Source organism: Wyeomyia smithii, chromosome 2 (assembly GCF_029784165.1).
Source record: "Wyeomyia smithii strain HCP4-BCI-WySm-NY-G18 chromosome 2, ASM2978416v1, whole genome shotgun sequence".
Lineage (NCBI taxonomy): Eukaryota > Metazoa > Arthropoda > Insecta > Diptera > Culicidae > Wyeomyia > Wyeomyia smithii.
Window position 1 is genome coordinate 189,372,450 of NC_073695.1, and position 72,089 is coordinate 189,444,538.

The 72,089-nt window shown below is 40.9% G+C and overlaps 2 protein-coding genes across 3 annotated transcripts; both read right to left on the bottom strand.

Moving 5' to 3' along the window:
• Positions 1-31,152: 31,152 nt before the first annotated feature.
• On the bottom strand, positions 31,153-51,934 carry LOC129723949 (uncharacterized). 2 transcript variants are annotated; one of them, XM_055678457.1, is made up of 8 exons: positions 51,538-51,934; positions 51,167-51,467; positions 50,948-51,104; positions 50,720-50,885; positions 32,900-33,033; positions 31,840-32,361; positions 31,607-31,782; positions 31,153-31,545 (listed from the first exon to the last, which is right to left on the bottom strand). In XM_055678457.1, exons 2-8 carry the CDS (start codon positions 51,373-51,375, stop codon positions 31,320-31,322), a joined length of 1,590 nt encoding a protein of 529 aa, XP_055534432.1. In that variant the 5' UTR covers positions 51,376-51,467; positions 51,538-51,934; the 3' UTR covers positions 31,153-31,319. The 2 variants fall into 2 exon arrangements, with proteins under 2 accessions (XP_055534432.1, XP_055534431.1); XM_055678456.1 differs by having other exon boundaries at positions 51,167-51,934.
• LOC129723950 (probable small nuclear ribonucleoprotein E) lies at positions 33,184-33,778 on the bottom strand. Its single transcript, XM_055678458.1, has 2 exons — positions 33,553-33,778; positions 33,184-33,472 (listed from the first exon to the last, which is right to left on the bottom strand). The coding sequence occupies exons 1-2, from the start codon at positions 33,686-33,688 to the stop codon at positions 33,333-33,335; spliced, it is 276 nt and encodes a 91-aa protein (XP_055534433.1). The 5' UTR covers positions 33,689-33,778; the 3' UTR covers positions 33,184-33,332.
• Positions 51,935-72,089: the final 20,155 nt, after the last annotated feature.

Genomic DNA, 72,089 nt, shown 5'->3' on the forward strand with positions numbered 1-72,089 from the left:
CCTCGTTACCAGCAGCTGCCATACGTTACCTCCAATGGCACGATGCCGAATTTGTGCGTTTCTAGGTATTCGATCAGCACCCTGTCTCCGCTTATAAAATTTAGTGACCTGCAGTTTCATGTACTGAGTTTTTCGCTGCTTAGGTCTATTCCCAATGTTCCGTGTTATATATTTCTAACAGTTCGAGTGTAATTAATTAGACGAGTTGCTTTACTAGGGCCACGCTACTAAGTGTTGTGATGGGGCCTCCATTCTGTCACTGTCATGAGCCGCCACTAACCTGGAGAACAGACACTCTGCCCATAATTCAAAAATTGGCTAATATGCCATAAGCATCAAATCGAGAAAAACGCATTTGAAAGTTTTTTGTCGGTACAGCATATTTTGACTGTTCATGACAACTTTTTTATTGAGTATATCACCCTTCATATATGCTGGAACCTTACCGTTGAGTTGAAACAGAACAATCTGCAGGAAAATTCCATCCGTCACGTATTTTCAACGCAGGAGCCGTTTTTTTTTTTCAATTATAAACGAAAGGTCAGTTGACAAACCGGTGTGCAATTTGGCTAATATCCATACGATGTGAATTATATCGTGCTCGTTGGTGATAAAAATGGTTTAAATTTAATAAAACAACATGGAAGCACAAGTGAGGAAGAAAAGGACGACGAGACAATTGTTACGTGCAACAATATAACAATGTAACAAAAATATCATTAGTTCATAATAATCTCACAATCCACTTTCCAATTTTTTCTCATCCAATATAAAATGAAATCTGAATCTTCTCTTTATTAATATTACTTGTAATCAAAGAGCGAAATAGCATTTTTTCAAATGTAAAGATTTATGACGGAAGGAAACAGTCACACGTTTTGATCATTGGGTTTCGCAGCGCAACAAATAAATTCTTGTAGCATCAAATATTCTTCGTGAAAAAGTCAAATTTGATGCAAGGGACTTACGATCGCTTACCTGTCGACAGTAACCACCAGGCTACAACACACTTTCGAAAGTTAAACGAAACACAGTACAGTAATAATACACTGGTTCGTGAACATGCAGGTTGAAACATATTGGATATTAGCCAACTTCTCAATTATTTTGGATATTTGCCAAAATTGTTTCACATTTGCTGCCTTCCCAAATGCATTTTTTGACAATCGGCTTCCGTAGGGACCTTGTTTAGGGTGTGTACCATCACGAGAAACTGTTTTCTCGATTTTGGTATAAATGGCATATTAGCCAATTTTTGAATTATGGGCAGCGCTGGGCTTTTCACCGAGGAGGTTCTATAAGAAGACATATAATCGCTAAGAAAAAGTCAAAAAGTCACAATTCTCAGTCCAGTCAGTTCCAAATATTTTTTCAAGGAGTTTGACAATACTAAGGTATGACTCGCCGGAAAGGAGATATAACAAGGAACAAAACAGTAGCTATTATAATTGCATTTTAATTTTGGAATATTCAAAATTTTCAACAGAACTATATGTTAAAATTGATATTGGAAATTTCATTATATACGTCCTGATGTACCTAAGAATAAACTTGAATTAAACATTATTTTGTATGATTATTCCATTGTCAAAAGTTGACCGTGTGGTGAAAAATTTTCCTGGACTTCTCATGCCAAACTCATCACCCCAGCGACCCACATTCGGCAAAGCAACAAACAACGGAACATACATTTTCTCTCAGCGTGCCGTGAATCATATCGCATCAAGTGCGGGGATGAACCTCTCCCCGGTGCACTTGCCAGCTCACATTCGGCAGCTAGATACACCGGGACATGCAAACAAACATGCAAGAACCGACCGGCCGCCACTAACCGACATAATGCAAAACAGCAGAAGATATGACTTTCGCGATTTTTCATTCAGCCTAGTCTGCCAACCCTAGGGCAATCCGACGGATCCCGTCAGCGGTGGCTTCATTCGGCTCGCGTCGATGGCCCATACGATACGACGGCGGACACCACATTGTATTCAAAACGGAGCCATCGTCGTGCCAGCCAATTCCAATGGTAAGGTCCACAGACAAGTTTCCCAAACGAGGCTTCGTTCAAAAATTCCTCCGCGGAGGTCGAGGCTACTCTCGCTCGATCGGTACTAGGAAAATGTGCTCTTAGTCGGAAGAGAAATGAATTGGATAATAAAACACTGAAACATCAGATAATGATATCGATGTTAGGCTAAGCTGTAGGTCCTATCGGATAGTTTTCAAGCGATTGCGAAATGGGACGAATGAGCGAAGCGCGAAGCAACAGCACAGAAACCCATCAAATTGTGCAATATGTACAAGAATACGAGTTAATTTGTGGAATGAAACTGGCAATAACAATAACAATGATCGGCACACCGCTTCAGTGGAAAACAGATTCTCGCCGCTAGCCAATATGTATTCACTCGGAGCCCATGGGCCGAGGTTACAAGGACCAACCAATCTACTCTCGTTTACTTTGTTGCGATCAGCTGAGAGGAATGTGCAACATTATTAAACATTTCCATGTCATCTTTCCTACAATCGCGAATGCAGTTTTTATCTACAGATCTACATTGTTGTCAGATTCGATATTTTCACCGACATCACTGCTAGCAGATTCGATCAGCATAATCTTCCGACCAGTTCCATTGTGCCACACCATATCACAAAATTCACAAACATACATGAATGACTTCTCAACCCACCGAAAGCCGATGAATGCCGTGTGTCGGGAAATACGGCGGGGAATATGAACCACCTGAAAGCATCCCCTCGTTGCCCATCTTAATATTGACCCGCTGGGATGCGGCTTACGGTACGCTAGTATTTTCCACCGCTTATCGCCGCCGATCGATAGACATTGAAACCTGTGTGAATTGTGCTATTTCCCGAGGAATATATAATTTTCCTATTGATTGCCAATTTATAAATTATTTCACTGGCATTCCAACATGACCAGCGTCATCCCCATCATCCAGCGCTCCCTTCCTTCGATGAAGTTTCATTCGATGGAACGCGAGATCCATATGATGATAATTTCTAACTCCAGCATGGGAATATGGTTTGAACATAAACAGGTATGCTCATCTTCGGAACATCATTTTCCGGCAACAACAGCGAAGGACCAATCTAGTTTTGATTCACTGCCGTTGAGCGATAAATCATCACGTCTAAATGACACGTAACAGCTCGGAAACGATGCAGACTCACCTGTTAACTATTCGGTGAAGAAAGACGAATGGGGACGATAACAATCCAGGACTGGACGTGGCTGGATTCCCGCATTGATGAGTTGAAAATCGAAATATTATTTATGTTTAACGATGCCGCGGAGCCTCCCAGAAATCAGTATTAATATGCTAGCTCTCAGAGAAATTTGTGGTCAACAAATAATAAGCCTTTATGTGTATAAACAGGTCATATAATTTAGGTTTAGTGCACAATGTTGCCTTAGTGGCCAGATTTGTCAAAGCAGTGTGAAAAAATGATTAAGATAATATTTAAAAATTTTTGTTTTTTTTTGCACGTGACTATTCATATTAATGACCTAATAATTTTCTTTTTTTATAAATATACTTCATTTGCTCCAGCAGAACGAATGTTTATTAAAATAAAAGTTGTGTTATAACCAGAAAACAAGTAGCATTTTTCATTGTTCGATATTTTCGCCATAATGAAATAAAACAAATTCAACATTTTGTTTTATAGTCATTCATTAAAGATTTGATAACTTTTCAACACCATATAGATTTGAATAATTTGAATGAGTAAATACAAAGAATCAGTACATCCAGTACCTTTTTTTTCATATTTTATTGGCAGTTTCAGTTCATTAGAAATGTATTAAAAACTTGTTTTAAATTTCTAAGGAAATATGTCACAATATTTTGCTCTATTTTCCAGAATCCTAATAATAATTAATTCACTGTAATAATTACTGTGAAACAAAACAAAAAGCTACAGCTTCTACAACTTGCTATACAGTTTTCGAGCACATGATTTCACCATCGAATTTTAATTATCGTTGAGGTTGAATACTTTTATGACTTTACATGACTTCGATCTAGAGCGTTTTTTCCTCTGTGTGGACTCATCACTGTGACCAGAGACATTTGATCTATTGTCATATTGCCCAAGTGTTTTCTGTACTCCGCACTTCATTTTTTTGGCAGTATCACTATTAAAGTAAATGATACGCTTATCATTTATATTCGTGCTAGTGTGTGAGGTGTTACCCTTCCGTTTCAAGCTTACTGCCCTACTATGCCGAGCCTCTTTCCATCCTTTCAGTATCGCCAAATTACAATTCCTTGGAGTGAGACTTCACCTAACGATCCTCTCTGGCCAGGTTAATTCTAAGAGGGACTTATGTCAAGAGGAAGGAGTCTTATCGAAACCTCGTTTCTCCTGCCATCACGGCGTCATAATCACAATTTCCCGAAGTGGCTTCTAATGATATACCTCTGATCAGTTTTATTACAGATAGAACTTATATAGAATTTGTCAAGAGAAATGAGTCTTATCGAAACCTCGTTCCTCCAGCCAATATCGCACCATAATTACAATTTCCTGAAGGGAACTATTATACGTTACTCAGACCAGTAAGTCAACTGTGGCACCGTAGAATTCAGCTTGTAGGAAAGGTATGTGGGGAAGAGCCTGAAAATAAACCCATGTTAAAGTCCTTCGACAACCAAACGGCCTGATCCTACTAAGATTCGAACCCACGACTACCCGCCTGTCAAAGCGGACTCTGTAACCTTGCGGCGTCACGGTTTGAATAAAGAGATTCGAAATTCTTTCCGGTATTTGCTTTCCCGTATTTCGCTTACAATAGTAAAACTTTGAGAAAAATTGCTAACGGAAAGTCAAAATTAAATAAATTATTTTTTAGTGCAGAGACTAAGCTATCATATTTGAAAAGTGACACTGTTTTGAACTTGTCCAGGTTATCGCGAATATACGATTATGAGATTCAATGTTACCATTAGAAGATAAATCTGTTCAATAAAATTTTAGATCACGCAAATTTTTGAATTTCACAATATTCCAGCTAACTATATAACAATGAGTCAAATTTACGCCAGATTTCGTTCGCGTTGTCTCGCAATATTTATTTATTTATTTATTTCATCAAGCAAATGTAGACTACAGTTATAATAATACAATGTTTTCTTATATTCTATACATTATTTCCAGTAGTTAGTCGTTTTTTGATTTGATTTCTGCCCATAGTGATGTCGATATTGTCGCAGTGCTGATTATAGTGACGCATCATGCGATTTAATGGGCCATTTTTTGAGTAGTTAGTTCTGTGAGAGTTTTCAGAATTTTTTTTACGATTTCTTAATTGACGGCTGGGTGCATAAAAATTTAGTTGTGATGATAATTTGGAAGATTGCACGTGTTGAGAAATAATGTTATTGATAAAATAAAAGCATTGAAAGTTCACGGCGTTTTTTAAGTGCTTGTATGTCTATAAGCATGCAGCGTGCTTCATATGATGGTAAGGGAAATGCTGTCCAATTTAGCTTACGAAGCGCGAACAAAAGAAATTGTTTTTGGACAAATTCCATGCGTTCTTCATGTGTTACAATATACGGATTCCATACAATGCTACAGTATTCCAGAATTGGTCGGACGTATGTAATGCATAATAGTTTGATTGTATATGGGTCTTGAAAATTATGGCCGAAGCGTTTTATAAAGCCCAGCATACTATTTGCTTTGTTGATTATTATAAACAGACTACGTGATCTTTTGTGTAACGCGAAAGATAAAATTCCGCCTAATGAGAAGTCTGGAATCTACAAAATTGAATGTCAGGATTGTGCAGCTGTGTACATTGGCCAAACACGGCGCAAGTTCAAAGTTCGTTTAAAAGAGCATAAGAAAGCGGTAGCCAACAAACGAGCCAACGACTCAAGTGTGACAAGTCATGCTATTTCCCTCCAACACAATGTCGATTGGGACAACGCGAAAATTTTGAAAAATATTAGGAAATCGTCGCAACTTAATGCATGTTTTGAAAAATATTAGGAAATCGTCGCAACTTAATGCATGGGAGTCGATACATATCATGACATCGGAACAGCCGCTTATGAACGAGGAGGATGCTCCCATACTATCGCCTCTCTTCCACCTCACCAAACTGAAATTGAAATTAGTAGGAGAGAGCTACTAATTAGTTGGACATCGCCCCGTAGATGGGTAACAGCTTACCCGAAACCGGTCGGTAAAAAAGGTAATTTTCACATTGTAAGAACCATAAGTGTTTGTGTCCCGTTTAATATTTATTCGCGAGTTCTTACGTTGCACTAAAATTTGAAATTTAAAGTTTATTTTTGATTATTGTGTTATAAAGCTCTATGAATGTAAGTTTGGGGTCTAAGACTACGCCTAGGTCCCTTACGATTTTACATTTTTCTACTGGTTGATTTCCTAGGAAAATGTTTGTTGGTGGTGTTACTGTTTTTCTGCTGAAGGCTATTGAATTACATTTTGTAATGTTGAGTTGCAAAAGACACTGTTGCACCAAGTGTAGAATACATTAATTTCATTCTGGAATATTTCGAAGTCTTCTGCATTGATTATTTCTATAAAAAGCTTCATGTCGTCAGCATATACAAGCACATGTATTGATTTAAGAAGAAAGGAAATGTCATTCACGTATAATATAAAAAGAAAAGGGCCCAGGTGACAACCTTGAGGAACCCCGGAAGTTACTTCTATTGAGTCTGAAAAGGAATTTCGAAAGCGAACTATTTGTGTTCGTTTTGTTAAGCATGACTGCAGCCATTCCAAAAGTTTTGTTTCAATTCCGTATTTTTCGAGCTTGAATAGCAATAGAGGTATGTCGATTCTGTCAAATACCTTGCTAAAGTCCGTATAAAGAGCTTCTACGTGGTTGCCGTTGTCCATTACAGTCAAAGTGAAAGTTATGAATTCCAAAAGATTTGTGGTAGTTGATCGGCCTTTATAAAAGCCGTACTGTTGAGTTGTAATTTGGTTTTTTACTTGCTGAAGGATTTTTCCATTGATTATAGATTCAAATAATTTTGGAATGCATGAAATAATGGCAATTCCACAAAAATTACGAATATCAGATTAAGTGCCAAATTTGAAAATTGGCACTAAATATGAGGTTTTTCCAAAGTTTTAGAAAAATTCCATTCTTCAGACAAAAATTACGAATATCAGATTTAGTGCCAAATTTGAAAATTGGCACTAAATATGAGGTTTTCCAAAGTTTTGGAAAAATTCCATTCTTCATAGACATATCAGAGTGGTGTATTAAAGGTGTAGATAGTTCTTCTGCCAAGTTTTTGAGAAAAATTGATGCAATTCTGTCAGGTCTAGGACTTTAAGTAGCGTCTAAATTTTTAAGTGCGTTCTGAATTTCGAATTCGGATATTTGATTGACAGATAAGGCATTCGAAAATTCAGGTAAATAGGAGAAATATTCGCGGTCGCAATCTGTTTCTTCAATTGTGGTGTATATTTCTTAAAGAAAAGTGGCAAAAAGACTACATATCTCATTACTAGTTTGTCCTACATTAGTTATTACTCTTTAGTTTGGTTTTTACATGATTGAAGAAGTTCTTAGGGCAAGACTTGATTTGATGTTCGATTTTACGGTTATGTTCTTCATCTGCAATTTTAATGGCTGCGTCAAGTTGACAGCAAATTTCTTGGTAATTTTGAAGATTTCCGTTATTGTTGTCTATTTTGTATATTTCATGTGCTTTTTTTCTACATTTTAGGTTTTTCAATTGTGGATTAAACCAAACTGGATATTTGTTGGTGTTCGTTCGCCTTCGTTTTCTTAGTGGTACATTTTCTAATATAATTTGATTAATTATTTCATAAAATTTTGGTACTTCTTCGTTGACATTTCCTTCTTTACAAATTATAATACGCAAAATTTACTATGCGTAGTCTACTTTTGACTTGTTCGAAGTCAGTTTTGTGGTATTCCGGTACATCCTCGTACTCACAGTCACTAGGGTACGAAGATGGTCCTCTCTTTTCTCTTTGAATCTCTTTCTCACTATCACTGTCTCTTACTCACTCACTGTCGTTATCTCTAACTCCATCACCGTCAATCTCTCTCTCATTCTCACTCTTTATCTCTCTCACTCTCATCCTTCCTTTCTTTCTCGCTCTATCGCTATCTCTCTCTCTCTCTCTAGTTCTAATTCGTATGCTTTCTGTATCATTTAGAATGGATTCTAGTCCAACGTATTAATTTACTTTTTAGCCTTTGATGACACAATCTCAACAAAACATATAAAAATGTCTGTCTGTCTGTCTGTCTGTCTGTCCGTCTGTCTGTCTGTCTGTCTGTCTGTCTGTCTGTCTGTCTGTCTGTCTGTCCGTCTGTCTGTCTGTCTGTCTGTCTGTCCGTCTGTCTGTCTGTCTGTCTGTCTGTCTGTCTGTCTGTCTGTCTGTCTGTCCGTCTGTCTGTCTGTCTGTCTGTCTGTCTGTCTGTCTGTCTGTCTGTCTGTCTGTCTGTCTGTCTGTCTGTCTGTCTGTCTGTCTGTCTGTCTGTCTGTCTGTCTGTCTGTCTGTCTGTCTGTCTGTCTGTCTGTCTGTCTGTCTGTCTGTCTGTCTGTCTGTCTGTCTGTCTGTCTGTCTGTCTGTCTGTCTGTCTGTCTGTCTGTCTGTCTGTCTGTCTGTCTGTCTGTCTGTCTGTCTGTCTGTCTGTCTGTCTGTCTGTCTGTCTGTCTGTCTGTCTGTCTGTCTGTCTGTCTGTCTGTCTGTCTGTCTGTCTGTCTGTCTGTCTGTCTGTCTGTCTGTCTGTCTGTCTGTCTGTCTGTCTGTCTGTCTGTCTGTCTGTCTGTCTGTCTGTCTGTCTGTCTGTCTGTCTGTCTGTCTGTCTGTCTGTCTGTCTGTCTGTCTGTCTGTCTGTCTGTCTGTCTGTCTGTCTGTCTGTCTGTCTGTCTGTCTGTCTGTCTGTCTGTCTGTCTGTCTGTCTGTCTGTCTGTCTGTCTGTCTGTCTGTCTGTCTGTCTGTCTGTCTGTCTGTCTGTCTGTCTGTCTGTCTGTCTGTCTGTCTGTCTGTCTGTCTGTCTGTCTGTCTGTCTGTCTGTCTGTCTGTCTGTCTGTCTGTCTGTCTGTCTGTCTGTCTGTCTGTCTGTCTGTCTGTCTGTCTGTCTGTCTGTCTGTCTGTCTGTCTGTCTGTCTGTCTGTCTGTCTGTCTGTCTGTCTGTCTGTCTGTCTGTCTGTCTGTCTGTCTGTCTGTCTGTCTGTCTGTCTGTCTGTCTGTCTGTCTGTCTGTCTGTCTGTCTGTCTGTCTGTCTGTCTGTCTGTCTGTCTGTCTGTCTGTCTGTCTGTCTGTCTGTCTGTCTGTCTGTCTGTCTGTCTGTCTGTCTGTCTGTCTGTCTGTCTGTCTGTCTGTCTGTCTGTCTGTCTGTCTGTCTGTCTGTCTGTCTGTCTGTCTGTCTGTCTGTCTGTCTGTCTGTCTGTCTGTCTGTCTGTCTGTCTGTCTGTCTGTCTGTCTGTCTGTCTGTCTGTCTGTCTGTCTGTCTGTCTGTCTGTCTGTCTGTCTGTCTGTCTGTCTGTCTGTCTGTCTGTCTGTCTGCCTGTCTGCCTGTCTGTCTGCCTGTCTGTCTGCCTGTCTGTCTGCCTGTCTGTCTGCCTGTCTGTCTGCCTGTCTGTCTGCCTGTCTGTCTGCCTGTCTGTCTGCCTGTCTGTCTGTCTGTCTGTCTGTCTGTCTGTCTGTCTGTCTGTCTGTCTGTCTGTCTGTCTGTCTGTCTGTCTGTCTGTCTGTCTGCCTGTCTGCCTGTCTGTCTGTCTGTCTGTCTGTCTGTCTGTCTGTCTGTCTGTCTGTCTGTCTGTCTGTCTGTCTGTCTGTCTGCCTGTCTGCCTGCCTGTCTGCCTGTCTGCCTGTCTGTCTGTCTGTCTGTCTGTCTGTCTGTCTGTCTGTCTGTCTGTCTGTCTGTCTGTCTGTCTGTCTGTCTGTCTGTCTGTCTGTCTGTCTGTCTGTCTGTCTGTCTGTCTGTCTGTCTGTCTGTCTGTCTGTCTGTCTGTCTGTCTGTCTGTCTGTCTGTCTGTCTGTCTGTCTGTCTGTCTGTCTGTCTGTCTGTCTGTCTGTCTGTCTGTCTGTCTGTCTGTCTGTCTGTCTGTCTGTCTGTCTGTCTGTCTGTCTGTCTGTCTGTCTGTCTGTCTGTCTGTCTGTCTGTCTGTCTGTCTGTCTGTCTGTCTGTCTGTCTGTCTGTCTGTCTGTCTGTCTGTCTGTCTGTCTGTCTGTCTGTCTGTCTGTCTGTCTGTCTGTCTGTCTGTCTGTCTGTCTGTCTGTCTGTCTGTCTGTCTGTCTGTCTGTCTGTCTGTCTGTCTGTCTGTCTGTCTGTCTGTCTGTCTGTCTGTCTGTCTGTCTGTCTGTCTGTCTGTCTGTCTGTCTGTCTGTCTGTCTGTCTGTCTGTCTGTCTGTCTGTCTGTCTGTCTGTCTGTCTGTCTGTCTGTCTGTCTGTCTGTCTGTCTGTCTGTCTGTCTGTCTGTCTGTCTGTCTGTCTGTCTGTCTGTCTGTCTGTCTGTCTGTCTGTCTGTCTGTCTGTCTGTCTGTCTGTCTGTCTGTCTGTCTGTCTGTCTGTCTGTCTGTCTGTCTGTCTGTCTGTCTGTCTGTCTGTCTGTCTGTCTGTCTGTCTGTCTGTCTGTCTGTCTGTCTGTCTGTCTGTCTGTCTGTCTGTCTGTCTGTCTGTCTGTCTGTCTGTCTGTCTGTCTGTCTGTCTGTCTGTCTGTCTGTCTGTCTGTCTGTCTGTCTGTCTGTCTGTCTGTCTGTCTGTCTGTCTGTCTGTCTGTCTGTCTGTCTGTCTGTCTGTCTGTCTGTCTGTCTGTCTGTCTGTCTGTCTGTCTGTCTGTCTGTCTGTCTGTCTGTCTGTCTGTCTGTCTGTCTGTCTGTCTGTCTGTCTGTCTGTCTGTCTGTCTGTCTGTCTGTCTGTCTGTCTGTCTGTCTGTCTGTCTGTCTGTCTGTCTGTCTGTCTGTCTGTCTGTCTGTCTGTCTGTCTGTCTGTCTGTCTGTCTGTCTGTCTGTCTGTCTGTCTGTCTGTCTGTCTGTCTGTCTGTCTGTCTGTCTGTCTGTCTGTCTGTCTGTCTGTCTGTCTGTCTGTCTGTCTGTCTGTCTGTCTGTCTGTCTGTCTGTCTGTCTGTCTGTCTGTCTGTCTGTCTGTCTGTCTGTCTGTCTGTCTGTCTGTCTGTCTGTCTGTCTGTCTGTCTGTCTGTCTGTCTGTCTGTCTGTCTGTCTGTCTGTCTGTCTGTCTGTCTGTCTGTCTGTCTGTCTGTCTGTCTGTCTGTCTGTCTGTCTGTCTGTCTGTCTGTCTGTCTGTCTGTCTGTCTGTCTGTCTGTCTGTCTGTCTGTCTGTCTGTCTGTCTGTCTGTCTGTCTGTCTGTCTGTCTGTCTGTCTGTCTGTCTGTCTGTCTGTCTGTCTGTCTGTCTGTCTGTCTGTCTGTCTGTCTGTCTGTCTGTCTGTCTGTCTGTCTGTCTGTCTGTCTGTCTGTCTGTCTGTCTGTCTGTCTGTCTGTCTGTCTGTCTGTCTGTCTGTCTGTCTGTCTGTCTGTCTGTCTGTCTGTCTGTCTGTCTGTCTGTCTGTCTGTCTGTCTGTCTGTCTGTCTGTCTGTCTGTCTGTCTGTCTGTCTGTCTGTCTGTCTGTCTGTCTGTCTGTCTGTCTGTCTGTCTGTCTGTCTGTCTGTCTGTCTGTCTGTCTGTCTGTCTGTCTGTCTGTCTGTCTGTCTGTCTGTCTGTCTGTCTGTCTGTCTGTCTGTCTGTCTGTCTGTCTGTCTGTCTGTCTGTCTGTCTGTCTGTCTGTCTGTCTGTCTGTCTGTCTGTCTGTCTGTCTGTCTGTCTGTCTGTCTGTCTGTCTGTCTGTCTGTCTGTCTGTCTGTCTGTCTGTCTGTCTGTCTGTCTGTCTGTCTGTCTGTCTGTCTGTCTGTCTGTCTGTCTGTCTGTCTGTCTGTCTGTCTGTCTGTCTGTCTGTCTGTCTGTCTGTCTGTCTGTCTGTCTGTCTGTCTGTCTGTCTGTCTGTCTGTCTGTCTGTCTGTCTGTCTGTCTGTCTGTCTGTCTGTCTGTCTGTCTGTCTGTCTGTCTGTCTGTCTGTCTGTCTGTCTGTCTGTCTGTCTGTCTGTCTGTCTGTCTGTCTGTCTGTCTGTCTGTCTGTCTGTCTGTCTGTCTGTCTGTCTGTCTGTCTGTCTGTCTGTCTGTCTGTCTGTCTGTCTGTCTGTCTGTCTGTCTGTCTGTCTGTCTGTCTGTCTGTCTGTCTGTCTGTCTGTCTGTCTGTCTGTCTGTCTGTCTGTCTGTCTGTCTGTCTGTCTGTCTGTCTGTCTGTCTGTCTGTCTGTCTGTCTGTCTGTCTGTCTGTCTGTCTGTCTGTCTGTCTGTCTGTCTGTCTGTCTGTCTGTCTGTCTGTCTGTCTGTCTGTCTGTCTGTCTGTCTGTCTGTCTGTCTGTCTGTCTGTCTGTCTGTCTGTCTGTCTGTCTGTCTGTCTGTCTGTCTGTCTGTCTGTCTGTCTGTCTGTCTGTCTGTCTGTCTGTCTGTCTGTCTGTCTGTCTGTCTGTTGCACACATTTTACAATATTCTTTCCATAATTAAGCTCGACTAGCTGAACAACAATTTGGGATACGATTTTTTTGTCTTCTAGGACGTTTTTTTTTATAAAATTCCCTATCTATCTGTGGTATAGGATGGTTGCTTGCGTAGAATTTAGCACGTTTTTCAAGGTTGAGTATCAGAAAACAGCAAAATTAAGCTGTAATATTTTTTTCTCGTAGTTTGGACCCCAAAGGATGTGCAAAAAAATGGGTTCGGTTTTTTTAATATATTTAAAATAAAAGTTTTAATATATTTTAAATTAAAATTAAAATCTGAAAAATTGTATTTTATCATAAAACTCAAATTAGCACGTCGACTAAACATTTGCCAGGTTTGTCGCCATACAGAAGTTTTTTTGTAACCAAACCATAACCAAATCTTTTCCGGTTCAGCCCGCGTACTATTAGACAAAACGTTATTTTGGGACACCTCAATATACAGCAGCCAACAGTCGACTCCAGACACCCCCTAAATCAAAGACGAAAACTTCTAGTTTATGGAAAACAGCCAAAAATGGCCGAATTCCACCTAATATCGGTATTTTCACAAGCAGAATAATGCTAAGAGGCCAATAATTGTCCCTATATGGCATTCTTGAATCCAATATGGCAACTTTCGGTGACTGAAAACCAGCCAAAAATGATTGCATACCACCCAATATGGGTGTTTTCGGAATCAGAATGATACTCAAAAGCCAGAAGTTAACTCCTCATGCATTTTGAAATCTTAGTGCACGACTTCAACTACTGAACAACTGAGAATAATACGAGTTCTACCCTTTTTCCCAATTTCGTTTTGATTTTTTTTCTAATTTCGTTGGCATTTTAATTTTTTCATAATCAATTTTGCGAAAATATCAATGAAATTTGGTTTCAGTAATTCCTATCTATTCACGTTTTCACTTAATTCACACCGACATTAGCTGCTTTTCTTTACTTGTAGGTATATTATGTAGAAACGACAGCTTTGTAAAGCAGCACAAGTTTGTCAATAAGTTTATTCATAAGAACCACTGTGCGCGGACGACACACATGCCAATGTTTCGGGGTTGCACAAGTTTTAAGCCGAAAAGCCTCCGATCTAGAGGTTACAAAATATATATATATATATATTCGATAAATTAAACGAAATTAAAGAGCATCATATCTCATTCGAAGACGATCGATTTGGAAAGATTACACCGTAAAAGCGAGATTTATTAGCCTGGCAGTTCGTTCGGTTGATGAAGGCAGCCATCCCCGGGACGGATGACGCTTGGAACGAAATGGTTGGGCTGACTTGTCATAAAAGTTTGTAATTAAAATCAGACCGAATCGCTCCGACAGGCCACGAATGCTTTGTTCGCCGGATCGCGTGGGTCGCCTCCTGGCAGGCACCAGTCGCACGATGATCAATACGCGGATCTATAATATGTGTTCAAAGTTGCAGAAGAGATTTTTATTATACCACCAATATCGCTTCGGGGAGCTGCTACTGTGTTCTGCTGTTCCCCGTACCACGGTGGAACCGTAGCGGTACCAGATTTTATTTTTAGCAGACGGTTTGCTGTTCCATGATCGTCACTTTTAACAAGCAGCTTTGTTGTTTGAGAATTCATTACTCAGTTCCCGATGTTGTTCATCTAACCTCGAGGGAGATTTATTTCGGTTAGATCGACACCGGCAGATTTAAGTGTCGAAAAACGGCAATTAATGGATTCTTGATCTCTCTAACCTTATGTTATATCGGGCAAAGGTCACAGTTTGTTCATGCACCAGCAGTAAATAGCTAAACTGTCATCACAATGCCACTTCAGAAGAGAAGCAATGAGCAGCGCACATTCATAAAGCGACTGCAATTCGTTGGGTTTTAATTTCTTTTTTGCTCGGAACCCAAACTGTTCGAGCTAGTTAAATCGTTTTAATATCTTTAACCAACTAATGAAGTATCGGTTTTACGGCTTGACCTTTCCTGTTCGTCTGCACCAGTCATAAAACACACCAGCCAGCTAGCAATCTGCTGATGTTGTATAATAGCTCCACTAGCTCCTTTCACGGATATGTAAATTCAACATTCTTCAGCATTGCCACCCTCATGTGAAATGGTCGAAAGTATCCTGCTGGCTCGTGATATATTTGCCCTAGTAGCGAGTACCACCGATCTTACGCAGATGCAGCACCGCATGGATGCGCGGTACCACGGGTCTCAACAACGCCATCGGCAATAACCCGCGTAATACCCGGATAATGACTAGATCTTAATTCTATTAGTATCGATCATTCGAATTCCTCCGGCTGTGCGACTGGCGTTCACAATGCAGTTAAACTGCATTGCATTGCATCGATCAGGGTCACCAGCTGCTCACATGGGCGCGCATTCGGAAATTACGTAGAGATTTTCTTTATGATCCAGCTCTGATGGACCCGTGGAGAAATTGTGCTCCTGCCCGCGAAAGGATTGGCGTAATGATTTATAGCATGCAGATTTTCTCCCGCCTGTTCGCACTGCCCGCTGGAGCAGTGAGACGAAACGTGCCTGAAATATTTCTGTCGACAATTGTATCCGATCGAGATGGTCCCGCTGACTGGCTGCTGGTTTGGATTGAACGCTTATTTCACTGCACATGCAAGAAAAAAAACTGCCGGTCGCCGCAAGTCCAACATTGACTGCATGGGCTTTTGATGGATAACCAGCGACCCGCGATATTAAACCTGGGACTGGCAGATTATCGTTCAAGTATTACGCGTCGCTGCACTGACTAGGTGGAGATGAAACTGGCTTGCTCGACATATTGCATCGTCAGAGTGTTTCGTAATTTAGAATAAATCTCTACCTGTAAGAGTTGATCCCGAGTGAGGCACACCCTACAGCGGTCACAGCCTTCTGTAAGCCGCACATAGTGCACACAGCTCCCGTCATCTTTTCTTTCTCGCTGACTGCCTCTATAGGAGTCAACTGTCAGGCGGACTGACACTTGAAATATGGAAAGTCATCTCTCGATGGAAGTTCATGTACTTACCCCTGCCGTTGCACCGTACATAGAAGAAGTTCTGACTCGCAGCGAATCATAGCGTGGCCTTTTGTCGGACAGTAGCTGGCCGCTCACGTCTGTGCGTAATCTATTGTAAGAATATTAATTTAATGGAATTTAGCCTCCATTGCGAGATGCTGTGATTGACTTTGATCTATTGGTATGATAGAAAAGTCTCCAGATTAAAAACGCAAATCACTTCGCGGCGTTCCATTTTGCTGCGTGTAAATAATTGAAGCTTGTTGAACTGATATTCGGAATGTAGTTCGTCATCTTTCTAGTTGGTCTCGAGGTGCGATGCGTACCTAACCAGCCAGTCATCGTAGGTTCGAGTCTCGACTCGGAAGACACTGTAAGTGTCAGTAAAATCGTAGCAGTAGCCCCGCAATTGTCCTGTACATTAAACAGAAGGTCGAGTTTCGAATCGGAATGTAGCACCAAGGCTTTACTTTGCTTTGCATCAGCCGTATATGTGTGATAAAAAAATTCTGCAGGTTTTTGGAAAGCGAGCAGATGCCTTCGGCCCCACAGCTAGGGGGCCTTTAATCCTTGTCATGGAAGCCAGTGAAACCAGAAAAACCAAAGGGATGAAATCATCTCTCTACTATACTGCCGGTACCCGCATAACTGTCCCATACTGATTTTGGTCACTTTTGAGTTAACATCGGGAATCAACTTAATTGTTATCATATTTTCTGGAAAAAAATTAAAATTGATACCTTTGTATGGAAAAACATGGAAAAAATACCAAGTTGTTTTTGTCCCATATTGGAAGAACCCGCATTACAGTCCCACTGCATAGTGGTACGAACTGCAAACATATAATTTTGCTCCAGATTAGTGTATATCGGATTATTTTAGGCATATAGAAGTATATCATTTGATTAACTAGACTTGTAGAATACCGTCTTAATGAAACAAAACACAATTCTTTTAATTATTCGCTTTCTGTATTTTTATTAGCTCTATCTTGTACATCCACTCACTCGCAGTCTCTCATATATTCACTGTCCCTTTTCCATCCAACGTTCTACTTCATTCAGGTATATTCACTTGCTTGTCAATTGTCCAAGGTTTGTATATATAGTGGTAGGTAGACCCTACAACCCTCCCTTAACCTTAATAAATTTAATGTGGTATGAAATCCTTGTATCGTGATGGTTCCACTCTTGCTCTAATAGGTCTCTCCTGCTGAACCTCTTTTCCTTCCACTGACTGTTGCAACTCATTTTCGTTTCCCAGTTGATCTAGTTCATTGGATTGTCCAAACTTTACTAGATGTGCAATGTTTCGTCGAAATTTCTTTCCAGATTCCTTTGATTGTATGATCACATCTCCACCTTGCTTCTTTAATACTTCAAATTCTCCTGGTGAAAAATTTGCATCTAGTTTGTTAGCTTTTCTGAACCTTTTCGTCAAAACTTTATCCCCTACTTCAATGTCACTTTCTCTGGCCTTTCTCTTCATATCTGTGTACATTTTACCTCTTTCCTTTACAGTTTTGTCCCGGTCTCTAATCTCTCCATCTTCCATTCTTTCTATAGGTATATGTGTCAGCTTGGTACGTATTTTGCGACCAAATATTAATTCGCCAGGCGATTTTCCAGTTGTAGTATGGCTTGTGGCGTGATATGTCAGAAGATATTTCCGCATTTCCTCGCGTCAGTTTTGTCCAAGTTCCTGTGCTATTCTCAACCTTTTTGGTAGCGATCGATTCTGCCTTTCTACTTTCCCGTTCATCGCCGGCCAGAATGGAATAGTGTTGATCAGTTTTATGCCATTAGTTTCGCAAAATTCTCGAAATTCCTCGCATTTTTCGCTGAACTGTGGTCCATTGTCCACCCGCAAAGAAGCTAACAATATCGTTCCGACTAAATATTGTTGCCAGCTCCGAAACCGTGTCAGTCGCCGTTATTGATTGCATCTCTACAACTTCCATGTATCGACTGTAGTAGTCCACAACCACTAGCAAATACTGACCATCGGGGAGTGGACCCAGAAAGTCTGCAGCTATGTCCATCCAAGGTTGCTCAGGTAACTCGCGTCTAATGATTGGCTCTGGTGCATTTGGTGCAGAAACAAGCGTACACCCCTTGCACTGTCTTACAAATCGTTCTACCTGCTGGTCCATTTTCGGCCACCAAACATTGGTTCTAAGATGACTTTTCATAAGCTGCATTCCAGGGTGTCCCTCATGAGCCAGTTGAAGAACTTGTTCTCGAAGTTTTTCGGGTACAATAATTCTATCGACTCGCAGAAGCACATCGTCCACAGAACATAATTCATTGGCAATCACTTTATAAGCTAAAGGTAAATCCTGATAAGCTCCTTTGTGAATCTTATCAATGATCTCTCTTATTTCGGAATCCAATCTACTTTCTTTTTCGATATCTGTCCACTTTAGCGTTGACGCAATTGCTGCTGATTTGGCTACTTCGTGAATGAAAATTTCCTCCTCGGAATCGAACGGAACAGGCTTCAATGTCGCTAAACGTGACAGAGCATCTGCGATGTTTTGGTTCCCTGGTACGTGTATCACTTGATAGTCAGACGATTGCAAACGGAGCACCCATCTCTCAATCCGCGCACATGGTTTTGATCACGCCGTGAATAAGTACTCGAGAGCCTTACAATCGGTTATCAAATCAAAGGATCTGCCATACAAATACATCCTGAAACGCTCTACACTCCATACTAAAGCTAGAGCCTCTTTCTCCGTTTGGCAATGACGACGTTCTGTATCGGTAAGTGACTTCGAGGCATAAGATATAATACGAGATTCGCCTCTTGAATATGTTTGAATAAGCGCAGCACCTAGACCATGAGGACTTGCATCCGCCATAACTGCTGTTCGATCCCTTGAATCAAAAAATCCTAGTCTAGCAGCAGCTCCTAGTAATTCTTTAATCTTTTGAAAAGATGTGTTTTGCGTGGAACCCCATTCAAACCTAACTCCTTTTTTCGTCAACTGCCGCAGAGGCTCAGCTATGTTGGCTAAATCCGGGATGAACTTATTCATATAGTTAGCCAAACCCAAGAAACTCCTTACTTCAGACTCCGAGGAAGGTGGGCGAAACGACAAAATTGCATTTAATTTGATCAGTGATGGGGTTATACCATTAGTTGAAATACGATGACCTAAAAACTCTGCCTCGGATACACCAAACGCACACTTTTCCCAGTTTAATTCAACGCCTCTCTCTTTCAGCCTAGTCAAAACCTGAATCATTAGAAGAAAAAAAAACTTTTTTTTTTAGATATATCTTTTTTTTTACATTTAATTTGCCATATAATAGTGTGAATAAAAAAACAGCATTAGAAATACAACAACCAGCTTATACCTTCTCCAAGTTCCTGTCGTGAATTTCTTTGCTCTCTCCTCCGACAATGATATCGTCTAGGTACCAAAATGTGCCATCACATCCGGTGAGCAGCTCTTCCATTACTCGCTGGAAGATTTCCGGAGCTGTGACCAAACCAAACGGCATTCTTTTGAAACAAAACGAACCTCGGTTTGTGATAAAAGTGGTGATGTCCCTCGAATCTGGTGCCAACTCGACTTGGTGAAAAGCTTTTCGAATATCTAATTTACTCCAAAGTTTCCCTCGACCAAGGCGAGCCAGATATTCATCGACCACTGGCATCGGAAAACGCTCTCAAACAACTGCTTCGTTTACCCTTCGTAAATCCAAGCAACTCCTTGGTTCTCCGGATGGTTTACCAACAACCACTAAAGGTGAAACCCAAGAAGTCGGCCCTTTCTTGGGTTCGATGATGTCACGTTTCAAAAGTTCTTTCAGTTTTCTATTCACTGCTTCTTTCATAGAAATCGGAACCCGACGAAGTGGTTGAAAGACCGGTTTGATATGAGCATATGTGCGAATATGCGCTTGAACTCCGGATATCTTACTGAACGGTTCCTTGCTTGCTTCTATGTTATTGACATTCACGCCGATCTTCAAAACACCTAACTGTTTTGCAGTTCGATCGCCAAGGATATCTCGCTGACCACCTGCCACTACAAAAAATTCGGCTTCGACCTTCTTGGCTCCCACTGCAATCTCAGCTTCAAACGATCCGATTATGTTGAGTGGCATATCACTTCCATAGGCTTTCAATATCTTCGAACAGCCTTTCACAGTCGTTTTCACGTTCAAGTCTCAGGCTTGATGAGATTTACCTCTGCACCAGAGTCCACCAAAAGCTCAATGTGTACACCTCCAATTATCCCAGGCAGCACGTTTTTGTCATATCCACCGTAAAACGCATAGTAGACCTCCTCATCTGATTCTGAATCTTTTCTTATTTCATTCTGATGAAGATCTTTGTTATCCAATGATTCTTTCACTTGATTGACTCTCTTCGGTTTAACGAATGGTTGACTTTCAGCTTTTCGCTTTCGGCAAGTTTTTTCAAAATGACCGAGCCGTTGACAACGGCGACAAGGACTTCCTTTTGCTGGGCAATCAATGGAAGTCGCAAAGTGCCCTTCGTTTCCACATGCAAAACAAACTTTGTTGTACTGCCCTGCAGAAACTCTTGTCTCTATAGCTCCTCTAATGAATTTGTCACTCTCACGTTGATCTACGTAAGATCTTGATGCATTGTATTTTCGTTGGGTTCGCGCTCTACCTGTAACCTCATAAACAGCCCCTTCACGTTCAGATCCAGTCACCTGTTTTAAGTTTTTCATCTGCATTTCCGTACTTTCAATGCTACTGGCGATTTCCTCAATTTCCTGCAACAACCTATCTCGCTTCAAAATGCTCCTTTTCAACTCGTCCGATCGGCAATTCTCTACTACCACATCAATTAAACATATCTCCTTCAAAATGTCACTAACGTCACTGGAATACTTATCAAACCAACAATTTTTCGGTTGTTGTCTCAGACGAACCACGAAATGTGAAAATTTTTCACCCTCCTCTTGTTTCGTTAGTCGCAATTTCCTTCTCTCAATGATATATTGCCGACCTGCTTGAAAATAACCATCAAGCAGTTCAATCGCCATGTCGTAGACTCTCGGTTCTACTGCTACCACCGGAGTCTTATCATGATTCGGTAAGCTCTTGAAGACTCGCTGAAGATCAACACCTCCCAAATATAAAATCTTAGTCTTCATTATCCGCTGATCAGAAATACTGTATGCCTCAAAATAACACTCCAAACAACCTTTCCATTGGGGGCCTAGTGTGGTTGGTAACGTCTCCGCCAACCACGCTCGACGCCTGGGTTCGAATCCCACCGCCGACATAGGTGTCGATGGTTGTGAGGTGGCGTGATCCACTCACAACCAACCCAACTGGTCTAGATTCAATCCTAGCCGACACCGGGAGATTTTCTGAGTCGAAAAATCTCTGGGATCACGCCTTCCATCGCATGAGGAAGTAAAGCCGTTGGCGCCGGTCCGTTAATAAACGGGTCGTGAGTTAGGGACCTGGGTGTAGAGTCGCCTCCCTGGGCGTCGGTAATTGGCCACAGCAGTGGCGGAAATAGACCGACGGAAAATAAGCGAGAATAAAAAAAAAACCTTTCCATTCCTCCCATTGTTGTGCCAACTTGCTCTTTTCAATGCTCTCACAACGAAAACATGGAATTTGTCTAGATTCCTCCAACTATAAGAAAATGCTAAAAGAAGCCGTGATCTACTGTTCATTCTTATTTCTTTTTTTTTATATAAAATTGTGCGATCGCAACGGATGAAGGCTTTAACTTGAATAAATATGTATATATATAACGATGCTAAGCATTTATTTACCCAATAGAAACAATTTATACACAATTTAGTTGCAAAATGAATAGTATGTAAATTAGGTTAAGACCGTTTCGGTAGAGGTTTTTAAAAATAAAAAGCTAAACTACTCGAACACTCAAAACGGAATGAATTTATTGTTTTGATAATCCTATCTCCTAACTGAATTAGCTTACCAAGCACTATGCGCCGGCTGCTCAGGTACGTTCTCACGGTAGTTGCTTGATGGTTGCCCACTGGCCGATGAACGGATGCGCGTGTGCTGACGCGGTGATACTTGATAATGCAGGTTGTCGGTTTATGTTGGTTGTCTTTTTAAAAGTTAAAAAGGCTGTACGTAACTTGTATAGTTCAGCGCAGACTTTGTTTCATACTCCCACATTGGAAGTATGTATGAGGGCTTTGAACCATTTTCCAAACACATCATAAAAAGAAAAAAAAACATTTTATTTTCAAAAGTTTTAACCATCTTGCGTTGTAAATCTTTTGGACGCCACTGGTTTATACAAGAAAAAAAAATTGGCCCTGATTTAATAACTAATTCCACCTTACTTTGAACGCTTCTGGTTCATATCCTTCAATTTAATCAACCCACACCTTCCTTGTACGCTACTGGTACAAGCAATTACTTTACCTCACTTTGAACGCTTCTGGTTCATAACTTTGAAATCTCTAGGTGAACTATACATCCTTTGCACGCTACTGGTACAACTAACTACCTCCACTCAACTTTGAACGCTTCTGGTTCATAATAAAATTTAACCATCCACTCCTCCCTTGCACGCTACTGGTACAAGCAAACACTTCCCTCCGCTTTGAACGCTTCTGGCTCATGGCTTCAAATTTTGTCACCGATCCCACACATCCCTTGCACGCTCCTGGTGCAAGCAAAGATTTCTTTATTCAGAACGCTTCTGGTATGGGCGGAAAGAGATTTCGGATTAGAAAAAGGGCTACTCGAATTCAACAACTAAAGAAACGCGTGTGTATTATTCAGACTTTTGCTACAAGATGGTGTCTTGAATTAAAGAGGAAATTGAAACTGTCATTTAGGTTGCCAGCAGTGTTAACAAGGTTTACATATGGAGGGATAAGACAGTCAAAAAAAAAAAATGATACACTGAAGATAAATTGCACTCTCATTACCCCTGCTCAATTGATGTAACATTTAATTTTTCTCGTAGTCGACGGAACTGTGCTGCAGGTAGCCCCTTGGTCATAATGTCCGCTTCCTGTTGCACCGTTGATACGTATCGCAATTCAATATGCCCCTGCTGAACCAAGTCGCAGACAAATTGATATTTAACATCAATGTGCTTAAGCCGACTTCTGGCCTTCGGCTCCCGAACGATTCTTATAGTACTCTGGTTATCCTCAAAGTATGGAATGGTGTCTATTTCGTATCCCAACTCCTTCATCAATCGTTTGAGCCACAATCCTTCGCAGACGGAAGCACACAAGGCAACCAGTTCCGCTTCAGTTGACGACAAAGATACTGATTGCTGCTTTTTGGTGCCCCAGACAGCCGTACACCCGAACACTTTCAGAATATATCCGGTTACTGAGCGTCGATCTACTACGTTGTTCGCCCAGTCGGCATCGCAAAAGACTGAAAGTACAGGTGCCTCGTCATCAGCTTCAAACTTTAGGCCAATATCCAACGACCCCTTCACATATCGTAATATGCGTTTCAAATGCGCCCAATGCTCATCCGTTGGACAGCTTTGAAATTGGCTGCAGTAGTTTACCGCCGCGAACAGATCTGGCCGAGTGGTGAGTGTTGCATACATTAGACAGCCTACCAACTCCCGGTACGGCTTGGAGGTACGCTGTGAGTCTTCACCTTTCTGCAATCGGAGGCGGCACTCCATTGGAACAGATATCGGCTTACAGTCCGCCATGTTGAACCTTTCCAATAAGGTCTCCAAGTATCTGCGCTGGCTGATCGTCATGATTCGCCGATCGATATTTCTTCGGATTTTCATTCCAAGGAAATTAGATACCTCCTTCGAATCCGTCATTCTGAATTCCTTGGACAACCTGCTTTTAATGGCTTCGATCTGCTTCAAGTCATGGCCGATTATCAGTATGTCGTCAACATACAGAAGCAAAAATAGCTTCTTTCCTCCTTGGCTTCGGAAATAGAGACATGGATCGTTTTCGCTTCGCAGGAACCCGAGTTTGGTAATAGAGTTATCGAATCGATCATTCCAAACCTTCGAGGCCTGTTTAAGGCCATAGATCGACTTCTTCAAATGGCACACTAGTCCCTCTCCGACTTCAAAACCCTCTGGTTGCGACATAAAAATTTCCTCGGCAAGATCTCCGTTGAGGAAAGCTGATTGAACATCCATTTGGTGGATAATCATTCGTTCTTTGTTCGCCACAGCTAACAAGGTTCTCAGGGTATCTACTCTAGCAACCGGAGAATAAGTTTCAGTGTAATCGTAACCGTGACGTTGGCTGAAACCGCGTGCAACCAGACGCGCTTTGTACTTATCTGGTTCACCATCGTTCCCGGGTTTAATCCTAAACACCCATTTGCAAGACACCTCATTTCGACCCACGGGAAGCTCCACCAAATCCCACGTGTTGTTTCTTCTCAATGAATCCAGTTCTGCCTGAATTGCCACTTGCCACTTCGGCCAGTCGGCCCTCTTCTTCAACTCTGCTACAGTGCTTGGCAAATTGTCGACGTATTCCATTACTCCAAAGGCAAACCCAGCGAACGTCATGTCATAGTCCCGCTGCCACCCAGGAGGCTTCCTGGTCCGTGTTCCCGTCGTTGGTTCGGCACTAAGCTCACCGCTGGATTCTGCGGTAGCTTCTTCATCGGACATAGTATCATCACATGTATCAAAACCCTCTCCTTCGGTGCCATCGTCAAGATTCGATTCATTCTGATCGCTATCTTCGCTATGGACCTCTTCTTCGGGATTTATGTCTGCACACGATCCATTTGACACACGAATCATCGTTGTATTTGATCGTTTTGGCTTGCTTGATTCCATCTTGGCGTTTTCGTCTATGATAACATCGCGAACTGTGACGATTCGGTGCTCTTTGCCATTCCATACACGATAGCCGTTTGCTCCGTAGCCCAGGAAAATCCCTTTCCAGCTTTTCTCATCAAGCTTCTTGCGGATCTCCTTTGGAATATGACAATACGCCGGAGAGCCAAACACCTTTAGCTTCGAAACATCCGGACGTTTCGCATTCCATATCTCTGCAGGTGTTATGTTCATGTCAATCGCACACGTAGGGCTTCTGTTTGTTAAAAACGCCGCAGTTTCGATTGCTTGCCCCCAGAATGACTTGTCTATACCGGAGTCGAACAGCATAGAACGGGCCTTCTCGACGAGCGTTCGATTCATCCGTTCGCATACCCCGTTTTGCTCGGGTGAGTATGGAACGGTGAATTCCATCTTGATTCCTTGCTGCCGACAGAATGAGCGCATCTCTTTGCCGACATACTCCCCACCGTTGTCTGAACGCAGGCGGGAAATCTTGCATCCAAACTTGGCTGTTGCTTGCGCCTCGTAGTCTCTGAAGCAGCTAGCCACTTCATCCTTCGATTTGAGCAAGTACACCACTGTGAATCTCGACCAATCGTCAATGAAGGTTACGAAGTATTTCTCCCCATTCCAGGTTACAGGCGACACTGGCCCGCAAACGTCGGAGTGTACGAGCTCCATCACCCGACTCGACCGTCGTTCCTGCCGCAACATAAAAGGATTTCTCGTCTGCTTTGCCGCTACACATGGCTCGCAAATCGCCAACTGTTGCTCGCTTTGCACCGCTTTCATCCCATCGACTATCTTTCCGTTGAACAGACTAGTCAGGTTTCTCTCCCCCAAATGCCCGAAGCGCCGATGCCAGAGTTCATTCGCTTTGTTTATCTGCCCAGAAAATAAAATGGATTCGCACATACCTTTGGGTGTGTAGAAATTGAGCTCATACAATTTATCTCGTCGTATCCCAGTGGCCACAACCACCGAGCCTCGCAGTATCTCGACGCGGCCGCCGGCGAACACCACTTGCATTCCTGCAGACTCCACCTTGCTGATAGAAAACAGATTGGCTCTAGCCTCGGGGATATACACTACATCCGACACTTTTGCCTCAATGGATCTATCTTCTAGTATTGATATCACTGATACATCACCGGACAGCTTAGCAGTCACCCATTCACCATTTTTGGCCACAGCAATATGCATTGGCTGGTTCATCGGAACCAGTTTATCAAACAATCGTTTATCGTTACATATATGCTCGGTTGCACCCGAGTCTATGTACCACCGTATTTTGTGTCGTTCACCCAAACTCGTTTGCCTGTCAGTCAAGAAAATCACTCCTTCTTTTCGTTCACACGCGACGTGCGCAGACGATTTGGGGAACTGCTTCCCATCACTTTTATCTTTCTTCTGTGGGCAATCCGCCAGTTTATGCCCTTCCTTCTGACATCCATAGCACTTAAATGTTTTCTTCTTCTTTTTCACTTGCTTCTTACCAGCACCCGAAAATGCGGCTGGTTCGCTGTTTGGACCACTTGAAATCGACACCGTGCTTCTTCTTTTTATTTCCTCATCAAGAAGCCTACTTTTCACGAAATCCATGGTGAGTTGTTCTTCGGGCTGTGACTCAATTGACGTCACCACTGTGTCGTATTCTGAACCCAACGAAAGTAGCAACCAGCACACCACGTCAATGTCATCCATCACACCACCCGCACCACGAAAAAGTCGAATCAAACGATCAAATTGCACAAAGTGATCTTGCAAACTGCCACCGGTATGTCGAAGCCCGTGTAGCTGCCGGTTCAAATGCAACCGTTTTGCGACACTTTTACGTTCGAATATTTTCACTAATGAATCCCATATTTGTTTCGGTGTATCACGCCCTTGCAAATGTTCCAACTGATCATCATGGATCCGGGACACTATCATCGTTTTACACTTTTTATCTTTCTTCAGCCTCTCCTTTCGGGCTTTTTCGCGCTCTAGCTTCACGGCATTCGACAAACCATCCTCAATTTTTAACCCCGGCACATCATCAATCTCGGTCTCCACACATTGCACCAGATCGTGCTCATCCAGCAGTGTGAGCATCCGAAACTTCCAGGCTGGGAAGTTGGCCCCATCGAACAGCGCGACGCGGTAGCACTCCTCTTTCTCACGTTCCCCCATTCCACGATTATTTCACGACACGACGACCGGAATCCACTTGATACAACCGGTACGCGTCCAGGATTCGTTCCTGGGCCCAAAACCTATGGGCGGAAAGAGATTTCGGATTAGAAAAAGGCTACTCGAATTCAACAACTAAAGAAACGCGTGTGTATTATTCAGACTTTTGCTACAAGATGGTGTCTTGAATTAAAGAGGAAATTGAAACTGTCATTTAGGTTGCCAGCAGTGTTAACAAGGTTTACATATGGAGGGATAAGACAGTCAAAAAAAAAAAAATGATACACTGAACATAAATTGCACTCTCATTATCTGGTTCTTTATACGCTCCGCGTGCAAGCAAGTATGATTTCTGTCTGCTCGCCTCTATTTATTTCCTTTCGCAAAGTTCTCTAGAAGTTCACCTTATTCAAAATTGGAACAAACGCAAATAAATATATATGTTTGTTAGAACGATCCACACTATCGTTCCTCGCACGCCTCTGGTACAAAAAAAAACATACCTGCTGATTTCCGAACGTAGTGGCTCCACCACTCAACCACTTCTCTCACACGAACAGACAAATTTTCGTTCTACCATCCCGTCAAACACACACCTCAGCATGTACAAAAAAAAAAATATTCTCATCCAATCCCTGTCACACATACACTCATTGCCTGCCTCCGTTACATTGCTTAATTATCTTTTATTTCCACTTTCTCGGCAGCTTTTTTTTTCTTTACATCACGCAAAATCACTATTTACAGTAATACATATTCAATTTATCCTTCCATTTATATACACTTTGGAAACTTGTTGGTAAATCAAGCGGTTACGAACACACACTCGCATCACCACATATCCTTTTCGCAGTAATCGACTCAACAAATTAGACTTGGAAGCACTTCATCCGATGGACGCCATTTTTTTTTCAAACCGCAATCGTAATTTGAATTCTTTACTAAAACTCTTTTTTTTCTTACGAAACAATACACTAACCTTTATTCTCGTCGCCAGATTGTAGAATACCGTCTTAATGCAACAAAACACAATTCTTTTAATTATTCGCTTTCTGTATTTTTACTAGCTCTATCTTGTACATCCACTCACTCGCAGTCTCTCATATTCACTGTCCCTTTTCCATCCAACGTTCTACTTCATTCAGGTATATTCACTTGCTTGTCAATTGTCCAAGGTTTGTATATATAGTGGTAGGTAGACCCTACAAGACTAATATTGTTTTTCTGTAAAACAATCTACGTTGTCAATGATACCGCCGGTTGCTGGTTGAATTTATATGTGATGGGACAAAATATGCGAAAACTTTTGAAATGTACCCGCATATTTTGTTCCATTTTGTCTTTTTTTTTTCAAGTTATATAACGTAAAACCAATTCCATCCATGTTTTTTTTTCTCAACGTTAAACTTGCAGTGCCATGAAACTGTTATGGTAATTGGTTCTGGATGTAATTGCTGGAAATCCGAAAATTCACGGATAATAATTAATCGCCGTTTTCTCAACATGTTGTTTTTCATTATGGGACAGTTATCCGGGTACCGGCAGTATAAGAGTGAAGATTAAATGGAATTTTTACTTTTTTCATATTTGTCAGAGGAACCGTTGATCATGCTGAGAAACAGGATTTTTTAGGCATAACTTTCTGCATACATTTATAAATATTACGCCATGCCGTGCCAATAATATATATGACGATAAACGCTATGGAAAACAATTGTCTGTTCTTAGAATAGAGAGCCCCGAAAATATCTGCCCTGAGCATCCCAAGACGCAAATCCGGTCCAGCGTGGTAGGGTGGTGTGCTCTGAAAAGTGTAACGAAAAATGCATTTAACCTTGATACCACTAATTTTGAACACCAATATCTTGATCGATAGTTAAAATGTTCGCCAAACCTGTAACATTTCTTTTCAATAGTAAACTTGCTGGCAAATGATTTTAATTTTTACCACGTTTTATACCATTTTACCAGGCTCATTTCACCAACGCAGATATCTAAAACAAGTACATGGTTAATTGTAAGTATTCGTGCGGAATTTTGATTTGCCGGGTTAATGCTCAATCCCTTCTTTTTACACTAAAAATGTGAAACTTCCATAATTATGAATGAGCCCCTCAGTCCGGAAGTATTTCACTTTTTGCAAGCATAGTATGAATCCAGTTGACTTGCATGTTTTGAACATCCTCGAACATAATCACCAAGATCGTGCGGATCAAAACAGAGCTGACATGATGGTCCCTCGGCGAGACAGGGGGTTGAGAAAGGCCCAACAAGCCGCCCCGCAAAACACCAAACGTTTCAAATATCGAAAATGTTAATACGGATCGAAACAATCGGTAAGACCTAGACGACAAAATAAGGACTACGATTGTAAAATAGGCTTTTACTTACTTTACTTTTATGGCGACAGATCATTAAGATCCTATGCCGAATCCAGAATACGTCTCCACAAAACTCGGTCTTGGGCTGCTACTCTCCAGTCTCCTTTTACACCCGCTGCTCTGGCATCCTCTTCGACAGCACACATCCAGCGCGTGCGCGGTCTGCCTCGAAGTCGTCGGCCTCTATCCGGTTCTCTACTAAATATTATCTTTGCCGGTCGCTCATCCGCCATCCGTGCTAGATGGCCCGCCCACTGTAACCTGCCGTATTTCATTAGCTTGACAATATCAGCGTGTTCGTAAATGGTACGTAACAAGAGCAAAAACTGATAAAAACAACACCCATACTTAATGAATTCATATCTCGATGCTTCTTCGACGGATTTTCAACTTCTGGGTACCAATGAACTTGGAAATAATTCTAGTTTATTGTAATCATATAACCCTGAAAGAAACAAGATGTCAGAAAAAGTTATTAGCGTTGCAAGAATGCACATTTCGATACACACTCCTAACATCCGGTGTCCATTGGTTCCGTCGAATTCTCTAATAATTTTTGGAAACTAGAATAGTTTTACAGTAAAATGAAACCGGTTTCATCAAAATTGATTCATTTTTCGTGAAGTTCTGACTATTTGAATATAGACAAAATTTAATATAGACAAGACAAAATGATTGAGACAAATCATTTTGTCTACCCCCTGCACTGCCGTTCCAAGCATTTCTGTCCTATGTTCTATGGAAACCTTATGGACGCTGGGACAGTTATGCTTGAAACGGCAGTGCATGTATGATGAACTCAATCAACTCCATTTCGAAATAATAGCACTGCAGGAACTTTGATAGTCGGAACAGAAGTTATGAAAAAGCGGACACCGTGAGAGTGGCACTACCAACGAGCTGGGGACCAGCTTTATAGTACTGAGGAGGATGCGTGATCGGGTGGCATCCGATCAGGGCGAGGAAGTGTAAGTTAAGATGTAAGGGCCGGCTCTTCAACTACAGCAGCATCAACGTGCACTGCCCACACTAAGGAAGACCCGACGACGAGAAAGTAGCGTTTAATGTCGCTTCACAGTCGCCCACCGCGACCAACCATCGAGTAACTAAGGGACGCCAAAATTGCGCGAGACAGCGCGCAGCAGCTTAAAGCAGTATTATCACGGAAGAGCAGCATTGCTGGAGGGATATTCGATCAGTTATAGGTAGTACTGGTAGTACTTGGTACAATGGGGCTTATTACGGGAGTCACTTCACGGTGAGAACGAAGTGAAAAAATCTCACGGTGAAAAAAGACGCGTGCAAATCAAATGGGAACCACTTTCACCGTGCCTATTACGGTTGTCACTTCACCGTGGAGTGACTCCCATGATAGACCCCAATGTCTCCGAACAGGAGAAACGAGTGGTTTGATGACGAGTGTAAATAGTTAGTGGAAGAGAAGAATGCAGCACGAGTGAGAATACTGCAACACTAACGAGGGCGAACGTGGGCGCTACCGCCGCAGGCAGGCAGAACTCGGTCTTACGGACCATTACAGACAAAATTATAGACAAAAAACTGATTTTAAGAAGGAGTGTTCCACAAAAAACTATATTTTGTCGTGTCCAACGTACAGATAGGACATCGCAGTATTCAGCAATTGTTTTTCTTTTAACATTTTCCACAACTTTGCTGAAGGAAGCAATCTGGTATATTGAAAATTAGAACAAATATTTTTTTTATTTAACTGTTAGGTGGATTGATCGAAAAACTAAAAACGCCAAACGTAAGGCCTTGTTCTATGAAACAATTTTGCTGAAGACATGGAGTACATAAAACCAATTTTTCATAGTCAAATCTAGGACGATCACGAATTTTCGAGTTTAGACCACTGTGCACTGTGTGATTTCCAAATAAATCTTTCCACCAATTGTTATTGTCTCGAAATATAACCCTTGGAATGTGTAGAAACTATTTTGGAAGTTATTTCATAAAATGGTGGTTGAAAAACGTGCTTTACAATAAGTATTTCGTCGTTTTTATATCACTTTTTTTGTACTTTACAACCTTTAAAAGGACATTACTCAAAAATGTACCGTACGATGATTTTGAAATTTTGACCAGACATTCTGGACGTCATAACGAATCGAATGGTGTACTCAGATTCTTTGGTGCATTTTTTTATAATAACGGTCCGTGGGAGCACCGTGGTCTGTCTGGAAGTTAGGAATCTGAATTTGTTTTTAGATTGTTAATACATAACAACACAAAGTAATTGTTATTGTTCATGTATTGTCTCTTCTCTATATTTAACGGTCTACGATTTCATGTTCCTTGGCTTAATATATTTAAAATGTCAACTTTGAGCAAGAATACTATTCGCGTTACATCAGCTCCTGCGCTTCTACGGAAAGTTTCCTACACCACCCCTCGCATGGCATCTCAAGGATAACGATCATGTTTCATTTTAATCCCGGGAGGAGCCGTCGATGGCGCCAGAGTGAATACCTCATAATCCGCGATAGAAAAATTGTAATCTCCAAACAGGTTACCAAAGCTGGCGTTCGGTCCATCGTACGAGTGTGGAAAGTTAGAGTACGACTCCATGTTGATATTGCAGTTGTTCGAAATTAGCAAATCAGCTCCCGCACCAAAAATTGGACCGCAACTGAAAGAACGAGAAATAGAATTAGTACCGCTTCGCTTTCCATCGTCGATTCATCTCTTACTCCGGATGATAGCAAATAGCATAGGGCTTTTTGATGATGTCGTACTTTGTTGGAGGATCATTGTTATAATTCAGAGCAAATAAGAATGCCTTTTCCGAATGAATGTAGCCGCCTTTACGATTCGTTTTGGCAAACGCTACATCTGTAAATCCACCGCTGATTGCACCTTGAGATCCCTGTAAATTTAACATTGAATTACTGGGTGTTACGCGTGTCTATTAGAAAACACTTACTAACGCGACAATGAAAAGTGGCGCAATTCCGTCGCAATGACGATGGAACGAAGCTGCCGTAAAACCGTTTGTTGAGGCCCGGTAAACCAGCCTCCATGTTTGCTTGTGCACACCGTACCAATCGTTCAGCGTTCCTTGCATGTGAATCTTATCGTTTTTCAAAATTGTAGACCCATGGAATAGATTCAGCATCAAGCGTGGCTGCAACCGTTTGTCGTTTTCACCCAGAACATTGACAGGAATAGGAACCGCAGAGGTTGGCAGTTTATTCGAATGAAGAGCTGCTCTTCGATAGCGCTCTAGCGAGAGTTCTATCGGAACGGCACCTGTGGGTTCAACCTCTTCGGCAAAGACCTGACTGTCGATGAGGAACAGTCGCACGTGAGAAATAACCGGTGCCAGTTGTTGACAAACGCGCTGCCGTTCTTCCTCGGTCCAGTGAGCGGTGGGTTGCGTAACGCCAGCTTGATTTTTGGCCCACGACAACACACAACGCCAAACATCCTCTTCCTCTAGACCGAGCTGAAAAAATAATAGGTTCTACTATGGTAACAAAAAGGGTTCTCTACTGAAAATTTTCATTTGTCCAAAAGGTCAGTTTTGAAACTGATCCTAGGTAATACGCGTGGACTATGCCACGATAGGCATTTATAATACACTTTTGGACTGTTTCAATCGTTTTTTTATATTATGGTTTTGTCGGATCTTATTTTTTCTTGGATGTTTTTCGTCAAATTTCAAATTGAATAGAATTTGAATCGATATCAACAACATGTTATTGTCAAATCCCTTTCTTGGATATTTTTCATAAAATTTAAAATTCAATAGTCAGCTTCGATTATGCGTTGGCTCGAAAGAACACAAGTATTCTATGCAATCAAAAACAGCAAAAGTACAATTATTTCAATTTTAGTTAAGAGATATTATAGATGCATACAGTTGTATGTCAATATCAGTACTAGGTATAAACTACAATACATTGATAGAAGCATGAACTAATTGGGTGCTGATCTAGTTCCATAATGATAATATACATTACCAAATTATTTACAAAACTTACATTGTCGTATGAAATTACTTGAATGAGACCCTCCTTGGTCAGATTCAAAAACGCATTTGTTTTTACACATTCCGATGCATTTTCCGCAATGTACGTGATGCATTTATCCAGAAACGAAGATGCAATTTTGGCTCCTGAAATTAAGAAAAAAGTCAATTTTTCATCAAAAAGCCTAACTTGGTAACGTGTTTAAAATTTTCGCTTCTAGCCAGAAATATAAACATTGAATTTCACCAATTGCACTTTTAAGGAATTTCACTATTAGATCAAAATTTCGGTACGAGTACTCCAATAATCTAATTTTATTTATGCTTATGATAGCTTTTCGTTCACAGATTCCAGCAAAAGATACACTAGTAATTATAATCCAGTACAACCAGTAGACAACTGCAGCTGTCGGTTTCACTCCACATTCCCTTATCGAGTAGCAGCATCAGTGCGATTGGACGTTCTGGATCAGCGTGATGTTGTCTCCCTTCAGCATTATCCGTCCCAGCTGGCGTCGATTCTGCTTCTTAATGTTGTATTCCTCGGCTTCGTCCAAAACCAGATTCATATATTCGTCGAATCCAACTGTAAAAGAAAATAATTTCAGATTCAACATAAATTGAGGTTAGGTTTCGGTACGAGCGACATCTCAGTCCAAAACTTACCGATGTGACCTTCTATCCGCAGATGAGTGTTCTCGTACAGCCAAACCTGAACGCGGGACCGATTCTGGAGGTAGCGGAAAATCAAGTTGATGGGTTGTACCATCACCTTCTGCACTTTGGAACCTTTAAACGACATTTTTACTGCGTTTTCTGCACTTTAAAACTTACGAGAAAATCAAAACGTTTTCGCACCGAAGAGACGCGATCGAAGTTATACACAAACAAGCTAACTAGTGATGGGAAACTTATCGATACTTATCGATAATATCGATAAATGCTGGTCATCGATATTATCGCTAATTTTTTGACTTTAACGATAATTATCGATATTTAAGGGTGAGCACAAGTCAGTGCGGTAGGCTACTGGAGGAGACCAAAAAGAAGGAGACCTCACCTACCCTACCCCAGGAGTTGCTTTTGCCGCTAGGTATTTGTTGAGTGCTGCTATTCGACAAGATTTAGCATTGTTGGGGGTGGTGCAAAGGTTCGCCCCGGGTGTCACTGAGTTTCTGAGAAATAATGGTAACTAAAAAGGTATTTATAGTTTTTAGTTTCCTAAGAACAGAAGAATTCGACAACTTAGTACTGGAGTACTTTGAAAAAATATCCAAACTTTTTGCACCATCTCATAAAAAGCAATGATACGAAATTGTAATAAAATGCATTTTCTTTGGCTTGCCAACTCTTATAATGTGATGGACATGCATAGAGTTCTCCAGGTGCGTTTGTATTAGTGCGATGTTTACGATTTATTGTTTGTTAGCTGTAAGAATTTTTTGTCACTCGGTAGTTTTTTATGCTCTCTTTCAGATGACAGTTCTCACAGGTGACAAAAAATTCTTACAGCTAACAAAGAAAAATCGAATACATCGCACTAATACAAACTTACTAACTGAGAATTACTATTGGTAATTCTCTGGAAATTTTTTAGTTTAACTTGGAACTGTTTAAGTTTGAAGTATCTGTTACCCAACAAACAATTTTTAGTTTCACTAAAAATCCAAATCAACGAAATTGTTGCGCCAAAAAAGTATCCTGATTTATACAGGGGGTAGACAAAATAATTGAGATGAATAAAATTCTCTCGAATTTTAAATCGCCGGAACTTTACGAAAAATGAATCAATTTTGATAACCGGTTTCATTTCACTGGCAAACAGTATTATATTAGTATTACTTGAGAACTTGGTGCATTTTTGCAACGCATAGAAAGTTTGAGGCAACAATTTTCTATCTAAAATACTTCATTTAAAAGAATCTGAGATCACTGATATTTTCTAAAATCATTTTTTGTTTTTAAAATTGTATTTTTTTCATAGTAGGATCTTTAACTCATTTTTTTATATTTTTGAAGGAAAATTCAGATAATTTTTACTAAGATATATTGATTCATAAGAAAAGTTCAAATACAGTTAGGTTTTCTTACGCGGGGATACATCCCTCGTGAAAAAACCATGTTAATTCAGAAATCCGCTTGATAAACCGCTTTAATTAAAAAATTCGCGTAAAAAACCACAATAATTTGAAAATCTGCATAGATAACCTTTTAGAGAAAATCCGCGTGAAAATAATCTGACCTTTTGAAATGTTAATCCAGATAAATTTTCAAACGCAAGTTTGCGAAGTTGCTTGGTTTTATAAGACCTTCACACCCACAATCTTCGATTGAATTCTGGTAGAGTGCTGCAAGCTCAAAGAAAATTAGTACCCAACAGGGAAAAAACCGCCAAAATCAACACCCATACTTAATAAATTCATACCTCGATGATTCCTTGGCGAATTTTCAAGCTTTGGCTACCAATGAACCCGAAATAAATTCTGATTTATTGACAACATTTAAACCTAAGTGAAACAGAATGTCAGAAAAAGTTCTACGCGTTGCAAAACTGTACACTTTGGCACACACTCCGGAAATCCGAAACATTTCCAGTGACCCTTGGTCACGTCCAGTTCTCAAGTAATACTGGGAAACTAGGACAGTTTTCCAGTAAAATGAAACCTGTTTTGTCAGAATTGATTCATTTTTTGTGAAGTTTTGGCCATTTAAAAATTGACAGAATTTTGCCTGCATCAATTATTTCCCTTATTATACAACCTTCAAAATAAACTTCGGCTTGAAACTACTTGTAGAAAGCACTCCTGGCGGAAAACCCGAAGACTTTCCAAAACAAACTGTTTAACTCGTCCGGTTGTTTGAATTTTCATTTGCAGTATCGTAAGATTTGTCATTCAAGGCCTTAACACAATGGATTCGTTGCGGCTGCGTTTGCGGCAATTTGACAGTTAGCCCATACATTTACTGTCACATTGACGTTAACGCAACGCAAACGTATCCATTCTGTTTGGGCCATCACTGTCTCTGTTTTTACCAAATTTATATAGCAAAATTGCATTTGTCGAATAACGTTTGCGGTAAAAAAATTGACAAAAATTGCCGATTTTTCATGGGTTTTCCTTTAATCGCACTGACGAAACTACTCATGCGTCATCAATCATAGTAACCCATGAGTTAGCAAAAAAAAAATTGTCAAACTCTAACTGGGATGGCGAAAAAAGTGAAGTGTGCGCGTTCGAAGAATGGTACCCCGCTGCGTCAAAAACGGACATCGTGCGGCACTTTGTGGACGCCGGGTATGCCGGTTCTGGCATCTACAACATCTTGACACTATTGGACAACGATCAGAGCATCGAAAGAAAGCCCGGTTCCGGGCGGCCAACGACCCTGAGCCACAAGAAGCTTCAAAGGATGCTGAAGAGGAAGACCGAGGGAAAGGTGGCTAAATCGCTGCGTGCACTTGGCCGAGAGGTTGATGCTTGCTCTAAAACAGTGAAAAAGCATCTGGAGAACATGGACATACATGCAGGAAGCGGCAGTCCCGTCCACTGGTCTCGGAGCGGCAGGCAATGACGCAGCGACAGCGGTTGAATAAGATGGTCAAGTCGATTTTCCCGGCAAATCGCGACGTGACAGTGGTATTGGACGACTAGACCTATCGCACCCTGGATGGCAACGACTAGCAAGGTTCTTCGTATTTTACCTCCCCCACGAAGGAAGTGAGCACCGAGGTAAAGTTGATTTCACAGACCAAGTTCCCCAAGAAGGTGCGGCTGTGGCTAACAATCAGCGAAAAAGGGATGTCAAAGTTGCTCTTTTTTCGCTCCGGGCTGGCCGTGAACGGAAAAATTTGTAGTACGAAGTGCCTGACAGAAGTTGCGTCGTTCATCAAGAAATACCATAAGCGCGAAGACACAGTGTTCTGGCCAGATTTTACGTCGGCCAACTACTCGAAGCGATCGTTGGAGGAGATGGAGCGGCTGAATATCGATGTGGTACCGAAATCGGCGAATCCGCCCAATGTCCCCACCTGCTTCCCATCGAGAATTTCTGGGCAAACTTGAAGCGCAAGATCTATTCCAACAATTTTGTCACAAAAACGGAGGAGGAGTTAATAAAAACGAAGGAAGAGCTTAACAACATGGCTACACGCATGTTTTCGTCCGCCATGGCGAATGTTCCGGTTAACTGCCGAAAGGCTGCACGCAAGGACGTAATATTTTTTTGTGAGGAAGCTAACATGATAACCTTCCATGGGAAATTTATCCAACTCAATTATCTGTCATAGTTTTTTTTTTTCATCACCATCTGAAATTGTTTTTTTTTTCATCACCGTCTGAAAAAAAATTTTTAACGCAAACTTTATCTGTCAAATTATCGATACTTATCGATAATATCGATAAAAACCCCGGAATTATCGATTGTTATCGATGTCCGTTTTGGGCGATATTTCCCATCACTAAAGCTAACTTTGACATTTGAGAAGCAAAAGTAAGTGATGTCAGTTCGTGTTCTTTTTCAATTTTAATAGGGTAGAGTAAATCGCATGAAACATCCTGCTTTGCCGTTCTGCTTATTCTCAAATTAAGAATCTTATTAACTACTATATTTTGTTTCACTCTAACGCAATTTAATGTTGTTCTATAAAAAACTCAATTAAGTCAATGAAAAATTTATACTGTTCTTGTAAAGTTTACAAAACCTAAAACAAGAAATAGCACAGAGTCAATTATAATGATTTTGTAAACATATATTTATATCTAGGTAATATTCAGTTAGCTAATTCTGTTTATTTTGGTTTTCATTACTTTTAAAATATAATAAAATTTTTTGTTCGTCTTCTGTTTTAGCACATTAATTCAACGTGCGCTAGTATAACGTAACTTTGCACTAACGGTAAGTAGAGAAACTACGATTAATGCCGATCTGTTTCTATTCTTCGACAGATGGCGCTCACCTGACTATCATTATAGCATTATAGCATGGTGAGTTTCCGCTTTTTTTAGACATGGGATATCGCACCGCTATAAATAATAAGGGTATTCGTCTAGCGTTCGTAGCCGTAAAAATACCTATCTCCGTTGATATTAGATGCAGGATACAGCTGGTTACTTGTATATAAGAGTTTTGAGAATAACCATAATGATTAACATATACAGGTATATTTTTACGCGAGGGATGCGTTCCAAATTTGTATAGCCCCGTCTCACAACTCTGGCAACTCGAGAAGACTTTCTTGAGTTGCAAATAATACGAAGAAAACTGTCCTAGAATGTTTGAGCCTCGTTTAAATATGAAAGTTGTCAATCTAGAGACCAAAAATGAGGTCGATATCTTGTACCGCTTTCGAGTAATGGAGGAAAGCAACCCGTGTAAAAAGAACTTACTGTATTCTCTAAGTATATTTTTTCTTATTTTCAACTCGAATTTGCATGATAGATTAAATGTTTGTCATCTAAATTTATTCTTATCATAATGATTATCCGAGTTTCTTTAGTACAAACTCATTTGTGATAATGTAATTTCAATAACCTCGATAATTTAAAACAAAAAAAAATCTGATTCTGACACGTGTGAAATATTTGCACAGTTTTACACCGGTAATACCGCATCTGTGTTCACCGGTAATACCGCATCTAATCTCGACGCTGTGACTGCTTCTGAGTTTGTACCTGTCGATTTGGTAGACCAGAATTCATTCCACTTTTCTGCTGATTAGCTTAGCTTAGCTTAGCTTGACTGACTGCACATATCAATGGTTGCACTCCATGATTGATCCGAATCAGTAAAATTACACAGTGAATCAGCTGAATGGGGTTGGGAGTGACCGACCATTTTCATTGTACAAGTTTTAGTGACTCAATACTTTGAAGGATCAATAACGATGCCGGCCACGTCCTTGCAAACAGGTGGGAAGAGGGAAGGGATGTTAGTGTGGCCCGTGCTATTTGGAGACCGTGTTAACCTATGCATCTCCACAAAGGACACAGGAAGGAGGTTTTTGTTAGTAGGGGAGGGCTCGTTGGATCAGAATTCACTTTGATAAGTGATGCAATCATACATATATCTCCTACCCGCCTCTATTCAGTTTTTATTCCACATCTCTGCTGATATGATAAAAAATATGCGAAAAAAGTTAAAACACTCGTACTCTGCAGGACCCGACGAAATTATGATAAGTCGTTGTGTACACGCTTTAGCCGAATCCCTATGCCATATTTACAACAAATCTTCCCACACACTTAACTGCATAATGTTTTCTCGGTAAAGTAAAATACCGAACTACTTCGAAACATTTTCGTTTACCATTGTTCTGTAACAGAATTACTGAGAAATCGGAAACCAAATGTGTTTACCGGAATACCGTAAATTTGTTTGTCGAAAAAAATCCGTAAAACAGCAAATTTCCGAGTTCAGTAAACAAAAATACCGAATCTCGGAAGCTTGACATCATTTAACCGAGATCTCATTGAACCAAAAAGGCTCGTACCGAGATTTCGAAAAATAGAACTGTCAAAAAAACAAAAGCTTCACTATCAGTTTTGCTAGTGTTTCGGTTTAAATGAAAAAGGAACAGGTTTCGCGGTTAATTATCATTCCGAAGAAATCTGCAATATTCAGATTAACCTAAAATGTTGAGTAAGTATACAATATTATTTCTCAGATCTTGTTTGTGTTTATTGCAAATATAATACTAAAAGAAAACAATTAATTCTTTCCTTACTCAATTTTGTAGGTTAACGACTCGCTTCGCAGGATGGAAGTTGCAGTGATGGATGTTGTTTTATTTCCAGGAAGCAACACAACTCTCCTGTTTCTACCAATGCTGTAATAAGGTGAATCATTTGACAAAATAATCAATAAAATTATACGGATAATCAATCATTTTCATCATTTCCTGGATTTATTTGAGAAATCGCAAAATACGTACTTCAGTAAATTTTACCGAAATTTCCGTAATAATTCGACAGTTGGAATTTCCGAGTCCCGGTAAAATATTACCGAGAATCTCGTTACACTTTGACAAGTTGTCAATTGTTGGTTTTACAGAATCTCGGTATTTTGATGTATTTCCGAGATTTTTACCGAGATCTCAGCTGTTAAAATCTCGGTAGTTCATTTTACCGTACTCGGTGATATTACTTAAGTGTGCACAGTTTGGAACATGCTTACATGTTTCCGATATTAAAAAACGAGGATCGCCGAAACGTTAGGAACTACCGTTACATGAAAAAAAAAAGCTCAAATCGACGTAATCTATACAAATTTAAAGGCATCGTTTGATCGGATTGACCAAAAATATTGTTAAAAAAATTCTTACGGCTTGGTGCATCGCAGAGGTTTGTCGGTTACATTAACTCCTGCTGTTCGTCACAATTTTCAAACACCTCTGGCGTTCCACAAGGTAGCAACTTAGGACATTTGCTGTTCAGGCTGTTTTTCAAATGACGTTTCCTTACTGCTGGATGTTTGCTATAAACTAGAAAAAGGCAGACGATCTTAAGCTGTATTTGATAATTCGCTCTATCGACGACTGTCGGCGGCTACAAGAATGAATCCAACTGTATTCAGCTAAGCAGAACTGAGACCCAACAAGAGTTGATCACATTAATGACCTTTGAGTTTTTTACTGAACTTACGTTTAATCTGCTTCGTGCCATGATAGCTAACTTTATGGATCCCCATTGGTTGAAAGCGTTATATTGCGCTCTCGTCTGGCTACTGTTCGAAAATGCTAGCTTGGTTCGGTGCCCTTAACAACTAGGCTGGAACATAGTCTTTTCGGCAGCCGAGCAGGAAAGTCGTTTTTCTTGAGTGCTCTGTGGATTACCGAAATTAATATCTCGCTTCTTCTAGCGTTGGTGTTGTGTGGCGTGCAAATACGCGTCGTTATTGGTGGGGGAGCCCCGACTGCCGAACAGCGCCAGTGGTAGTGGTGCTAATCGGCGCGATTGCGCTGCGTTCGCGTGTGAAGGTGGTGAGTCGTGCTTGTTTTGGCGCGAGTGCTGAAAGGCGTGCTGATCCAGCATCAGCGAAGGTCGATTCCCGCAGTAGAGAAGTACGGAGCTGTGGTAGTGGTTAGTTGGCGCGTGTGCTGTGGAACCCGGACGGGGGGAAAGCGGACGGCATCGCCGCTCTGCAGTTGAGGAGACAGCGCAGGCAGTGCTGCTGATTCTCATACATTTAAAGATAAGTGACAAAACCTTTACTTTTTTGCCTTCTTTATTCTCGTATATACATATATATAATTTGAATATTTTGATTTCGCATTTCCTCTCTTTTATTATATATAGCCATTCTTTTTAGTTTTGAATATATAAATATTTTCATATATTTCATAAATTAGTTATTAGCGGCATATAGTTCACAACCGCTATGGCGGTTGGTGGATTGCCTCTTCCACCGGACCTCTCATCTTGTTCAGAAGGTGACGAGTCCGCAATGGATTTTTCTGACATTCCGAATAATGGAAACAACGCTTTTTTTGACGTCGTTAAAAAGCGTAAAAGACCTCGTAAAACTGCCCCAATTGCCCCATCCACTAATGACGGGGCAACTCGGGTTAAAATGTACCAGGTGAACCAACCTGGTCTTCGTTGGATCGTGTATTTTCGACCCAAAAACAAGCCTCTTAGAGTTGTACAGATGTGCAAATCTCTGAAGGAAAAATACTCGAGCTTGACCGAAGTTTACAAGGTCAAAGCTGATAGACTGAAGGCAACATTTTCGGATCCCCGACAAGCGAACGATGTCGTCCTGGACCCGAATTTCAACATCGAATACCGTGTTTATATACCGGCACGCGTAGTTGAAATTGAGGGTGTTATCACCGAACCGGATCTTACCGAGAAGGACGTGATGGAAGGTGGGGGATGCTTTAAAAATCCCTCCCTTCCAAAAATAAAAATTCTGGAATGCAGGAAAATGTATTCCAAGGATAATACGGGAAAATACTCCCCGAATGACTCGTTTCGAGTCACTTTCGAGGGAAAAGTGCTTCCGGATTATGTCGAACTTCACAAGCTTCGACTCCCAGTAAGACTTTCCATACCGAAAGTTATGACATGCACGAATTGTTTGCAGTTAGGGCACACAAAAACCTACTGCAACAATAAATCGAAATGCTCCAAGTGTGGTGAAATCTCTGAGATTAACCATACTTGCGGCGATCAACAGGCAAGATGCTGTCTCTGTGGTGGTGACCCACATGAAGTTGAAGCGTGCCCAAAATACAAATTACGTTCAGACGCGTTGAAGAAATCTACGAAACAACGCTGTAAGCAGTCATTTGCACAAATGTTGAAGACTGCCTTACAGCAACAGCAAAATCCGTATTCCAGCTTGGAAACGGATGATTCCAATGATGACGAAGAGGTATATCAACCTCTTCCGTCAAGTGGGGCCGTGCGGAAACGACCAAGCGTATCTTCCCCCAAACTTCCCAGAAAGGAGCAGAAGAAAACGCATACAGACACCCCAAGAGGTCAACCTTCTAAGCAAAATATTGCTAAGACGTCACCTCCAGGATTCAAACTTAATCCTGAGGGCAACACTTTTGTTAAAGAGTTCCCTAAACTACCGGGAAAGAAATCTGCTCCCGCCAATAAACTGTCTCCGGAATCTAAAATACCGTCTACTGATGGACGTATTTCATTTAAAATGATAGTTGAATGGATATTTACCACTTTTGGTTTATCCGATACTCTTAAAAGTATGATTTCAGCTTGGCTTCCAACAATTTGCATGTTGGGTAAGCAACTAAGCACCAAATGGCCCCTCCTCTCGTTCGTATCCTTCGATGTCTAAATCAGACAACAGAAGTGACGAATCGACAACAAGGATCATACAATGGAACTGTAGAAGCTTGATTCCCAAACTAGATAAATTTAAACTCCTGCTTCACGATAGCAAATGCGATATTTTCGCGCTATCTGAAACATGGTTATCAACGGATACGACAGTAGCCGTTCATGATTTCAATATAATTCGTTTAGACCGAGGAAACTCTTATGGCGGAGTGCTTCTTGGTATCAAAAAATGCTATCCATTCTTCCGAATTCCTCTCCCAGCAATTGATGGCATAGAAATTGTTGCTTGCCATATAACAATAGCTGGTGAGAGCCTCACGGTCGCATCAGTCTACATTCCACCTAGAGCTATTATTAACCGGTTGCAGCTGACACAAATAACGGAACTGCTGCCGACTCCACGCCTTATCCTGGGAGATTTCAATTCTCACGGTATGGCGTGGGGAGCACCTGGAGATGATAACCGGGCTATTCTTATTGAAAGCTTACTAGACGAGTTCGATATGACCCTATTGAACATACCTGGGTTAGCTACAATAATAGCTAGGCCTCCAGTACGTGAGAGCACTTTAGATTTATCTATGTGTTCCTCCTCAATAGCTTTGGATTGTAAATGGGAGATTATTCAAGATCCCCATGGTAGTGATCATTTGCCAATAAGTATTTCGATTATGAGCAGGCTTCAGTCTGTTACCACAGTCGAAGTAGAGTATGATCTCACCCGGAATATTGATTGGGAAAAATTCTCGAACATGATATCTCAGGAGCTCGAAACAACCGACGAGCTTTCTCCATCAGACGAATACAACTTTCTTGCAACATTAATTTTAGATAGTGCGTTGCAATCTCAGACGAGGCCCGCCCCTGAGAACAAGTTGAAAATTCGTCCTAACAAACAATGGTGGGACAAAGAATGCACCGAGATGAAAAAAACTCTGAAAAGAGCATACCTAGCATTCAGGAAAGATCATTCCATTCAACTTTTTGATCAGTTTAGGGAGCTGGAACTGAAACAGGCTAAACTGCACAAACTGAAAAAAAGATCGTACTGGCAAAATTTCATAAGCACGTTACCCAGAGAGGCTTCTATGAGCTATCTCTGGAATACGGCTCGAAAAATGCGCAATAGGTCCGACAACAATGAGGCTAATGAATATTCTGAACGTTGGATCTATGATTTCGCGAAAAAGGTATGTCCAGATGCTGTCCCACCACAGCAGAAATTCAGCGACACAACGGCGATCGAAGAACCAGAATTTTCAATGCTGGAATTTTCAATTGCCCTCGCGTCTTGTAAGAACAAGGCTCCAGGACCGGACAGGATCAAATTTAATTTGATGAAAAACCTGCCGGATTCGGCCAAGATACGATTTCTTAAACTGTTTAATAAGCTTATCAGGAACAATGTGATCCCAAAAGCTTGGAGACAGGTTAAGATTATCGCAATCAAAAAGCCAGATAAACCTGCCGCAGATCACCGCTCGTATAGGCCGATTGCGATGCTCTCATGCATACGCAAATTGCTTGAAAAAATGATCCTGCGCAGACTTGACAACTGGGCAGAAACAACTAACCAACTGTCAGAGACCCAGTTCGGCTTTCGTAGGGGCAAGGGCCCTAACGATTGCCTGGCATTGCTAGCCACAGAAGCAGAAATGGCTCTTGGCAGCAAACAACAAATGACCTCGGTTTTCCTGGATATCACAGGCGCATTTGACTCAGTTTCAATCGAAATTCTTTCCGAGAAACTGCATCAGAGAGGATTCTCCCCTATATTAACAAACTTTTTGATCAACCTGCTGTCTGAAAAGCATTTACTTTTCAACCACGGTTCTTCAACAATAACACGAACAAGCTACATGGGTCTCCCCCAAGGCTCTTGTCTGAGTCCGCTGTTGTACAACTTCTACATCAGTGACATCGACACATGCTTGACGGACGGCTGCACAATGCGTCAGTTAGCTGACGATTGCGTAGTATCAGTCACGGCGTCTCTGGCTGTAGATATGAAAAACAGCCTGCAAAATACGCTAGATAATCTGACCAGTTGGGCCAGCTGTCTTGGAATTGAGTTCTCGCTTGAAAAAACGGAGATGGTTGTCTTCTCAAAAAAGTGACCACCACCCCGTTTGGAGCTAGTTCTGTCCGGAAGACCCATCACCCAGTCACCTAGCTTTAAATATCTCGGAGTATGGTATGACTCTAAGTGCACATGGGAAAAACATATAAATTACCTGAAGCAAAGATGCCAACCAAGGATCAATTTTCTTCGGATGGTAACAGGAACATCATGGGGAGCCCATCCAGAGGATTTGATACGACTCTATCAAACCACGATTCTGCCCGTAATAGAATACGGCAGCATATGCTTCAGAGGTGTCGCAGCTTCACACATGCTGAAGCTCGAGAGGATACAATACCGTTGTTTGCGTATCGCTCTAGGCTGCATGCAGTCGACACATACCATGTCCCTAGAGGTCATAGCTGGAATACTACCACTCAAAGAGAGGCTGTTTGAGTTGGCTTTTCGTTTCCTCATTAGATCGGAAATAGCAAATCCAATGCTTATTGCGAACTATGAGAAATGTTTGGAAGTTGTTCAGAAACCCTGTATGTCAGTATACCAGCGGTTCATGTCCATGGAGATAAACCCTTCGGTTGTTGCTCCATCCCGTGAGATTTCAACATCGCTCAACAATTCTTCTGTTGTATTTGATTTGACGATGAAACAAGAAATCCATGGAATTCCCGATCACCTCAAACCAACAGTTGTGCCATCAATATTTTCGGCAAAATTTGGCCACCTCCCAAAACAGAATTCCTTTTTCACGGACGGATCTGTGATGGATGGACATTCCGGATATGGCGTTTTCAACACAGATCATCGCATATCTCGCAAACTGGCACAGCCCTGCTCCATATACGTAGCTGAATTAGCTGCCATACACAATTCGCTGCGAATTATCGAGCTCAAGACACCAGACAATTACTTCATCTTCTCGGACAGCCTCAGTTCTATCGAAGCTCTCCGATCGATTAAACCGGTCAAGCACCCGTCCTATTTCCTTCCGGAAATTAGACGGATATTAGAAGTGCTGGTTGATCGGTCTTTCATTATCTGCTTTGTGTGGGTCCCCTCTCATTGCTCAATCCCAGGCAATGAAGAAGCTGATTTATTAGCAAAAAGGGGTGCCATAGATGGAGATATATTTGATAGACCGATCACCTATACCGAGTATTTTCATCTGCCCCGACAACTGGCTCTGGAAAACTGGCAGGAAAAGTGGAATAAAGACGACCTTGGGCGATGGATGCACTCGATCTCGCCCAAAGTGTCTACAAAAGCTTGGTTCGAAGGGTTAGATTTAACTCGTGATTTCATTCGAGTTATTTCGCGCCTAATGTCCAATCACTATGTTGCAAACGCACACCTCTATCGAATAAACTTAGTCGATAGTAATCTGTGCGAATGTGGAGGGTACGAAGATATTGACCACATAGTCTTCGTATGCCCTAAGTACCACAGAGCAAGGGCCAAGCTTATAGATTCTCTCCGGAAACAGGAAGTGACGTTTACAATGCAAGTACGGGATGTGCTTGCTAGCCGCAACCCCGCGCTTGTAATACCCATTTACGACTTTTTAAGAGATATCAAGTATCGAATTTGATTATCTCTATGCTTTCTCTCCTAATTTCTCCCAACACAACAATCTTAAAAAGTTTCACGCTAATTCCGTTTTTTTTTTCTTCTTTCTTTCGTTTATCTTTTTTATAGAAACATGAATCATCGCTTCTTTTTGAGAGACATGATCCACCGAACTTAGATTTTGATTTCAAAGAGATAAGAAACCATCACCCTCAACGAATAGTAGTAAGGATTAGTATTTAGTTATAAAGAGAAAAACTTTGATGTTAATGTTAGTCGTAAGCTTAAATGACATGTATTTTTAAATTGTATTTTTAAAAGAGAAAAGATGAGAGGGTTTTTATGCCTGTTTGAGGAGGAGCAGTCGGGATACAGGCTCTACTCAAGCTGGCTTTTCCCTACTCCAAAAGATATTCGGCCCCGTTATGCTTCGCGGTTGGGCCTAAATAAATATTAGAGTTAAAAAAAAAAAAAAAACTAGGCTGGAACAGAGCCTGACAAAGTCATTTTCAATTGACAATTATCAGGTTATAGTGACGCTTTGACCCGTCGCTTTCAATTGAAAAGCTTTTGTATCATTTTCGAGCACTTCGTGAGTCACATGACACCCAGTCGAAAGCTCTTGCTGTGATTCTGACAACTGAAGAGCTTGAAATTGATACAAACGCTTTTCAATTGAAAGCGGAGATTATCACCATCACTCTCAAATGACGATTCTCAATTGAAAATGACAATGAGCGCTGACGGAGACAGAAGGCTTCCATACATGCCATTGCCGTTCTAACTACGGCTTGCGGTATTAGAAAACTACTATCAAACGACGCGATGCGGTGATAATTTCAATTGAGACGCTGAAGAAGAGGAAAGAGTCTCTCTTCGTCACGTTATCCGTCGATTGAAATAGTCATTAGTTTCATTCGAAATGATCCGAAAGAAGAAAGAGGGAAAGAGAGAAAGAAGTGATTCGTTGACAGTAGCCGAAAGGAATCGAGTGAAAATGAAACTGTTCGAATCGAAATGACAGCGCGAGTATATCAGTTTCATTGTTTTGTTTCGAAAATGTAGAGCCCTGGGCTGGAATTTGCGACTCGAGCGAGTGCAGAAAAGATTCGTGCGAATTGCGTTAAGAAATCTTCCGTGGCGTGACCCGATAATTCTGCCTCCATATCCTGACCGTTGTCATCTGCTTGGGAGTTACACATTGCACGGCGCAGAGATGTTGAACATGTGATGTTCGTAGCAAAAGTTCTAAATTCCGAAACTACCTCACCAAAAATCCTTTCTAAATTAAATTTCCGGGCCTCACAGCGTCTTCTTCGCGCTACTGGATTGCTACAACCTAGCTTTCACCGTACTAATTTCGTATTTAACACCCCTTAGCTTGCTACATTTGATCATTCTTTAGAGTAGAAGATCTTTTCGATTTCAACACACCATCACACTTTTTCGCTAAGAGAGTTCGTCAAATTGACAAGTGCATATTCATTAAGAATATTTTTGTCAGATGAATTTTTAACAAATAAAGAATAACGAAAATAAATGTATGTAATTGATTGTGATGAAATTTTAGTATATCATCAAAGAAGTTGCCCTAAAAATGTTATAGCTTTTTAGCTACTCCTGTAAACTTTGGTGCCGCCAGTGAATGCAGAAATGCGTCAAAAGGCCCAAAGTAATTGCGTCGCTTCTTTGATTACTTACAGGGAACTCATACAAGTCTCTGAAAAAGTTATCTTTGCTAAGGGCACCAAAATTCACAGGAATAATTAAAAAGCTAGAATCTTCCATTCTTTCTAGTTTGAGCTTCAGAGCAAAATTTGTGTTCACCAGTCTAATCATCGTTTTTCTTCAGATGAGAATTTGCAGTATAGGGAAATCTCGCGTAACTTTTCCAAAGACCTAAACACAATGGATACGTTGCGGCTGCGTTTGCGGCAATTTGACGGTTAGCCCATACATTTCTGTCAAATTAACATCAACGCAACGCAAACGTATCCATTGTGCTTGGGCCTTAAGTAACATTGAAAGACTCTCTTTATACACTTTCCCTTTGATTGATAACTTGCTGCGTAGTAAGCTAGGAATTATTAGAGTCCTTCGATTTCTGGTAAGAAATCGTTGAACACTTTCTAACGACACTATATTCAACAGAACAGAGTGAGAAAAGAAAATCTCTCTATTTGTTAAGACTTGCTATTTTGTACCTTGACGCTCCAGAGTGGCAAGTTACTGAACAAAAGCCGGAAACAACTGAGTATTTTTAAAATGATTGGAAATTACATATTATGACAATTTTGGGGTGGTGAACTCATTTCTGATATCAGAAAATGTTGAAAATAGCAATTTTCGCACTTATTCATCTCAACACCTTTATTCATCTCATTGCTCTTATTTGTCCAATTTACTTAAAATTTTACTTCTTTTCAAAGTAACCGAAAGTAAGTAAGTGAGTTTACCTCTCGATTCAGCAATGAAAAGAGCGAAATAAAAGCGACGAGAAGACTATAGGTGCTAAGATTAATATTGGGGTGGTTCCCTTACTTGATCTTCATCGAAACACTTTAGAATCGTATTTTTTTTTGGTCTTTGAGTCTTTTATGAACTAGAGTGGTGCAAAAATCGTCATAATACAATTTATTTTATTTTGAAAAATATTTAGCTTTTAAGCCGTTTGACCAATTTAAGCTCTTTCTACGACAAGTTAAAGGTGTTTTAGGGAAAATTATGAGATCGTACGATAGTTTATTTTAACGTCATTGAAAATATAAAAGACGATATACTTCTTTCTCATCAATTCAATTTATCCTCTGTTTATACAACTTGTAGTACTGAAAGCGGTTTATATAAATCTTTATAAAAATGCTTGAGACTACTGGAAAAAACTTCAAGTATATTTCCCAGTCAATCATTTTGTTTAAATATACGAAACTGAATATTTTACTACTAACCACCGTACGTCTCCAAAGTTTTATTTTCAAAATATCTTCCTATGAGCATCGATGTGCAAAACGGGACCCACAAATCTGAAACGTACAATAAATTTCCCATTGATTGTTTCACGATACGACGATTGTACGGTAGAAGTGAAATTAAAAATACATGTTTTTTGGCTTCCCTGCAATATGTTTTACCTCGATTGAGAAATTGGTTGTATTTTCGACTAGTTATGGAAATCAACCAAGAAGTACATAAATTTCCCTTCATAATAAATCAAAATCAGATCAAAACTGAGGGAGTTACAGGTGTTTGAAGTTAAGCTAAAAATTGTGATTTCAAACATGTAAATCATAGAAATTGCCTGATGAAGCAACATTCAAAGTGCGATGAAAAATCGATATCTCAACCGATTGTAATAAAACTTTGAGAGAAGGTCATTTACAGTTTGAGAATCTTTGGAGAAATGCAAAACATCAAAAACATTGATATGAAAAATCGAACTTTTTTCCAGTCTCCGACCACGGTTGCGGCATGAAAAAAATACCGAAGGCGTAATTTCACATAAACTCGTAGCGTTTCTCAGTAGCAGCAGTAGTTTATTTTTGTATTTGGCACCATAAGCCTAATGGTATTAGGCCGTATCAAATAAATAAGTTAATAAAAAAACAGTTTCTCTGTATTTCTCAACTCAAAAATGGTGCACGACGAGATCCAAAAAATGTTGCAGATGAGAAAGCCCAAAATTAAAATATTCCAGTATGCTTTGAAATACTTTAACCGCTTTGCGCGTGTTTCAAACGTTGCGTTAAAAACAAGTTTCGCTGCTATCAGTTTAGTTTTAATTTACCCTATAAACTCTAGCGGTTAGATATCATAAATAATTTTCAGCTATTTATAATGCCCATAAAAATTTCTTACTAGTTGTCTTAGGAGCAATTTTTAGATATCAAATTCCTTTACAGCTTCAAACACGATGGTGAGGCATCATCCAACGTTCGAAAACGGTTACGAAAATTACATTAGTGCGTAGGTTTATGTTTTAATATTACTGCAATTTTAGTAGATGTTGTATGTAAATCATATAGTTTTTAACTTGATTAATCCTTACCAGCATCTATTACAGTGGAATTTCGATTTAATCACGGCCAAAAAAACACTTTCCGGTAAATCTAACGAAACTTTGGATTCGAGGAAATGATGGAGGTTAGTATTTTTTGTTGCATAGCAGTGCAATATAACGAAAAATAATAATTTCTATCATTTCACCCAATCCACAGTTTCGTTGGATTTACGGGAGAATGTTTTTTTGACCGTGAAAAAACCGAAATTCCACTGTACTATAATTAATATTAATATAATCATACGAGTTGTTATAAAACAAACTAGCCATTCGATTTGGAAATTGAAAACAGAATTTAAAAAAAAAAATCGGCCCACTCACCTGCAGCTTTTTCCTGTATTTCCATAACTGCAGCCAAAAATGTACACGCGTTGGCGACCGACATGGCGGTCTTAACGTGTTCTTCACAGGCAATTTTTAGCTCTTCTACGCCAAGATCCTGTGCAAGTATCATCATTTCGAATACTTTAGAGTCTTGGAGCATAATCTAGAAGAAGGTACAAGAATCAGTAAGAATGTCAGCCCGAACCCAATCATAATTTACTTTACCTTTGCTGTGTATACATAGAGAATAAACTGACGGAAAATATCTGATTCAATGTGTGGCAAGCGAATGGTGGTTGGCGTACCCGGAGCTGAAGGCACGACCGAACTTCCAGGTATTCTACAGATTTCTCCTCGTTTGGGAGATTGAAAAGATTTACACCTAAAAATGAAAAGTTTCTTAATTTTGTTTGAATCTGCAATTCTATAAATGTGATTTTTCACCTTGCCATTAAAATAATCCGATGAGCATAAATTCTTTCTTCGCTAGTTCCGAGTATAAAAACCACATCGGCCGTGTCCTGATCCTCAGACAGTCTTTGCAGATCATCTAACAGCTGTGGCAATCCGGCCAGAACCTTGTCACAGATCACAGACTGCGCACGGTTTGCCATCGTATCTGTGTCACTGTGATAACTGATTTCGTATTTCATTCAAACCCGTTAATAGTACGCTATTGACAACGAATCTTTTATTCGCATCAACCAGGCAACGTTCGTATATTCCGATCACCAAAACATTCTCCCTGTTCGTAAACAAACCACAACTTGCAACACAAGACACGTTTTAATTTATGTTTTGATCTTCAAACTTACGCAAGACGCTCAAACGGTCGGCCAAATAAACATAAACAACACGTGCTTTTATAACACCAACACAAGAGTTGATTTCACCTGCAAGCTTATGTTAGTGCAGGGAGCCAAAGTGTTACGCTTCACTTACACCAGCCGAGACAAGGCAATAAAAAATAATGATCCTCACATCCAGAAAACCGAAGAATTCAACAGAATAATCCGCAAAATCCCTTATTTTTGGGAGCTTTTGGCACAAATTTGCGACCTCCGTAATCCTCGAATCACCGGTTATTGATCGCAACAATACTCACTCAATTTTAGGTAGGTAATCACACCGAAAAAGACCAAAACACCAAGAGCTTTACCCAGTTCTGCGCAACCATGACAACCTCCGAATGGGAAAACCGGCGCGTCAGCGGACAACGCAATCTCCTTTCTTCGGAGTTTCTTTGAGATTCTTTGCTGTGGCTGCTGCTGCTTCATTCCAGTTCAAATACATTCACATCCTTACATCAATACCAACCAGGCTGTGGCCGGCCTAAAGTGATTGAGCTGAGCTTAAGTTTATTCAGTTTCTCTGTTTTGATTCACTCGTCGTGCTGCCGGTTTAGTGCTGGCAGGTGATCTGCAAGTTTTGAAAGCTTGGCAGGATTCGTTGGTAGGATAAGATTGGTTAGCCCTATTGGAGTGTTGTGTTTGCATGACAGTTTTACATTAGTTCAAGCGCAAATTCGAAATGCGAACTTTGATCGGTAGCACATTCCTTAGTTTGTTAGGAACCCTTTCAGTGTAGAGTTGTCTCGTGTTATTGTTCGTTACTTTTATTATTCGTTTTACTTTGTCTATTTTAAAGCTTTCTTTTTTGTTGTTTCAGGTGTTTCTTTTCAGTCTGTTATTAAATATAAAATTTTTGTTTTAGGTTATAAATATGAAAATTAAAATCACAGGTTATACTGCTTTGCAGTAGATTACAGGTACAAAAACTCATCTATTGATGAACATGAAATAAAAATATAAAAATTTCATAATTTGATTCTAATGTTATATAAGAGCGAAAACTGTTGTTGTCTTGTCACTTTTACGTGTTCTTCTAATCACTGTTTTATTGTGAAGCTCTCACGTTAGCGTTATCCAGATAACGCCGATACAAATTTTGTTTTCATTTAATTTAATTTATTTTCATTTTAGTTCTCTCTCTATTTTTTCGTTTCTCTCTCTCCCTCTCTCTCTCTCTTTCAATCTTTCTCTTCATGTGTCTCTCTTCTTCTCCTTTCCCCTTCTGCTCTTTCTCTCTCTTCCTGTCTCTCTCTTCCCATCTCTCTTCTCCTATCTCTCTCTTCCCTTCTCTCTTTTTTTCCTGTTTCTCTATCTTCTCTCTCTCTCTCGCTTTCTCTTTCTTTTACTCTCTCTTTCTTTCTCTTACTCTCTCTCTTTCTCTTTCTCTTTCTCTTACTCTCTCTCCCTATCTCTCTCTCTCTCTTACTCTCTCTCTCTTTCTCTCTCTCTTACTCTCTCTCTCTTACTCTTTTTCTCTTACTCTCTCTCTCACTCTCTTTCTTTTACTCACTTTCTCTCTCTCTTTCTCTTTAAAAAAATCCATTATTAACGCAGCTTCTTTAGTTTTTTTTTACGACACAGACAGACGTAGAAGCAAGAACACCATTGATCGAAAGTTCCGTGAAATGCGTTATAAATCACTTGTACACTAGCGCCTTAATGCTACAACATATTTTTTTTTGCATGTGTACGAGACTGGCGTCTCTGGTAGCGCTAACTGGTATTGCTAGTACTATGAAGTTTACACAAGTTTGAAACTCAGATTGGAGGTCTGTCTACGATTACGTTTCTTTGGGTCCATCCACATACCACGTGGACAGATTTTGAACGATTTTCCTCCGTGGACAACTGTCCATATAAATTCTAAATAAATTTTATGGACCGTGGACATTAGCCAACCCCCCCCCCCAAAGCTGTCCACGTGGTATGTGGATGGCCACCTTTACAATTTTTTCACATGATCCGCACAACCCGTGCAAAAAAAAACCGGTGTATTTTCGAACGGGGCCAGATATCATCTCCAGACAATATTTTGAAATCCGAGATACCGGCTTCCGGCTCCTGGAAACAGCATATGTGGTAGACAAACAGACGTACCACTCAGTACAAAATAAAAACTAGGTTACGATCAACTGGTGCGACACCTACTGGACATATTCCTTAGAAGATATACTTTCTGAATTTCTGCCAGTCAGACCGGTTATCTGCTGTTTTTGGCAGCACAACTGCCAACTAAGTCGAATTGAAAAAGCATGTGAGCGCCACCGCCAAACAGTTGTCTGGAACTGCATATAGTAGGAAAAAAGTCAATATTCAAAACTAAAGCATCGAAATGGAAATCTTCAGGAATATATTCTGCGAGGTATGAACTATATAGAAATGCATGATAATCTCTAGATTATTAATGTTTTCATACAGTTAATTTAATTAAAAAACAGACTTATTGAGAACTCACAACTACTCTATTTTCACGTTGTTTACCCGTGATTTATTACAGAATGCAGAAGTAGTAATAAATATTACAATAGTGCCAATTGATTATAGGGCCTTACTCTAGTATTCTAACAACTCTAGATATCCTTTATCCTTTTTAAAAGGTAACATAAACAAAACCTTCTCTCTCGCTTTTTAAACACCCTATTCATTGTTTTATTGCTCACAACGCTAATGTCAACATCGCAGCTGCTACGAAAAATGAATAAAAAAACCGGAGCAAGCAAGTGTTTTTATGTAGGAATTGCTTTGATTTAAGTTTTGTTTTACCTACACAATTGTGCGGGCTCGGTCGGAAAGGGTTAAAGAGATGTTTAATGTTGAGAGTTGTTTTTAATAAGCCCTTCGCTGAGAAAGGTCAATAGTTTCAGGATCAACATTCGAGAAGACATCGTTCATCTAGGAGGCAACCCTTGGGAGTTATTAATTTCACCCTGATTTCCGTCCTTTCCGACTATTGTGCACCGTTGCAACCGACTCATTTGAACTGACCGTTATTTTGATCCACGAATGGAAATTTCGTGGTACGTCTGTTTGTCTGTGGTAATATCATTCCATATAGATGTTTCCGAAGCTGGGATAATGCCCATGAACCGGGAATCAACTCCAGACCCAATTATTAATTCCAAATTAGCGTCTTTCAGTTTCAACCTAAATGGCCAAATACCGTCCAAAATGAGTATTCCTGGAACCGAGGTCGAAAATTAACTCTGAACGCAATTTTGAAACTCATGGCCGAATTCTTAGCAATTTGGGTATTTCTGAACCGGGATAATGACCACGGACAGAAACCGGTCACGTATACCGTTTTGAAGAATCCAAAATGGCTGATTCCTAATTTTGATTTTTTTTATTATCCCAAGGGTGCATCCAACTAGTCTGTTATATACTGATAGCATAGAATAGTCATTTTGTTATTGTTATTTTGTTATTTTATTATTTTATTCTTTTTATTGGTAAAATCATCTGACACATTGGTAGTCTTAATGATAAAATATCTTAAGGCTAATACAAATATTAACAAACTAAACACTGAGGATTGTCGTCGACGGAGGAGTCGCCTGAACGTTGTTATCGACATGTTGAAGTCAAATAGTGCTGCTAAGTCGTTGAAGCTGGCAGACATAGAGGGTATGGGGTCGTGTTGCCCATATAATGCATTGCGATGTGGCAGAGAGAGAAAGTTTCTTTGGCTTAGTGGCCTTTCCGGAGCATACACATTTAGTTGCTGCAAAATTCCCGGGGCATCAGTTTCACCAGTTAAAATTTTGAAAATAAATACAATCTGTGCTTCGAACCGTCTTTGCTGCAGTGTTTCCATACCTAGAAGTTGGCAGCGATCAGCATACGCCGGTAACTGTTGCGGATCTCGCCATGGGAGGAAACGTAAGGCATAGCGTACAAATTTCCGCTGCACGGGTTCTATTCTTGCAATCCAGTTTGCGTTGTAAGGACACCACACTACACAATTAGTTTCCAGAACTGATCGTACCAGAGAGTAAAACAACGAACGAAGACATAGTGGGTCACGAAATTCCGATGCTATCTTGAAGATAAATCCAAGTTACCGATTCGCCTTCAATATAATTTCATTACAGTGCGGTTTAAACCATGATGAGTAGAACATGGTGTAACGGTTTGATCAAAAACTAGGCGCGGGGTGAGGGAGCGTTTTTTCACTTCGGAGGGTTGGAGACGAAGCATCACTATGCAACAGCGAATAACTTTTTCGTGTTTGTTGATATATCCTTACTAACTAGGCAATTGTATACCGCAAATTCAGGTGTTTTAAGTTGGAAATTGTTTCTTAAATTAATGAATATTGGTAGCAAGGTATGTAGCATTGCCATATTTATACTTTAATTGCATCCAAATGATATATTATGAGATGCGATAATTTTCATGCCCTAGTTGTTTATAAACAAACCTACTCTGCCGATTCTGCTTTTGACATATCGTTACACCATGTCTTTATACATCATGGTTTAAACGATAGCGCTGCATCCAGTGAAACACCCAAATCTCGAACCTGATTAACTCTAGTCAAAGTTCGACCAGACATGCTATATCTGTACTGTATCGTGTCATTTTTTCTATTGAATGAGATCACACAACATTTCTGGAAACTAACTGTTAGTAAGTTGTTAGAACACCAGTCGTGAAAAATGTTGACTAGTCGCTGGAGCTCTTCACAGTCTGTGATATTCCGTATAATCTTTAACAGTTTAACATCATCCGCGAAAAACATGCGGCAATTTTCTGGTAGTACTAGCGATGCGTCATTTATATATAACGAAAAAAGCAGTGGTCCCAAATTGCTGCCTTGCGGGACACCCGATAAATTCGAGAAACATGCAGATTGCTGTGTTCCAATCCTAACGCATAACGTTCTATCTACTAAATAGGACCTTAACCATTGTACGATAGCTGAAGCTGCTCCTAATTTTTTCATCTTTGCAAGCAAAATTTTGTGGTCAACGCGATCAAATGCTGCTTTCCAGTCCGTATAAACCGCATCGATTTGTGCACCTTCGGACATATTTTGTAGGCATGTAGCGGTAAATTGAACAAGGTTGGTAGCAGTAGAGCATTTTGGATAGAAACCGTGTTGATCTATCGAGATGTACTGTTTGCAGCTAGCGAAGAGAGTATCATAAATGATTATTTCAAACACTTTTGAACAAGCGCAAAGAGATGTTATACTTCTGTAGTTTTGTACATCGCGTTTGTCACCTTTTTATGCACGGGGAACATCACTGACAACTTCCAACTGGTGGGAAAAACACATCGTCTTAGCGACAAGTTAAACAATAATCTTAGCGGGTGTATAAATTCAGCTTTACATTTTTTCAGGACGCAGCAAGGAATGCCATCGGGCCTAAGAGCAAACGAAGAACACATTTTATCAATTGCAGCTTCCACTTGCTGGTTGGTTATCAGAAATGAGCTGAAGTCAATGACATCACTGGGGATACTATTTAGAGCTAAGTCAATCTCTGCAGTAGTGGCAGTGGAGCTACGGAAAATCTGCCGAAAGTGTTGAGCAAATAATTCGCACTTCTCAACTGTCGTGTTACCGTGACGATCACCCAAAAACATGTTTTTAGGTAGGCCTTCTTCTTTCCTTTTGCTGTTAACAAACGACCAAAAGAGTCGAGGGTTTCGTCTAAGAGAATTCTGCATCCGAAGAGTATACCGTTTGTACAAAAAGCGATTATAGATCCGGTAGGAATTACTAGCGTGATTGAATGCTTGTTTCGTCAAAGTGTTTCGAATTCTGGAATATTTGCGCAATGCCGAAGATCGCTGTCACTTCAAATGCCGCAAGCGAGTAGTAGACCAAGGAGGCTTTGATACCGATCTGCGAGAAGGGACACAATTAACAAATGCATTTCTGATGGCGTTGGTAAAATAAACTATAGCATCATCAAGAGGAAAGTCGCTTTCCAAGAATTGCCAATCAATTTGAGAAATAGTAGCGTTCAGGTTTTCGAAGTCAACTCTGCGGAAATCTAAACTTGGTTCAGTTGGACAATCCTCGAATTGAACAGGTGCCATTTGATGTACCGTTATACCTAGCGCTGGGTGATTGGAGTCGAGAGCAGTGTGTCGAACAGTTGACATTTCTGCATGACACCGTATCGAAAAGTACTGTTGCCTCACTCGCAGACTTCGACAGCAGCGTTCAACTGTACGCTTCTTTATTTGAGAGAATCGTATGACGAGAAGCCAACACGGGTGGTGCACGATTTTTTTTTTTTTTTTTCTGCACATAACATTTATTTGACACGGCACAAATACAATTTAATGTTTAACGGCGCCAATTATATCTGATGACTTAAAAACTAAAGCAAATTTTTTATCCTCGCTGCCGACTACGAGCTGAAATTAAGTCTAACTTAAAACTAGCATGGGATTTCCAATCAGTGTTTTGTTGTTCAATGGTCGTCTGATAATCGTCGAATGGCATGTATGGATTCGTTCTGCTGAGCCACGATGTCGTGAGTTGGGACAGAGGCTCGTAGTCCTTGGGTCCTGGTTCTGTTGTGCGGGGTCTGGTTGCTGGTTTTGTGCTTAAGGTTCAAACGTGTTCTTGTCGTTTTGTTGGGTGTAGACGGAGGGGAACGGGACTAGACTGGGGCGTGGATGGATTTCAGGAAAACGTATATAAGGGACATGTAGGATAGGTCACGGCTCGCCAAGACATCACGAACAGGAACAGCCGGCTGTCTACCCTTGGCCTGCAGGGAAGCTATTAATTTAGACCTGGCGTCACGGTGTACAGGGCATGACCAAACCACATGCTCTATGTCGTGATAACCTTCACCACAGGCACAGATACCACTTTCCCCGAGCCCAACACGACGGAGGAGCGCGTCAAATCTATAGTGATTGGACATAAGCCGGGACATCACGCAAATGAAATCCCGACCTACATCCAACCCCTTGAACCACGGGTTCGTCGATACTTTGGGGATTATGGAATGTAACCACCTTCCCAATTCCCCTCTGGTCCAAGCATTTTGCCAACTGATGATCGTATTCTGACGTACAAGTGCGAAAAATTCATTAAAGGCAATTGGTCTTTCATAAATATCACCGTTTGTTGCGCCCACCTTAGCCAAAGAGTCCGCTTTCTTATTACCCGGTATCGAGCAGTGAGAAGGGACCCACGCTAAGGTAATCTGAGTAGATTTTTCGGATAAAGCACTCAGATGTTCCCGTATTTTCCCCAGGAAATACGGAGAGTGCTTAACATCTTTCATCGATCGGAGAGCCTCAATGGAACTGAGACTGTCCGTAAAGATGAAATAATGGTCCGTGGGCATTTTTTCGATAATCCCTAGGGTGTACTGAATTGCAGCTAATTCTGCGACGTAAACAGAAGCAGGATTATCGAGCTTATGGGAGACGGTTAAATTGTTATTGAAGATACCGAAGCCAGTGGACCCATCAAGAAGTGATCCGTCAGTATAGTACATATTGTCGCAGTTGATGTTTCGATATTTATTGGAAAAAATTTTAGGGATCTGCTGCACGCGTAAATGATCCGGGATTCCACGAGTTTCTTCTATCATGGATGTATCGAAAAACACAGTAGAATCAGAAGTATTTGATAAGTCGACACGATTTGGAATATTCGAAGAAGGGTTAATATTTTGGGACATGTGATTGAAATACAATGTCATAAAACGGGTTTGAGAATTAAGTTCGATTAACCTTTCAAAATTTTCAATCACGGGACGGTTCAAGACCTCACATTTGATTAGAATACGAGAAGACAGGCTCCAGAAGCGGTTTTTCAATGGTAGTACTCCAGCTAAAACCTCCAAACTCATCGTATGGGTCGACTGCATGCAACCTAAGGCGATACGCAAACAACGATATTGTATTCGCTCCAGTTTGATCAAATGTGTGTTTGCTGCGGAGCGGAAGCAGAAACACCCGTATTCAATAACAGACAATATCGTTGTTTGGTAAAGCCTTATAAGGTCTCCTGGATGGGCTCCCCACCATTGTCCGGTTATTGTACGAAGAAAATTCACTCTTTGTTGACATTTTTTCATCAGATACCTCACGTGACAACCCCAGGTGCCTTTAGAGTCGAACCAGACACCAAGATATTTGTGTACCAAAACCTGAGAAATCGTTTTACCCATTAATTGTGTTTGAAGCTGAGCAGGTTCATGCTTCCTAGAAAAAACTACTATCTCAGTCTTCTCCGGAGAGAATTCGATACCTAGCTGTAAAGCCCAAGCAGACAAATTGTCCAAGGTATCTTGCAATGGTCCTTGCAAATCGGCAGCTTTGGCTCCTGTAACAGAGATTACACTGTCGTCTGCAAGTTGTCTTATCGTGCATGAATTTGCCAGACATTCGTCGATGTCATTTACATAAAAGTTGTAAAGAAGGGGGCTTAAACATGAGCCCTGGGGAAGACCCATGTAGCTAATGCGAAAAGTTGCCAAATCGCCATGCGTAAAATGCATGTGCTTTTCGGACAACAAGTTGTGCAAAAAATTGTTCAAAATTGGAGAAAATCCTTGTCGGTGAAGTTTACCCGAAAGAATGTCAATAGAAACGGAATCAAAAGCCCCCTTAATGTCCAAGAACGCAGACGCCATTTGTTCTTTACGAGCATACGCCAGCTGAATATCTGTTGAAAGCAACGCAAGACAATCATTCGTCCCTTTGGCACGGCGGAAGCCAAATTGAGTTTCTGATAGTAGACCATTTGATTCGACCCAGTGGTCTAAACGACGGAGTATCATTTTTTCCATCAATTTCCGGATACAGGATAGCATTGCAATCGGCCTATAAGAGTTGTGATTAGAAGCTGGTTTCCCTGGTTTTTGGATGGCGATCACCTTCACTTGCCTCCAATCCTGCGGTACAATGTTTTGCTCCAGGAACTTATTGAACAAGTTCAACAAGCGCCTCTTGGCATTGCCGGGTAGATTCTTCAACAAGTTGAATTTGATTCTATTTAATCCAGGCGCGTTATTGTTACAGGACAGGAGGGCAACTGAAAGTTCTGCCATCGTAAAAGGTGATTCTATCGCGTCGTGGCCCGGAGACGCATCGCGAACAATATTTTGCTCAGGAACAGAGTCCGGACATACTTTCCTGGCAAAATCAAATATCCACCTACTTGAAGACTCCTCGCTTTCGTTGACCGTTACGCGATTCCGCATTCTTCGGGCTGTGTTCCAAAGAGTGCTCATCGATGTCTCCCTCGACGTCTCGTTCACGAACCGACGCCAATATCCACGTTTCTTTGCTTTAGCCAAGCTTTTAAGCTTGGTATCAAGCTCCGAATACCGTAAATAGTCGCCAGGTATACCTCCCGTCTGGTAGGCCTTAAACGCGTCGGATCTTTGCGTGTAGACATCGGAGCACTCTTGGTCCCACCACGGAGTGGGAGGCCGTTCTTTGATCGTTACGCCGGGATATTTCTTCGTTTGGGCTTGCAACGCGGCGTCGAGAATCAAGCCCGCGAGGAGGTTGTATTCTTCAAGTGGTGAATGATGTTGAATCGACTCGACCGCTTTTGAAATCATTTCCTCGTATAACTTCCAATCGACATTTCGTGTGAGGTCATACGGAATGTCAATTGGTCGCATGCGAGTTGACCCGTTAGTAATTGAAATAAGAATAGGCAGATGGTCGCTACCGTGAGGATCGAGGATTACCTTCCATGTGCAATCCAACCGTAGCGACGTCGAACATAAGGATAGATCCAAAGCGCTTGGGCGCGCTGGAGGTTTCGGGATACGTGTCATTTCACCGTTGTTTAAAATAGTCATGTCGAAGTCATCGCAAAGGTTATAGATTAAAGAAGAGCGGTTATCATTGTATGGGGAACCCCAAACACGCCATGAGAGTTGAAGTCTCCCAAAATCAAACGTGGCGAGGGAAGAAGTTCTATTAAATCAGAGAGCAGCCGTTGCCCAACCTGTGCTCTGGGGGGAATATATATTGAGGCAATACAAAGCTCTTTACCTTGTATTGTCATTTGACATGCGACAACTTCGATGCCTGGAATTGAGGGGAGGTTAATACGATAGAAAGAATAGCACTTTTTAATCCCTAAAAGTACTCCTCCATATGGGGTGTCTCGATCAAGGCGAATAATATTAAAATCATGGAAGTTGAGATCAATATTTGAAGTAAGCCAAGTTTCACAAAGGGAAAATGCATCGCATTTGTTTTTATTTATCAAAACTTTAAACGAATCAATTTTTGGTAAAATACTTCTACAATTCCACTGTAAGACAGAGATAGAATCCTTCATATACGCAGTTGAATTAGGCATCGAAGGATACAATCGCTGCAAGGAGAGGCCATTGGGCAGTCAACTGCTTCAAAAATGATCTAACTGTTGGGAGGAATGCTGTAAGAAAAATTTTAATTGGATCGGGTACATTGAAAGTTTCAAAAATCCAGTCCACAATGTCAGAAAATTTCACTAATCCAGAGTTTGTTTCATCAACTGGGAGTGTAAAAGGAGCAACTGGGGTTTTAGATGTTCCTGGCAGTGCTGGGAACTCCTTCTGGGACTTTAAATTTGCCAGCCCAGGAGGAGTTTGCTTCGGTTTTTCCGCAGCACTGTTTGGTTTGTTTGTAACCTTCATTTCACTTTGAGAAATCTTAGGACCTTTTCTGGGAAGTTTAGGAGAGGAAACACTTTTCCTCTTTCTAGACTCCCCAGGATTGGCGTAAGATGCTCCCGCTGGTGAATCGTCAGAATCGGTTTCCTCAGAGGGCAACAGATCGAAGGGGTTCGAAGTAACGGGAGAAGTGGTAACGGTCTTCTTCAGCATGTCAGCGTAGGAACGCTTTGAACGCTCTTTGAGAGACCGTTTTATTTTATCCCTGCGCTGCATGTACACCGCACATGTCGAGAGTTCATGCAGATTTTCTCCGCAGTGAATACTCTTTTCAGCGTTAACACTGCAAGAATCTTCCGCATGAGACTCCCCACACTTGCCACAACGTGCCTTATTGCAGCAGTAGGCGGCTGTATGGCCTAACTGCTTGCAATTCAGGCAGTTCATGACGCGGGGCACGTAGAGCCTCACAGGGAGACGAACCCGGTGGATCGAGACGTGGCTTGGTAGTGCAGACCCGGCGAACGTAACTCGAAACGAGTCTGACGGAGTGTATACTGTTTTGCCACCGATGATCGATGCTGACCGCAATTGCTTGCAGTCGAGCACCTTTACTTCGGGACACGTTTTGTTCTTAAAGCACCCTTTGGCACTTTGCAGTATACACTCGACGGACAGACTCGAATCGCTTATGACACCGTCGATCTCCACGTCTCGTGCGGGTATGTAAACGCGATACTCGCGTGTGAAGAGCTCAGAGCAAGCTATATCGTTGGCCTCTTTCAGGTTACCGACCACGACACGGAGCTTGTTAGGCCGGACCTTGGAAATTTCGGTCACGCCCTTGTACTCCTTCGTCAGGTCTTTAGAAATCTGCAAGAGGTTCAACTTTTTCGATTTCGGTCCTGCCTTTGGCCGAAAATAAACAGTATAGCTGCCCTGGGCTCCGTCTGGGTAAAGCCTGGGGCGAGGGGGGACTGAAGAATGAACAGGGGAGGGGGTAACAGAAGGGTCAGGGTCAGAGGGGTTCGGGGATGGTGGCGCGGGAGGCGAGGGATCTACATCCATCGCGCTATGTTTAGCGCACTAGCGCTGACAAGAACACGTACCTTTTTATTTCTCCCTTCCAGTAAGGTTGGTTGTCCGATCGTTCGAAGTAGCAGCCGTTACAGCCAGCAGCACCAATACAGCAGCACCAAACAGCCACCAGCAGCGAGCCAGGTGTGAGATCACTCCACACAGCGATACGACTCGCTGACACTGATGGCTTCTTCTTTTTCCTCGTTTGTGTCTCGTCCACTGCTGTAGCACAATCCAGCCAGCAGCCAAATCGGCTTACGCACCAGCTGGCAGTCACGATGCGAAACAGTTGCACAAAGGAACGACCTTGAACCCGGATTTATTTCACTCGACCAGGCAAACAATGCCAACACTTGTTCACACGTCTTTTGTTTTATACTCTATCGGACCGATCACCAAACACGTCCAGTACTTGGTGCACGATTCTCTTTTGTGTCGATCTTCGGCCCGGGCGACATCTCGACTGTCGTACTCTTCGAATGACAATAATTAGGAATAACGCGACAGTTTGAAACAGCAATATAATGGAAAATAAATAATTTCTGTATTCTGTCGAAGAATATCATCAATCGTGTGAACCAGAAGATTTGAATCTTAATAACTTCGTCTTTAGTTTGGATCTAAACTGGTTGTAACTTGAAACACGAATGCTTGTGAAAGCTACATATATCTTAGAGCAAAGTAATATATAAGTTAGCAGCCGTTCGTGCTGAATCGCGTACATGAAAAGTTACAAGTACGACACAACATATACGATAGAATACCACCCGTGACCCGATATTATATTTATTTTATTATTTCTGTTTGTGAACTTTTTCTTTCAAAATAGTTCGCTGTAGGTAAAATTTTATTTAAATTAGGCATTTGACATTTATATAAAGAGCAGTACAATAAACGCATGAATCTTACAAATTCAATAAACGTCCGCGGACCCGAATAAAAAATCAATGCTAAGTGAATTGAATCCACCTCAATTCGTAATAAATGCCATATATAGCACAGAGAGCTACAGGCAATGACACTGAGCCAGAGATTGTCTTCACAATGACTACAATATGAAGACAAGTGAGCGAGAGAATTGTTGTTCATGCTGAATTCGTGACAAAAAGCAAGAGATAACAGCAGTACGTATGATACCTCGAGAGCGGCTACGGTCGTGTAGCGTTTCATTCCACAATGGCAATCACAAAATCTTGCTGCTGTCGTGTGAATGCTGTCGCGTACCAGTACAATTCTCTACCCTGGTCGAGAGGTACTAACGGCTCATCTGCTTCGGAAAGCTCACACAAGGTATCGGAATTAGTGAGAACCAAATCAAGAAGGCGGTCATTACTGTTATTGACGTGATTCATTTGAGACAGATGATGTAGGCTGAATCCATCCAACAAGGCAGAACTAGCATCTGAGATCTGCGACTGGAGAAAGTCAACGACTGATGTATTATTATTTGGGCGGCCCCAAATCAATCCAGGTTGGTTGTAACCATGCAATTTCTATCGAAACGCTTCAACAAATCGGTGCCCACGCTTTCGTGTTCATTTTTCGCTGTTCTATCTTTCATTGATTTCACAGTGCATCGTTCTAACAGTTCGTTCCAATAGTTTAAAAGTTTGATTTTGTTTTGAACCGTACCTGTGACTGCTGAAACCATTTTAACCAGTTAAATTATTTGAATATTTTGCAATGCAAATCAGACGCGCTATAGCCAACTACTGGCGCAACCCGCTGCAGCTGCTACTGCTACCGCTACTATCAATCAACGTTGTGGACGGTCCAGCCAGCTCGCCTTCCTACTAATGAATGTAGCTGATTCTACCAGCAACACTCTTTTATAGCCGAAGGTTGCTACGAAATAGGCCACGCCTTTCTGTTCAGTTTTACCATTTTTTAATATTCTTTAGACGAATTATTCCACAATTCGCATTGGATTTTTGTATCCAGCGAATAAACACCGATGGTGCTCTCACACACGTAACAATTTTACCCCGTATCGTGTTGCGGTTAGTAACATCAAGCGATTTCGTTTGCTCGCTGTTGAGTGTTGCATCATGTTGCAACTGAGCAGCTGGGAGACGACGAAATTCTGTTCATGCTGATTGATTGAATGTGTTAATAGTTTTCATATTTACATCCCGTTTGCTCGCTGTTGAGTGTTGCATCATGTTGCAACTGAGCAGCTGGGAGACGACGAAATTCTGTTCATGCTGATTGATTGAATGTGTTAAAAGTTTTCATATTTACATCCCTATGTGGTAGGCTAAAGAAAAACGTAGTTCTACGTCACAAAAGAGATATGGTCTCGGTTTTGGTTTTTTAGTTGCATATCTGTTCTGTGCTGATAGTACAGATCTTCAATCCTGTGTATTCGAATTCGGTTTTCTCTGTTATCTGCTTGATTTTGTTGTGTGTTCTATTTTAGGTTTTCTGATTTTCGGGGATGTTCACATTAAGAGCCTTCTACTATTGGATACTTAACAGTAAAATTTCGAAAAAATGCGGTGCAAATGAAATTGAAAAAAATGATGTTTAGTCACGTTTGAGACTCACTTGCTCCTAAATTATGTGGACGATATCGGCCTTATCAATATGACCTGCCTTTGGACCTGAAGAGCGAAGCCTGTCATATGTTGGTAGTGTACTGCGGTGATGATAAATGAGGAATTATTTCGAGTAGTCGTTGTTTTTTCGCTTATTTTCCGTCGGTCTAAGTCCGTCACTGTTGTTGTGCCTATTACCGACGCCTGGGAATGAGACTCCGTCCAGGACCCTAATTTACGGCTTTACTTCCGGCGTGATCCCAGAGTTTGGTCGCCTCAGAAAATCCTCCTCTTCAGCCATCGACACACACCTATGTCAGCGTTGGGATTGGAGCTCGGGACACCACCACTAGACCCTCCGCCTTAGTCGACAACTTTATATAACTGGGTACATTGGTGACGTGCGTAAATAAGGGTAACCGTGAGATAAAGAGGCGCATAGCGGCCGCTCAGCAGCAAAAGGTCATAATTAGATAGAATAAAGATAAAAATCTACTCCAATCACAGACAAACTGACGTGCCTCTTCCAACAAAAATCCTGAACAATCTTCATCTTTATTCGAAACACTCATGCGCCACCATGTGAGCTTATTGCCTACTAACTTATTTTCATCAAACGGTTTTTGTCTTTGTTAATGCGTGTGCACGCTTGCTCAAATCAACACAGCGGCATTACTGATGGTTTTTGGCTTTGATCATGAATGTGCACGTTTGCTTATAGCGACTCTAGCGGCATTATTGCCCAGTAAGCAAAATTTCAAAATTATCGTTATTTTTCTGGTCGACGAAATCATCATCGAGTGGCACGTCTGTTTGTCTGTGCTCCAATATTATTACTCATTTTACTTCAATCGAGCTCATAGGCGCCAACTCTATAGAATTACTGAGAGAGTAAGAAAGTTTAGATAATATCTGATTTTTTAAATTCTATAGCACTCATTGAAATATATCACTAAAAATTTGTGTTTACGAAAGATCTTACAATTGACGTAAAGGCTTGGAATGGCAGGCTACAATTTTAAGTTGAAAAATAACAAGTGAATCTATCAGGAATATGAATCTTTGTAAAATCAAATCATTTCAATACATTTCTGAAAATAAACAGTCATTCTTTTAAATATTCTGAAGGAAATTATTACATTATTTTTACAATTATTCAAAAGCTTGCCTTAATGCAAATATAGTAATACCCTTCTGCCTGGCCAATCACACTGGAACAGATTTTAAAAAAAACTTCAGAATTCTAAATAATTCAAGCTTAAAATTCGGAATATACGAAACATGTGAAAGTGATCAAGGCGGCCCTAGCCACTAAATTCTATATATTCCACAATGTCGGGGTCAGGGTCACGTGAATATGCGACATAGAGCTGTCCATGTGAGAAGCATGAATACTCGGAGTTTATGCCACAAATTTTCAATGACTGTCTGTCCTTGGGTTTTATCAATAGTCATCGCGAATGCGCGACGCACGGGAAATTGCAGACGTACAAATCTAACGGCAAATCGGTAGGAGTAATCGCGATACGCGGGATTATTACGAATTCTCCTTTGTAGTTTCCTGTCAGAATTGTCGCTTCAAGGACATTTGCCATCGGGTAGTGGCAGCAATGCATCTGTTCGGTGGTAAATTTGCCCTTGAATCTATAAAGTAGTAGTATTTGAAAATATTTGATTAGCATTTTTCTCTCATCAATTGAGTGTTTAAGTTACTATACTTTATTTTTCTTTTTTTCAAGACTCGTTTAAAGACTATGGAAACTAAGTGTGTAACTGACGATTCTGAGATATATGGGGTGTCGAACGTCGGCGCATTTCGAGCTGGTCTTGTTCTTAACCGATCAACTTCCCTTCGGGACTCGTATATTTCCTGACTTTTTAATATTCTATCTTCAGTGCTGCGGAGCCTGACACTTTTACTGACCAGCTACTACTCGTGTCTTAACTCGCAAAACTGGAACAAAAACAACGAATTTAATTTTAATTCTACGGCATGTTAAGTATTTGAACATTCCACTTACAACAACTTCATCTGAACAAAAAACACTTCGACCACAGCATAGAAGATATGCAAGAATCAGTTTGATCATGTAGGTTAGGGAACATTCCTTTTATAAAATACCCTTAGCGGCACCTTCGTTAGGAAGCATTCCCACTACATGTGGAAGAAAATTAATCGAAACCTATTGAAACCAGTATCAATTTAAGTATTGATGAATTTAAGTGGCATCAACAGAAACCAACACGAAAATCGTATAGAACTATCCCATAAAATATTTAAAAAAATGAAGGCTTTCGTTTATCGGGGCGTACGATGATAAAAACTTGTTTCGAATTTTTCCGATCAATGGCAACAAAAAATCGTTACTCACTAAAACTCACAGAAAACCTCTCAGAATCTCAGAAGGGCGGGAAATATGAAGGGCTGGTTTTTAACGTTTTATAACTTTTCCAGTTGATTTTCGTTATTGCCATGGCATAGTGACAATATGGTTTTGTCCTGAACAAAAATTCTCGCAAAACCTAATGGCCAACCATTTTTCGGGAATATTTTTTTTTTCAAACATACATGATACCAATTGTTTTTCACGTGACCATGTTACATGAAGCTGTTTATGCGAGAATATGCATGTTTTAGGTTTAATGCCACCAGTTCTCAGGGCTTTGGGCATTATCGAATATCACCCAACTGCGGAGCGCGAAGGTACATAAAGACGTTTGAAATTAAATGCTAGTATTGGTAGGTACACGGAGCTTCGAAATTTTCGCTTCAATGACATCAATATTTCATCTGCTTTTTGAGGCAGATCTGCTGCCTAAGCACAGTGCAATTGACACTTCGCAACATTATAGTTTTCAATTCAACATTCAACAATTAATTGTAAATCCAGAGATTTGTAGGAATGCAATAGTGCCTATTTAACGAAACATGAACAGAAATCAACGTTTTTTGAGAAGCAAAAACTACACGTTTCTTTTACCAGCTAACAGAATCATTGCAGCATGAGCAAATGTCAATGATCTAAGTCAGTGTGCATTTTAGAGAAAATTGAACAGATTGATTAGATCCGAGCAATGGTAAATTAAATCATCGCACATGTAGTGTTATTCTTGTTCTTTCTCATTTATCAGATAAATAAAACGTTTATATGCAACTTTGCTCAAATAAGCCAGAAATTTAATTTACATTATCAAGTATATGCCCTTGAATAAAATCGAAGCCACGTTGAGAGTATTCACATGCATGTTGAGTTTGCTGCTACCACGCTATAGCGCTTTTGCATAGAAAAGGAATATCAATTTATATGTGGATCATTAACAGGTACACAACGACGTCTCAATAAAAATCATAGTACACTAAAGTCGCTTTTTACGCGGGGGATACGTGCCGCGTAAAAAAAAAACGCGTAAATTCCGAAATCCGCATAAAAAAACCTACGTTAATTTTGCAATCTGAGTGAAGATAAACCGAAATCCGAGCAAAAGAAAAAATACCGAGTAAATTCCGGAATCCGCGTAAAAAAAACCGCGTAAATTCTGGAATCCGCGTAAAAAAAACCGCGTAAATTCCGGAATCCGCGTAAAAAAGCCGCGTAAAAAAAACCGCGTAAAAAGCGACCTTAGTGTAATCTAATGACGTTGTTTTTGGAGTAAAAGGCGGGAAAAGGCGAAAATGTATTTCATTTTTTTTTAAACTTTATCAGTTGATTATTGTAATTTTTATGGCTTATTAACTCGTCGGAGATCAAGACAAAACAAACTCAAAAAGAATCATTTAAATCCGTTGATTCTTTTTGGAGTGAAACGCCGTTATACAGACACCAACTTATTTTTATTTAATAGAAGATACTCTATGAAAGTATTACTGAGAGCTCTTACTCTATGTATGCACTTACAAGTACGCAAAATAATTTATGACTTATTCTAATTTTGTTTTATTTCAATTTAATTTAGTTGTCTTCAAGGGATAGTTAAAACACAGACAAACAGACGAGCCACTCGATGACGATTTAATCGACCAGAAAAATAGCGATTATTTTAAAATTTTCCTTTTGTTTTTGGGCAGTAATGCCGCTAGTGTCGCTATAAGGAAGTGGGCCCATTCATTGTCAAAGACAAAATCCGTTTTACGAAAACAACAATAGTGTAACGTTTAAAATAAGGCGAAGATTCTACAAGGTTTCTGTTCGATGAGGCAGGTCTGTTTGTCTGTGGTTAAAGATAAGATGAGCTATTTTATTTTAATAGCACAATTTCATGCGGCCAAGCGCTCCAGCAATGGATTTGCTGAGGTAGCACATAAGTTCAAAAATTTTAGAAGTATTCGTAGAAACCACTCGTTGAATTTCACTGCGTATTACAAAACTGTCCAACATTTTATCCATTTAACGTGTTACAAACGTTTGAAATCTGACCGAACATTTGCCAGTTTCATTTCAAATGCTGCAGAATGTACCTCAGTATAAAAACAAAGACTTAGTCCTCCTTCAAAAAAGGTTATTGGCGATACAAGAAAAACAGTCATTGAATGTTATTTGTTACTTGGCCATCTATACGCAATTCTAATTTCTAATCTAAATCACAATGAAATTACTAAAATTGAAATCACATTGAAATTATTAAAGTTTTAAAGCATGTTTTCGTAAATTCTCTTTCACAGCGTTTCTTGGAAGTTCTCGAAATTCACTGCTAAATTTATGTATTTTACTGTTTCGTAATTGTTCTGTAAATAATTTGAGCATGTAGTAAACTAGCAATAAAAAAACCTCGGTCAGAGTAGAGGACACTACCATCTTTTCAAAGTTTCCTGAAACTCGTTGTAGTCAAATGAAGGCGGGCAATAAACACCAATAATGTTATTCAAATGGCCCAGGTGTTTAATTTCTGAGTGAATATTTATTTGTATCCTTTGCAGTTTCTCGTCTCTTCTTTTTATTTCTGGTGGTGTATTCGTTGTGTCGACGTTTGTGTTAAAAGTTTTAAAATGATTTCTTTTTTCGGTTGCAAAACTCTGTCTTCTTTGCTGAACGATAATCCTGGCTTTACTAAATTTACAATGTTGTTCATTTCCTTTTTTTTTGTTTTTAATCTTAGCTCATCTGTTTCATACGTAGTGTTTGTGTCTGGCTACAAACATTTTCGTTCTTTATTATAAGTTCAATGACGGCAATTTCAGTCCCGGGTTTAATTTAAACACGTTTTACTATGCCTAGGCCGACCTTCAAAGGACTTCCTCGTATCCAGGGCAACTGCGATCAAGTCTACAATTTACAAAAATTAATCGCACAAATTAAATTAAATTCTTAATTATGTATCATGTTTTTTAGTATATTATGAAAACTTGTTAACTTCTTTTGTAAAAAATGCAAAATATACTCATACTGAGCGCAGCATAATTCAATTGCATTCTTCGAAATCAGAAGGGATAAAATGTAAGCCACGTTCCTTAAAAACTCTTTTTCAGATAATAAGCCGGCTATAAAATTTTCTTTTCGAACTTATGTTCCAATTTGAGAAGTTCTTGTGCATACTACTCGAGCCAAGCCATTGAACTGGACCGCGCGCACTGCTCAACAGAAAACTTTTTATTTTCGGCAACATTCTTTTGTAGGCCGCAGAAACTTTTCCACTCGCCACAAAGTTAGAGAAGTCAACCAAACCACATACAACGCAGCAGCAGCGGGTAGTTTCTCACATCGCCAGGATTTCCGCTTTCCATGTCAATAAACTCATTGATAAACCGTTTCGAAAGTTTTGTCCACCCCGATTGCCACCAATACCGATGTTCACAGCTCTCGTCATTGCGCTTGGCACCGATCGAACTGTGGAAGGATGCGAAATCTACCACCGTCGCCACCGCCGCATCAGCATCACACCATCATCTGGGACATTTATTCGTCTATCGAGTTACGGGGAGCAAGCAGGGAGTACACCAAAGACCATTCTAATTGATAATACCGGGTAAAAGTTTGAGGAAAGTTAGTAGGTATTTGCCCCCGGCACGGTTCAATGGAGTTTCTGCGTTCAACCTGAACTTAACTGGAAGTCAATTTTAATGAAGTTAGATGTCGATTGCTTTGAGAACTAGCAGACTTGCGAATAGCTTTTACGTTTTGATCAATCTGAATGCATACTCTTTGTAGATTCACGGTATGGAAAGGGCTACTGTCGGTAACGTAGTTTTTGATAACCGTTGGTAGCAATCGTAGGGTAGGCGTAGTTTAGCCGAGACACATCATCTGCCATACTTAGCCAAAGACACGATTACAAGCAAATCAACCAATCTCTCTCAGCC

Excerpts from the sequence above, each read along its gene's own strand:
- LOC129723949 (XM_055678457.1), bottom strand. The coding sequence starts at position 51,375 with ATGAAATACGAAATCAGTTATCACAGTGACACAGATACGATGGCAAAC. Across the intron at positions 51,105-51,166 it reads CGGATTATTTTAATGGCAAG|GTGTAAATCTTTTCAATCTC; the intron begins GTGAAAAATCAC and ends TTTCATTTTTAG. Across the intron at positions 50,886-50,947 it reads TCTATGTATACACAGCAAAG|ATTATGCTCCAAGACTCTAA; the intron begins GTAAAGTAAATT and ends ACCTTCTTCTAG.
- LOC129723950 (XM_055678458.1), bottom strand. The coding sequence starts at position 33,688 with ATGTCGTTTAAAGGTTCCAAAGTGCAGAAGGTGATGGTACAACCCATC. Across the intron at positions 33,473-33,552 it reads GCGGATAGAAGGTCACATCG|TTGGATTCGACGAATATATG; the intron begins GTAAGTTTTGGA and ends TTTCTTTTACAG.